The sequence below is a fragment of the Lytechinus pictus genome, unplaced genomic scaffold (assembly GCF_037042905.1).
Source record: "Lytechinus pictus isolate F3 Inbred unplaced genomic scaffold, Lp3.0 scaffold_20, whole genome shotgun sequence".
Taxonomy (NCBI): domain Eukaryota; kingdom Metazoa; phylum Echinodermata; class Echinoidea; order Temnopleuroida; family Toxopneustidae; genus Lytechinus; species Lytechinus pictus.
The window spans coordinates 3,321,606-3,393,694 of record NW_026974141.1 but is presented as its reverse complement, the minus strand read 5'-3'; the positions used below and the strand labels follow the sequence as shown (position 1 = coordinate 3,393,694).

Sequence of the window (72,089 nt, the reverse complement as noted above, 5' to 3'; positions counted from 1 at the left end):
ACTGACCACTCACTTCGTGACATTTGACATACCTTTCTTCACATTAACTCTTCACCCCTTCCCTTCTGGTAGTGCACCCATTTCTACTGGTCATGTAACCCTCCCTTACCTCTTTTGAATGACTCCTTTACCCTTCGCAGCTGACCATGCATTCCTCCCTGCTGCCCGTACCCCCTCCCCACTTTGTCATGTACCCCTACCTGCTGGTCTTCCTGTACCCATCCCATAACCCTTTCAAAGATCATTTGCCCCCCTCGCAACTGGTCTTGCACCCCTCCCTATTGGTATTTTACCCCCTTCCAACCCCTGGATCCTTACCCCCCTATCAACATACCACGATTATAGGGTTGGTCTTATCAGTTAGGAACCAGACAGAAGAACAGAGAAAGTTCCACGCCTGGCAAATCGGTTTGGCAGGTTGCAACGATCCCACTGGGAGGAGGGGCAAGCGCACACCGATCATCAAACACTTCCTCTCCGCGAGCACGTGGTAGGATTAAAGGTAGAGTCGTTACCAGTAATTATCTCTTCTTGAAATTCCATAGAAAAAAAAAAAAAAAAAGAAGATAAGGATTGTGTCTCGACTGTGTTACCAATGACAAGCAACAATCATCAACGCACAATGACCACCATCACCATCGTCACAACGTGTTACAACATCTACCACCCATTGTTATAACCACTTCATCCACCACCACCACCATTGTCACAACAACTACCATCACTTCTACTACTTCCACCACTTCCACCGCCACCACCATTACGATTTCAATTACCTTCCCACCCCCACTGACGCAAAGCAACCACCGACATCAAAACTACTTTGATTTGCCCTCATGTTTTGTTACATGAGACCTAAATGATGCACTATTTCATTTATCAATTCACGTGGGGACTACTCATTCGATAAGTCATTTAAAAATAATTATGAACCTTCGAGTTATCATAATCTTCTTTTTTTTTTTTTTTTACAGAATAAAATTGTAGAATGTAGCCCGAAAGCACTTTCAATTTTGATTTTCACGAAATTTTAACATCAATAATCATTATTCACCAAGCAACGATTCATCCTTTAAACGTTCCCAAATTAGACGAGACCTTGTTGGAAAGAGGACCTCCTATTATCTCGGAGGCTAATAGCCTCAAGTGACATGGTACGATTCCTTGGTTCGTTGACTTTCTACACTGGAATGTCACAGCCCATCGTTGGTGCGACGTCCTTTTCGCGTTACTTTGACGACGGTGTGGCGTCGTTTTTCTTCAATTTCAACCTAGCGTAACGTTGGACGTAGTCGAAATGGAATTTCCTTGGACAAACCAAGGCGAAACAAGTCTGCAGGCGCAGACCCCGATTGGAAGTTTTATCAACAAGTGGGTCTTCCAACAAAGACCAACACATACAAAACTTGCTACACAAGATAATTATTGTAAGCTTTGCATTCAGACCCTCAAGGGTTTGCTCTGGAGAAAATTTGAAAGGTGATTTTGACATGGAGATATCTCCATGATCTCGATGAGGATGTGCGCTGCTCTCCATATCGACACATCATCGCACGTATAATAATAGGCCCTATTTTGTGTAGGAAAATTGGGGGTGAGCGAAAAATAAAGCATGGATTGGGAATGGTGCCAGCTTTGTTCTACCATGGACCTACTGGGTGCATACTTTTAGCAATAGTAAGGTGACCAGACAATGGTGGGAATCCCCAGAAGGAGAGATGGATGAAGAGAGAACGGAAGAGAGGGGTGAGGGGGGATGAGAGATAAATGAGAGGGATGGAGGGGAAAAGGGGGAGGGGGCTATAAGGGAAGGGGTGCGTCGGTACATGGTGTAGAGAGTGGATAGATGTTGTGTATGGGTATTAGAATTGGAGAGAGAGAGAGAACGCGAGATAGATTGGTAAATTGCCAAATCGTCCACTGCCAACTCGTCCACACACCACACGGTCTAATGCCATTTCGTCCATCAACATTTCGTCTAACAACCATTTGGTCCAATCATCACTTCGTCTAATCACCAGTTCGTCTATTACCATTTCGTATAATAACCAGTTCGCCTAATACCCCTTTTCTTTTCCTTCATTTTGCACAATTAGCACCTAAGTTTTATCATGGAGCTATTTTAGACCAAATGGTATATGGACTAAATGGCTAATGGACCAACTGGTTATTAGATGAAATGGCATAAGACTAAATGAAAGTAGACCATGTGGTGAGTGGACGAACTGATGGTAGACCAAATGATAGTAGACTAGTTGGCAATTGGACGAATTGGCATTAGACGAATTGAAAATAAACTGATAGATATATAAATGGAGAGAGTGGCGAAAGGGGAGAAATGCAAGATTCGGAAAAAAGGCAGAATATTTTATATGTTTTTATTATGTTGTCCCCACCCCATTTCAAGGGGCGATTGCAGAAATGACCCTCGTGACTTGATATGACTTTTTTAAAACTTTTGATAATTCCTTTACTTTTTTTAGAAAGTGCCCCAGCCCCCTCTCCGATAAATCATGGATGGATACGCCCTGGATATTATAAGGACTGAAAAGATAGACTGGTGATGTAGAGAAATGGGAAGGTGGATATCTCAAAAGTGTCTGGTTACAATCGTAATCAAAAGACCAGATATGAGGTCCAATCAAACCTATTAGCGTTGTCTAAACTTTCCCAAGGATCCGATCAGACATCGGCCCAGATAGGCTTGGTTTGTCAAGGAAGATCTCACATGATTTGTCAGTAATACGTTTGATTGTACATGCATTTTTATTGTCAGATTCAGTGATTCAGATCCAAGGGGGGGGGGGCAGTTCCGATCCGTGCACGCCCCCTTGAGAGTCAGAGTCAATATTTTGTATGCAAATGTGTCGTTCATAATTAGTGCTCTCCCCGTTTTTTAGAGTAATTGTCAATATTTCTTATGTAAATATGTCGTTCATACACAAGTGTGCCCCTCCCCTTTGAGAGTCATATAGTCAATATTTTTATTAGAATATGTCGTTCATACACAAGTGAGAACCTTTTTTTTGGGGGGGGGGGGGCTTGTCATACTTTCCTTAGAAAAATGCGCCCCCTTCTGGATCCACCCCTGGCTAGATTGTAGACACAAACCCCTTGGGATTTAAAAATGGCGGGAACTTCATGCACTCGCGCCAAAAAAAAGACCTGCAAAAACTCGCTATGTCGCTACAGACCCCAAATACAAACCATGTATACTGTAGAATGAACGAATCCTATATTTTTTATCAACAACGATCATTATTTTGTCAACAAGTCAGGCCAATTACACACTTCATAATGATCAAGAGTTGGTCGCCGAAATACTTTCATTTTCACCGCCTCCTTCCTGGGATTTCTTCTCCTTTTATCCGTTTATTGAATCGAGCTCTCTGATTGGTCAGAAGTCTGCAGACAAGCCCTCGCCCGAGCGTGTCGAGTATGAAACCCGTCACGGTCAGTCGTTCTTACAAAATATGCTATCGCCCCGAAACAAAGTCGATAGCATTCTTGCGTACCTGCCAAGAAATGAATTCTAAGTGTAAATAGAAGGTATTTTTTTGGACGCTACCCTCAAAATGAAAGAGACAGACTTTCGTCGAGTGTTATCTATTGCAATAAAGTACTCCATTAGAGCCAGAGTCTTCATTAATCCGTAAATACATACGGCCACCATGCAGGTGCATTGTGCTTGATTATTATAATGGAAGGCGATAATGTCTCACGTCACACGTAATTCCATTATTGTGTTTCATTTCAAGACGTGTAGAATTGACTTGTCTCCAAAACCTGTCCCTGCCGTAATTTTCTCCTTAACACCACTGCGACTGCAACAATATCAAGTCAAATATATATTTTTTTTTCTGATGAAATAATGGCATGGAAAAGAACAGACATGCACGTTTTCATTGCACGCAGTGATGCACGGGGCGGGGGGGGGCACCCTTTGATTTTTTTTTCAAGAAGTGCACAAAAATGAAAGTGGATGAGGAGAGAAGGAAATAAGAGCATAAAAATTACAAAAAAGCCCCCCAAATACCCTGACGCCGGAAGAGACGTAAAACTATATCAATCAAGACTGTAACGAGGAAGAGACGAACAAAAGGCATGCGTTTTGTTATAAAATCGAATTTGTTGAATAACTTCGTCATTGAGCGAGAAAGAGGTGGGAAGGTCTGGGCATGGACCTATTCGTGGTTCGGGGAAAGGGACAGAGGTAAAGATGTCAAAGCGAAATTTTTAGTTCATTTTTTTTTTTTTTTGGGGGGGGGCATTTTATTTTTTTTGTATCAAGCCTTTTCAATTCCCAATAATCGGGCATTGATGTTGTTGCTCCCGTTGCGGTAACTTCTGTTGTGTTACTGTTGCTCCTTTTTTTGTCTTCGGTAACATTGTTACTGTTTCTGCTGTTGTGTTCGATGTAGTTACTGCCGCGGTTTTGTTGCTGCATCATTCATTCATTGACTTGTTGCTGTAGTGTAGTTTCTGCTTTAATGTGGGGTAGTTGTTGTTTTTTGTTGCAACAACCGTTGCTGCTTAAATCGATGCTCTTGGTGCTATCTGTGCTTGTCTGCAACTACAGCTCCTTGAAGAGACGGGGGCTGAGATTATTATATTCCCATGAATAGGAAGCGTCCGATCTATGTGGACTCTCGGTCCAGAAAATTTCTTATAAAATATACTTCTCGTACATACCAGCCTCTGCCTATACATCCGTACATTGTACCCCAATTTTTAGCCCTCCTCTGAGTTTTCTTTTTCTTTTTTCGCCCCTTTTTCAAAGGCGCAGACCCGTTTCACAGACCAACCCAAAGAGGAAAGAAAAGATTAATTGTTGATAGGTGACAATGGAGGAGACTGGGAGGTATTTGGGAATGATTCCCGTTCAAAGACCGCCACAAAAGGAAGATTCCAAAGGATAAACAGTCCTATTATTCCCTAGTGGTAGTTTGAACTTTGATTTGAGCGCAAGGGTTCGTGTGTTTCTGTGTCTCTCGCCTCCCTCCGACACGGTAATTACAACACCCGACAATACGCTATCACTTGTGTCTGCTGTGGCGCTTCTTCTTCTTCGACTCAAAGGCCATCGACGTCGAACCCCTCCCTTGTCTATCACTGGTTACGGGGGTTTTGTAAACTACTAATAACTAAATATGCCTACAGTTTCGTTCAGTAGGCGCAGGGGTGGTGCCACAATGGGGGGGGGGGGGCGAACCCCTTGCGATTTTTGGAGTAATAAAAAAAAATAACAAACTAGAGTGATAGAAACGGGTAAAAAAAATACAGAAAGGGGAAGGAAAGTATAGAGATAAGAGGTCCATAAATTAAATACCTCTATGGTAAAACATAACGTCGCCTTTTGGGCCCCGCCCCCTCCCCTATCAAATTACCAGGCGCCGCCCCTCACTGGGCGTATCTGGCGGAGCACAAGAAAAGTCACATGGAGAAAGAAAAAAAAAGTTTTTTAGAAGCCAGGTCTATTCCAAGTTGACTTTGATAAATACATTTTTTTAAAAGCAAAACAAGAATAACGCTGCCATGTCATCAAAATTCGATGCAAAATAGAACAGTTTTAACCAAAGTTGTGATATCCAAAGCTACGGGTGCAAATCACTGGCGTTCGGATAGGGAGGGGGAGCCTAGGGGGCCATGGACTCGGCCTAAATTTTCACGAAAAAGGGAGAAAAGGGAAAGAAAAGGAAATGGAGAAGGGTGAAATATATTATTTTAATATTATGTCAAATTTTGTCCCAAAATTGGAGTTTTGTAATAAAAAATGTTGATTTTTTTTGCTCGCTCGCAACTCTTTATAAATTTTGCCCGATAAGCCATATTTGGCCCCTCAAAAGTTTTGGCTTATTACGCCACTGATGTACATGATGTAACCGATGACGTCACGCATTTTCTCTTATAGGCCTATAACAAAGAATGGATGAACACGGTGAAATAAAAGTAAAAAGAAAGCAAAGGAGATAGAAAGCAAGTATAAGTGAGCAAGAAATAATTACCACTAATGAACTCATAATTCATCATGACATTAATGATCCAGTGGAAACGAAAAAAATACATGTAATTACAAACCACATTGATTTACATGAAACCGTCATTAAACATGATAAATGCAGTTTCATTTCAAATCAAATTTAGCTGAAACGACATCATCGTATATGCAACAGCCACCTGCAACCCGACTCTATATATACCGATCAAAGCTAATACATTATTTCAATTACCATCGGTCGGTTTGGAGTCGGTTTCGGTTACAGTCACACCAACGAAACCGACTCCAGACCGATCAGATATATTACGTTATTTCCAATGACACACCGTCGGTCGGTTTGGGGTCGGTTTCATTGGTGTGAATGTAGCATTTATTGTCACAGTCAAACCGGTGCACCCGGTTCCAAACCGATCAGATATATTACGTTATTTCCAATGACATACCATCGGTCGGTTAGGTGTCGGTTTCATTGGTGTGACATTAGCATTTATGGTCACAGTCAAACCGGTGAACCCGTTTCCAAACCGATCAAATATATTACGTTATTTCCAATTACACAATCGGTCGGTTTGCACTGTCGGTTTCGTGAGTATGACTGGGTCACAAATGTACAAGTATGTACGATGGGAATGAAACCATCATAAAATCTGTTCGTGCGTGTCTGACATTATTTAACATTCTCACCCTTTTTAAACAGAAATCCAACGATTCGATTAAAGGTCAAGTCCACCCCAGAAAACTTTTGATTTGAATAAAAAGAGAAATATCAGACTAGCATGATAACGCTGAAAATAAGAAAGTTATGACATTTTAAAATTTCGCTTATTTTTCACAAAACAGTGATATGCACAACTCACTGACATGCAAATCAGACAGTCGATGATGTCCCTCACTCACTATTTCTTTTGTTTTTTATTGTTTGAATTATACCATATTTCATTTTTTTAAAACATATTTGGCAATAAGGACCAACTTGACTGAACCATTATAGTATTTAACAATGCTAATTTCATGTTCAGGGAGGAATTAATCGTTGTTTCACTTGATAATGAAGAGAAAATTAAAATATTTCATATTTCATATAATAAAATACAAAAGAAATAGTGAGTGGATTACGTCATCAGTCTCCTCATTTGCATACAGACCAGCATCCGATTTAGATGACTTTTTTAGTGTTATGCTTGTTAAATTTTTCTCTTTTTTATTCTAATCAATTTTTGTTGGGGTGGACTTGTCCTTTAATAAATGCCAAATTCTGAAATTATTTTAAAACAAATTTGCTTGCATTCATTGCACAGCAGGTTCTGGGCTGTTTCGCACTCTGACATAATATAATCTTGATAATTGAAAGGCATTTCGTTGGGAATAATGGAAAAGTATTTCGATGATATTCTCGATAATTCCATGCTATTTTGGGTTCAGTTTCCACGTCACATTATCTCAGTTTCTTGAAGTCATTGAAAATGTATTTTGGGGTGACGATTTTTAGGGTTTGTTTTGTAAGCTTCCTTTATACATAAAGCAATAAGTGAATTTATAGTCTTGTGGTCTATCTATCTATTTATCGATCTATCCATCCATCCATCTATCTATCTATATATCTATCTATCTATCTTTCTATCTATCCATCCATCCATCCATCTTTCCTTCTTTCTTTCTTTCATCTTTCTGTCTTTCTTTCTTTCTATCCATCTATCTATCATTGTATTGTCTTTTTATCTTTTTATACCTACCTTTACCTATCTTATTATACGTTCCTCCTACCCCCCCCCCAAAAAAAATCCTTCAGCTCAAATGTTACAAAACTCGCTTATCCAGCTTGGTCGCTTCGCTTACTCGCTCATACATGTAGGGCTTGAATTAATCCAAGACCTCCAATGGTCATGGTCCTATAAATGCACTTTTGATTGGTCTCAGTGTCCCTATCACTGGCCTTAGATATAGGGCTATTAATTTCTATGCCCTTTTTATATTTTCAATTTTTCTTTTCAATTGTCCTGTAATAAAATAATAGAAAATGGCTTTGCTCTAAAATTTAGGCGTGCTCATAGAATTGTTATGCAATATTCCACCCATCAAATAAAAAAAAATAAAGAGTTAATGACTGAGGAGAGTGGGTAGTGGCATGGACCTATTGGTCTATGGTATAGGGACAAGCCCTTAGCTATTCCTATTCCCCTGTCATTTTCAGCTGTGATTTTATTTATATCAATTTGTGGAGATTTTATACATGCCAAGTTTATAAGCAGAAATATGAGGTTGTGGATGGAAATACCCCGCTGTGTTTCGGGGTAGGATAAGACACCGTTTGGCGACAGCCCTGAATTCTTGCGGTCATCTCGAACAAAAAAATGAATTCTCCTTTTCTTAAAAGAAAGGAGAGGGAAGAAATAGAAGATGTTCTGAGATCTAATTATGCATTCTTTGTACAGGGATACTTAACATATATTTTGTTATTAATTTTGTATGTCAAAATGTACAAAACAAACTGTAATTGTTGAAAATGGAAATAAACGAAATGAAATTAAATCTACATGATTCAGAAGGACGTATGTGATCAGTAAATTATCATATTGACCTTGGCCAATTTTTTTTTAATGCCCAGTCGCCATTAAAAATTCGCCAAACCAAGTAAATATTGGGTCAAGTTTCTTGTTTATTTGCCCCAAAATGTACTATTGCATTGTCTGATTTTTATAATGAAATTCACTCTATATATTATCAATTTAAAAGTGAAAAAATATTAATATTAGCCATCAAGCGCTGGATTTATAAAAATATAGAAAGTTATGAAGATGAATAGAGAGGGAGTGTAATGAAAATTAATTGCTCTGCCAAAGTATAAAATGAATAAAGGAAGGGACAAAATGAGATAGAGAAAGAAACAGAGAGATGGGGAGTGGAGGAGAGAAAAGAGGGGGGGTAAGAAATAGAGGGAGAAATGAGAAAATAATTGAAAAGAGAAGAATATTGGGCTTGGGAGTAATTTCTAGAATGTGATGGCATAGATCTTGTTCCTCGGGTTCCATCGAGCATGGGCACAGACCTCCATGGGAACTTTGCCCGGGTGTGACAACCCCCGTGACCGCAGAGTCCCTCCGGGTTCTTGTCGAAACAATCAAGATAATAACCCCAAGTTCAAACTTTTCATGGAAAACCAATCATTTTAACAGGAGCTTGTTAGAGGAATTTGTGATAATAGAACCGGCAAAATTAGGGGAGATATTCACACGTGGTCGCAAGTTACAATGCATAGGCCACCTTGAGCACTGAAAAATGAAATGAACGGCGTTGTATATATATCGCATGATTGTAATAATTTGCAGTGTCGCAATGCGCGACAGCGCGACGCTACGCGCTTATATCGAAACGGGGTTGCTCTCAAACGCTACTGAATATAAAGTCGCCATACCACACAAAGATAACATTATTTCAAGAGGTCGTTCCCATTAACACACACACACTCATGGAAAGTGGACATCACCAAGGAGCTTCAACAATTCTCTTCAAGTTCAATCTTCTAGATTGTTTTTTAACAAATACCTTTGGTTAGACGGAAGATAAACTAACAATTCTGATTTAAAATAATAGGAATTTAACAAACATTATATAGCTCATAAGGCTAAAGTTTCAAATGCAACAAAGTAATTTCCAAATATTGTAGACTTTGCACATAACGTTGCCATGTCAGTCAATCACTGCTCGAAAAACACGACATACACACTACTCGTCATTATTGCTGATATATCTGGCAAACCTCAAACAATATTTCAGGTTGTTGGTTAATTAGAGTCAAAACATTCGTTTAAACAGAACATTTTATTTTACAAGTAAATGGCCTAGTGGTATTGAGGCCCTGGCAAGTATTGGATCACAGGTTCAAATCCCAACGGTCCTCCAGTCTTTTTTTTTCAGGTATCATTTTCAATAATAGTGTCAAGCAAATAATGATAATAAAAACTCAGAAACGGCAGTCACCAACGCAGAAAAGCTTTGGGGCTAGACTAATTTAATTAACATGGTACGAAACCTTTCGCTTTTACACAAAAATTCAGAACGATCAAAAATTGTTATCTTGAGCAATGATTAATTATCTTCATAGGATAGAAAACTATCAAGGAATGCGTAAACACGATAGATGTAAAGGCTTGAAATTTCATAAACTTCAAATATATTGTGTTTGACCTTTCCCGACAAAAATAAGGCAACTCATTTCTAAAAATATGGATCGAAATCGAAAGGTATCTGCCATTTGAGGTCGAGGAATAAACAAAATCTAAAAAACAAACAAACAAACAAAAAACAAAAACAAGGAAGTGTCCAATTAAACATCTATAATACTGTTTCACTTTGATACAACCGATGCTTTTCTTCTAAAGTGTGGTCACATTTAAATTGTTAGTCATTCTGAGTGCTATACAATTTACGAGAATTACATGTATATAAATGGAAATATTCTAAGCTTAATATTTTTTGGTTAAGGAAAGTCTTTGTTTCTTTGTTTTATGCAATTGAATAAAATAAAACGACATAGATGTAGTCCCTAGATATAAACACACAATGTTGCGACCTTATATTAGGCCCAATAGGCCTTCATGAGCATAAAGATGTAAAACAGATGCTATTCACACTCGCTCGTATTGTTTTTAGAATACAATAAATACCACATCGTATCTGAGTTTCAATGAACCCCTTTTATATTCATTCCCTAAATTATGACACAAAATGACAAACATTATAAATTTCGAATGCTCTCATTGAATATTGCACTGTTTGTCTGATTTTCCTTCCCCTTTCCTTTTGAGGCCTTTATCAATTTCAAGTTTTAAGCTTAAGATGAAGGTCTCCCACATTTCAAAAGGTATTATGTCGATATATGTATATATATATAATTTTTTTTCTGCTATTTGTTTTAATAATAAAAAAAAGAAATTTATCAGGTATAAATATATTTCAATTACATTGTTAGATTGTATATATGCATATGTTATTAATTATATCATTTGCTTATTGTTATGTTATATGCTAAGAAAAAATGATTACACTTGTATATACTTTTGTTATCGGAATGTGGAAATAAATTAATCAAATATTCTAAATTTCTTATATAGGCCTACAGTTCTTGTACTTTACTTTGTGTGATGTTGAGAGACGTCTCAAAAATGGCGAGGCATGCTGGTCGTATGGACGCAGAGGTCAGTGACTGACCAATTATTGTGAAGAAATGAAATGAACTTGGCAGGGTGAAGGTCGATGGGATGTATCCGCGGCGTAAGATCAAATGATAATACATCGGAGAAATTGAGAGGATAATTATAGACACCCGATCAGTGTATCGCTTTCCTGAGAAGGAGGGGGAGCGTGGGGGGTAAGAAGGAAATATAGGCGAGGTGATTATGGGGAGTGAGAGGGGGAAAAAGAGACACACACATCATGGAAGAATGTGAGAGAAAGCGGGATGGAGATTGAACGGAAAATAGAGGGGAACGAGGGGGCAGTAGAAAGAAAGAAAGAAAGAAAGAAAGAAAGAAAGAAAGAAAGAAAGAAAGAAAGAAAGAAAGAAAGAAAGAAAGAAAGAAAGAAAGAAAGAAAGAAAGAAAGAAAGAAAGAAAGAAAGAAAGAAAGAAAGAAAGAAAGAAAGAAAGAAAGAAAGAAAGAAAGAAAGAAAGAAAGAAAGAAAGAAAGAAAGAAAGAAAGAAAGAAAGAAAAAAAGAAAGGAAGAAAGAAAAAATATAAAAAACAAAGAAGGAAAGACAACCCCTGTTTCCTTTTGGGAATAAACAGGCGGGGGGGGGGGGGTAATTAAAAAAATCTCGTTTACAAATTAGATTTGTTCTTCGGTGAGTTTTTCAGATCATCGAATTCAATATGAGTATAGATATTTATTTGCGACAATTTAAGAATAAAACATTGTAAAATTACTAGAAATTCTGATTTGTATACACATGAACAGAAAATATCAGGTCTCTCTAGTCACCGGATATTTATTTAGACAAAGACTATCTCGGTATCACCCAATTAGAGTTTAATTCTTCCGAACTACGGCCATTCTATATTTGAAGTGTTGTCCATTTTAACCGCACACAACGTACAGGAGGTATTTGCGGTTTCCGCGGTTTATCAACGCCGAACAGCCCGCGATAGTACGTCACCAAACTTTCGACCAATCAGAGCGCAGTGCGATCACGTCGCGGTGGCTGGCGTGCGCATTGTGCGTGCGAGAATACATGGTAGTCTTGGATACCAGACGTTGTTCGTCAATTATGATCGGAAACAAATTTGAACGTTGTTTCCAATGAAAATTGATATCTGCCTACTATAGAATTTATGTTGACTGTCAGTGGCGGCTGCGGGCTTTTAATAGTGTAAGGAGGGATGCTGTGAAAAAAATCCACACTGCCCGAAGAGCAGTAGAAAAGATTTACTATTTTTATTATTATTTATTTATTTATTTTATTTTTATTTTTATTATTATCATATATATATAATTTTTTTTTTTTTGGGGGGGGGGGGGGGTGAAATTATTGATATTTCACATTTGATCCGTTACATTGATTTATCAGCTTATTAATCTTGTAATAAATACAGACCTATAATTATTTATAAACTTAGGCCTACTTGTTTATTTTATTTTTTTTTATATTGCATTATTTTTACACTCATACTAACCTAAGAATGTTTTTAACAGAAATATGGCGCAATATACACTATGTGGATCATCATCATTGTCATTTGCCCCCCCCCCCCCCCCTCTATGAAAAAATAAAGAATTCACCCGCCCGCTACTGGCTACGACGGCGGACGCCCCTTTATGACTTCAATATCAACACGTACGTCATTGCTTTGCTATATTGCTGGTAGATCAATATGGTAGCCGAATCATAAAATAAAATTGTTAAGTAGAAAGAAATCGTGTGACATTATATTTACTCGGAAGCAGTGATAAAGAAATATGATTTGACGGGTACATGACAACAGCGATCGAAACTTTCACCCCCCCCCTATTAAATACATCATATTCGATTAGGATATGTAAATAAACGGGTGAGGGAACGCGTGTGCGAGTGAGAGAGAGAGAGGGGGGGGGGGGGGCATACACGTACTTACTATCTGGAAGTATAGGCTTTTTATAAAACAAATAATAATTGAGGGGTAAAGTGTATGGGGCACCAAAACAATAACGGGAAAATGCTCATCATAAAGCAAAATAAAGCCGTTCTTTGCAATAACTTCTTACAACTTATATTTTTATGAAGCGCCAAGTTGAGTAGGACTCAACAGGTACCCATCATAACAACCCAACCGGTGGCGATTTTTTTATCTTTATTTTATAATTTTCAACATAAAGAAATATGTCGCTCTAGCCCTCAACCGATCTCTGCTCCTTCGAACAAGGAGGGACCTCTATGCGTTGAAGATGGTTGCACGCTAAAGACAGGTGGTCGTTATATCGACTGATAATAATTATCTCCGAAACTCGAGAGATGCGACGTCATAATGACTGACAATGACGTATTAGGAATGAATGTGACGTCACAATACTAGTGAATGTGACGGTAATCAATGGGTTAAAAATATCGGTATATGAGGATTATTATTATAGGAATGATGAACGACGTAGAAACAAAATACCAATGAAATAAGATCAGTTTCGACGACGAAGGAATTCCATCCAACAAGTTAACTCGGCCATGAACCAAAGATAACCAAAAAAAAGAAAGAAAGTCAGGTGGTACAACAGTTTGTCATACACTCTTAAAACTTTATGGCAACGTCACATAAAACGTAAACTCGATAGCAAGACAAGAACGGCCCGCCATGACCAAATAAGGTCAGAGTGTTCCAAGACTCAAGACGTCTTGTCTGTCTGTTCAAATATTCATCTTTCTTTCGAGTTTGGTTATACACCTTCTCCGAGGGTTCGTCTCTATGATCTTTTTGATCTCCAGAAGGAGTTTTTTTTTACAAGTCGCGTGCGACAACCCACCCAGGTCGAAGTTTTTGATACATTTTTTTAGATCTGATTTTATTTTTCAATTTAACGTTTTTTAATAGTTCTTTGTCTCTGATTTTAAGATTTTGCTTAATTGTACGTTATCAAAGAATTTCATTTTAACAAATTTATTCAATCGTGTTTTTTTTAAAGAAGGAAATATATAAGGCTTGGAAACAAGACTAATGGGTGCATATGGTATATCATTGGTTAATAGCTCCAACAAGTAGTTAGTCTCTCTTGCAGCCATAAACGAATATAATGTAACGGGGGGGGGGGTGGAATAAATCTTCCCTATAGAATCGCAATATTGCAACCTATCATTCTCCAGGGGAGGAGGGGGGAGGGGGTCTATGCTCCTGAAATGTTTTTTTTTACACCATCCCCATAACTATAAAAATTTGAAGTGGGTCTCCTGTTGGGGGGGGGTTACAAAAGTTGACAAAAGTTGAAGTATCAATAAAATAATCTATAACTATACGCTTTTTTTAATTTTTTAAGCTACTCCACGAAAATAATGACACATGTTTAGGCCTTTTTGCATCTCTTCAGGATTCATTCTAAGCAATACTGAGGATGTTGAATAAAAACCCCGGGAAAAACCGTCCAGGCCTCCCACTTTCTTCGGGAAGAGAAAGAAATGAGGGAATGAATTTCCCCCTCGAACTGAGGCCCCAGTCGCGTGGCGTTGAGCGTGTAGACCCCGTCTCGGAATAGAAGTGAAATAATAAACTATCGGCGGTGAAAACGATTGCTCAGGTTCAAAAGGGCTAACCAAGTTCACTCCACTGCAAGTTCAAGGCAGGGAAGGGAAGAAGGTGAAAAATTAACCATGGCCTTCTTTTCTTTCTCCATCTCTGTCACTCCTTTCCGTTCTCTCTTTTATTTCCCAAGCAGCAAGCAAAGAGGCAGAGAGGTGTCCTTTGTTCTGAAACAACCGTGAGGTGGAATTTTGGGGGTGAAAAATGACGGGAAAGGGAACTGGAAATAGCGATAGTTGCGTTTGGTCGTCTGCCTCTGTTCACTGCCTGGACGTATAGCGCGGGAAGCCTTTGTGTTGGTGGGAAAGGTGTAGGGATCGGAGCAGGTTTGGCGGGAAAAAAAGGGGGTGGATGGGAAGGGACAACAAAAAAATATCAAAGGACATGGCATAAATGAATAGGAGATGACTTTTTAGCGGGAAATTCGAGCATTTTGTTTAAGGTCCATCACTAAGCGCTACAAGAGGCCAACATGAACGCTTTTGTCATTTTCAGGCCTATTAAAAAAAAAAATATGGACATCATACTCGACTTCCATCTATCCAGTGATGAGTACAATTTTATGCCTGTTCTTTATTGAATCAGCTTGCTTATAGCACCCATATGGAACAATGATATATGTTTTCTTATTGTCGATGTATTGTCCAGAAGAAAAAAGATACTTTAATTTATGACATATGGAATGACACCTAAAGTCAGGTATTCGTAACTCGGTGCCAACAGCGGAACCCGCTGGGGTATAGATTGGGAGCTTGGGGCCTCGCGGGCACTATGCCCCAAGAATTCTATGACCAGGAACAATAATGATAATATTAATAATAATGATAATAATAATAATGATAATAAATAATAATAATATTATAATGATAATAATAATATTAATAATAACAATAATAATAATAGTAATAATAATAATAATGATGATGATGATAATAAAGGGAAAGAAAAGAAAAGGAAAAGGGTAGAATGCAATTTTACTTTCTGAATATTATATCACAATCTATATCATGAAATGATAATATTATGTTCATTTTTAAAAGGTCATAATTTTCGCCCACTCGCGACTTTTTAGAGACTTTGCCCAATACGCCAGGTGTAGGCACCTCGAAATGTTCGGCTTTTATTTGGTAAAATGGCGAACCCAATTGCTGTATGCAATATCTCTACTAGTGTATGGACAGTGACCATTAATTCAAGACTCAAATCTGGGGCCCATCTTACAAAGAGTTGCGATTGATCCGATCAATCGCAACTATGGAAAGCCAGCAAAGTCAACATATAAAATGCATGTTTGTTAAAAAAAAATCTAGATATGAATGTATATCCATAAAATCATTGATTTCTTGACAACTTGGAGTGTTCTCCTTTGTTTGCAACGGACATTTTGCAAATTTCCCGATAAAATATTATGACACTGATGGATTTCCATAGAGCTACGACTGATTGGATCAAACGTAACTCTTTGTAAGACGCGGCCCTGGTCATCTAGTGCCTGGACCCACCTCCCTTGGCCTAAATGAAAGTGCCCCTTCCCTCGAGGCAAACGACCAAGAGAACACAATCATAATGTGGCGTACAGATGGGGGGGGGGGGGAGATTGGGAGCGCTTCCCTCCCCCCCCCCCACCTAAAAATATATATATGTGACCGAGAAAAAAAAGAAACGGAAAGAGAGAAGTGTGAAATATGATATTATTTTTTATGATTATGTCAAAATGTATTACAAAAAGATTTTTCATCAAAAAGTTGAACATTTTTGCTCGCTCGCAGCTTTTTTAAATTTTGACCCATGCGCCATGACTGGCCCAATCAAATTTTGTGGCTCATTTACGCTACTAATCATAATCATCTATAATTGCAAACTTGAGCTTGTACAAGGAAAACTTCAATGGTATTGACGTTGTCTATCAAACAATGGAGATTTTCTAAAGGAGAAATGTTTCGATTTTATAGATTTTTCTGGATACTTGTTGAATTCACCGATCCGGAAAGAAAAAAGGATTTCCAGACTTGTTTTCTATAGAACCGACACCCTAAATAATGCTGAATACACAGAGCGAACGTGTATGTACGATGACTCAATCTATAATACTTGAAATTGGTCATTGTCAAATGACATCGCATCTTTCAAAAATGGGAAGTTCATATTTGCATCTGTGATTGGTCCATTCTGATGTTTAACAACAGTTTAGAATCTTTCAGGTGGGCAGCGTCACTGGCGTAAAGATGGGGGGGGGGGGGCGTGGAACACCTAAAAATATTTACAAGGGGAAAATAGAGAAGAAAAGAAAGGGAAAATAAAGGGTAAAATAATGATATTTTCTGAATATCATGTCAAAATGATATCATTTTTGTATTAAAAAGGTCATTATTTTCTCGCTCGTAGCACTTTAGAAATTGTGCCTTCTGACTCATTACGGCAATGGGAAGAAAAATCGAAAATGTTGAAAGTTATAGTTTTTATTTTATGCAACCATTGTAGGATGTAAAGTATAATACATCTCGCTTTTTGGGGGGAGGGGCCGTTTCATGTCCATTTTCCCCTATTTTGATTTGTCTCATAAAGACATTTTTCGTATCATATGAATTCAATATATTTATACCTTCCTCATTTAGTTCCAATGCTTTTTTTTTTTACAGAGCACGTAGTCATAACTACCAAATCAACAAGAATGATTGATAGGAACCCTGGGCGGAGAGCGGCAATCTTGATTAATGTGCTGATCGATAATAGACTGCGTGAACTTTCAGAAGTGCCTCACACCCCCCCCCCCCCCGTTCTGTGGAATCTTATAATGTATGCTAAGGGTCGGATACTGCCTTTGACCCGGTCTGGAGACAGGAGAAACATTCAGACGTGGTTCAAAGGCATGATGACACAGACCAACCCACGAAGCCTTTATCTCAAGTTTGGCAATAGAACTTGACTGGACTGTTGGCAGGTCTGCATGTCGACGGAATCTTCCAGAAGTGGCTCGAGAAGTCATAAAGACATAGCCGACATCCTTCAAGACATCTTTTCACCGCTTACATCACAGTCACACCAAGGAAACCGATTCTAAACCGACCGATGGAACGTCATTGAAAATAACATATGATTTTGATCGGGTCTGGTGTTGGTTTCGCCCGGTGTGGCTCCGCCGACACCACAAACATGACAAAGACAGGACTAGTCAATTAACACGTCTCAGCTGACTGAACATTGAGCTTTCAAACCGGCCAAGTATTGATCCACAGTTCTGCTCATGTTTTAGTGTCATCACTCGGATTGTGTCAGAACCATACGTGAGGGACATGCAGCCGAAGCTCTTCAGGAGAACCCAACAATGTGGTCATCGATCGGCAGATAATGTCTTCGGTGAAAGACATTCTTCGACCATTTTGACATAAGGTCTTGCGAGATGACCAAAGCCCAGACTAGCACTCTCTGCGATAAAGATCTGGTGGGTGTTTCATGAAAGTAGTCAGCACTGACTAAATTGTCAGTGCTGACAATTTAGTCAGTGCTGACAATTTCAGTGAAATCCATGGTTTTGATTGGCTGAAAGGCACTGGCCTCTCACTGTTACTATGGTAACTATCGGAGAAAGACAACTTGTCAGTGCTGACAACTTTCATGAAACAGTCCCCAGAAGATGACCATGATGTTGAAAGGGAAGATGACGACGAAGTTGCCGAAATGAGTGTGTAGGAGGAATAAGTTCGAACGACTCAAAAATTACGCCATGACCTGCATGTGGGCGACATGTTGTCATTACTGAACTGATTAACCCACAAGAATCATGAGGATCAAACATCTAAAGGTTTTACAAGCTTGCCATGAATTTCATGGGCAGAGATGTGTTATGAACAGGACCTCTCGGACGAACAGCCTGTGGCTGAAGAGGGCCATCCAACCCACGAATGGAAAATAAATAAATAAATAAATAAATGAATAAATAAATAAATAAATGAATAAATAAATAGGGAAAGAAATTAATTATATTCATGAAATTTCAAAAAAAAAATCTTATTTTTCATAAATTTCACGGTCCGAGAAGGGGAGAAATGTGAAGAAATTACATTCACCAAAAAATGTCACGAAATTTTAAAGTTTGTGATAAATTTCATGGGCAGGAAAAGGTGCTGGAAATATGAGGAAATTACATTCATCAAATATCACGAAAATTTGAGAGACTGTCATTAAATTCATAGGCAGTGAAAGGGAGAATATTGAAGAAAAAAAAATCATCAAATATCACGAAATTTTCAAAATTTGACATAAATAAATGTATAATCGGGAAAAAAGGAGAAGGCGTAATTATTACGTAATAACACCATCATCTTCTCATACATCCGTGCCCCAACAATCTTACCAATCGAAGCCACTTTCAAATTAGAAATGGCAATTGAAATCAACTCATCGCCCCCTCCCCAAACCTATTATCCGAAATGGGTGTCAAAGATAGCGACATGACATGTCCGGCATTCAATATTTCATTCCAAAGACTTGTTTAGGTGATTATGGTATTAAGTCTTAAAGAAAGACGCCCAGTTAATCGAATCTCACATTGTAATAATGATTGTAGGTGCTATCAGCGAGAATTCAAATAATATAGGTCTTTGAAAAAGTTAGGTCTTACATCATATAGCAATTATAATCTTGCATGGGGGAAGAGACCCGAGTGTAATATTCACCAAATTTGAAGTAAAATCATTCTTGGGAAGGGGTTATGGATGTTCTTAGAAAATGCTTTTCACTTCAGTTTGACAATAAACAGTAACTTGCATCTCGATTTTTAAAAAAATGTTTGGTGTATGTGTAATTAAAAACATACACAAACACAAAATAATTAAATAACAGCGTTTACAATCGAAAAGACAATGAACAACAACAGAGAATAAGTGAGTAAAAGTATATAATAATCCAAATACCCAGAATGAAATGAAGCGAAAGCCACCCATGTTTTCCAAAAGTAATTCGTAACTTATATGACTTGTGTCCATGACAAGGATTTTTTTTTTGTACCTTGAAAAGGAAATTCATACCTCGTACATGTGGATTAATTTGCACACGTCGCGCATGGGGCCTACATGTTCTGTTTATCGGTTCTTGACCATTAAATTATGGGAAAAGGGTCCAAACAACTTTTCTTCATAAACTTGGGTTCCCATTCCCACAATACTTTAACACAGACATCTCACTGAGAACCTCAGAATACGGACCCGGGCACCAAAGATCAATTGTGGAAAGCCAAGAATGCAAGATTATTGACGATACCTATCGATTAGCTAGCTGACATCGCTCGGCATCTTTCCTAATTCAGGCAAAACGAGGAAGATTTTCTTCTCAAGTATTTAAAAGGGTGTGTTGAACTATATAAACATAGTTTTATTACCCCCCCCCCAAAAAAAAAGCAACAGCGCATAATTAAAGTAACCAACTACTAGAGTTCAAGTTATAGCTAAAAGCGATACACACAATTTTGAGAAAGATGAGCTATATAACGTGGAACTTTATCATAGGGTAACATCGCTTTATAGAGAGCATTATTGATAATTATAACCATGATAACATTATTCTGCAAGGAGTTTGATTTAAATGGCACAATATTACTTCGACCCTGGACCCTAGAAGGGTAGTAGGGTCCATGCTTCGACTATACAGGATTCCCAGTCCGTTCCAGATAGCATTCAAGGAATATCATTCGCATCCCACTCCTGGGTATAGAACGACTAAATTGAAAAGAGAAATCTTGAACCCTGAGCACCACAACGAATAGAGACACCTCTCAACACACTCATCTAGACAATACTGCATTTGTATTTATCATTTTGATCGTTAATTGAGCAACAATGATACGATATGCCTTAAGAGCATAAGCACACATACCGGACCTTTCAAACACTCTATAATCGAACACATTTAGTCCAAACCAAAACTTTTTGCTCATCCAAGCTTCAACTTCGATGCAAATTTCTAACCACCGGTATTGAATGCATCGCTCAATCACAAACTTTTTGCTTACCCAACCAGAATGAGAATGGATCTAGGGTCTTGACGGTGGTCGAAAACACCATGATTCCCAGGCATGCTATCGATTTTTTAGGGGGCCCCATGCGGCAAAAGGTGCCCCTTGTGGTCTATACATGGAAACTGTAACAAGGGCCTCGGGGGTGCAGGGGGATGGAGAGGGGGGGGGGGGTGTCTTCTACATTCCATGCATTCGGTCGCCGATCAGCTGCTTGAAGAGCTATCATCCCAGTTTATGGAGGGGTGAATACATGTATAAAATGTAAGCGCGAAGCGCAGTGACCGAGGAATGAATATGAAGAGGGGGTGCTGGTTGTGAAAAAAATTGACAAGCAAAAAAAAAGGAAAGAAAAAAAAGTTTCCGCTCAAAAATGAAGTTGATTTTGGTCATGTTTCTACAATTTAGCATTGCACTCTTATTTCCAGGGGGTACTGACTATGGTATATTACATACACAGCACTCCCAAAGAAATTTCTTTTTTAGGGGGGGGGGTTCAGCACCCCTGCTTTCTAAGGCTATGGCGAAGTGTGAGCTGAAATGTGTTAATATCACTACTTACATGAAGATCGATACCCAACCTTTCGATTTGGTATTTCTTGCGACTAGCGAGACCATTTTGTCTATGAACTTAGCATGGTGCGTTTCATGTATTGGAACTGGAAGCGTTAAACAATAAACCTTGGAGCTGTCCATGGTCGTTTTTTTTTGGGGGGGGGGGGGCGGGGGCGTACTAGGCCCTTGCAGAAAAGGTTAGAAAGTAGAAACTTTGCTGTCCAATAGTAATCACCATGGGAACAATATTCACCATGATAACAATATTCACCATAACAATATTCAACAGCCAACCAAAATGAAGGACATAGAATGGCAAGTATAATACTAAGTTTTATGTAGACTAGGTGGGGGGGGGGGGTGGTAAGGGTCGGGCAGGAGAAAGAGAGATGGGGGGGGGGCTTTCCTATTTCTTGAAAATAAGGTAATTGTCTTTTGAGGAATATATAATCCAGTGGCTCCTTATTGGGAATACATCCATTACGTCACTATTAAAATATGCGATCGTGACAATGACTTATTACGTAATCTACAAAATTATACAAAGGTTTATCAAGAAACCGTCGTAGAAACGCTTTTCGATAATGGTTCTTCTTCTTCTTCTTCAACCTACACTGACTGCCTCCTTCAATCCTGAAGATTCCTGCAGTATTGTAGTATTGTAGGCCGGCAGGTGCAATACACCCTACTCTTTGACGAAGAGTGTATTGGTTTTAACGTGCATAGGTTGTGACTCTCCTATACACGGGACCAACATTTGCGTCCTTTCCGATGGACGGAGTGTTTTCCAACTGCATTCACACCTGCACTGAATACAGTGGTGAGGCACGCTAACACACAACGCTATAGCATCAGACTTTTTTGTTAGACGCGTTTCGGCATGAGCGGGACTCGAACCCCTCACGTTGAGATCTACGATCTTATCCGAAACATGCGCTCTAACCGACTGAGGGTCTCACGCGCGTAAAACATTCCCCATAGACTTGTGTGTTAAAATGGCACTTAAGGAAAAATTCATAAAAAATAAATGTGAAATTAGAGGGTCGAATGTTTACTACCTTTGGATAGGATATATATCTGACATTCCATATCTGACTAGAGAAGGGTATAGTAGCCAGCTCATTTTAAAAATAAATCGCCATTTATGAAGATAACTATGATGGGATAAAATTCATCAACTGAAACAGTAAAATAGCCCCAATTCTTCCGCCAGTCAAAAAATAGTTCCAAATCATTGATATATCTTCCCAATTTGGGCAAAGGAAGTTCAGTAGTTACCATTTCTAGAATCAGTGTTAGATTTTGAATCATATTCATACACTTTTGTCAATCAGCAATATCAAATTAAAAAAATTCGAACGAATATCTTTAGCCCTCCTGATGTAATTAGGCTCATGGCACCTGAGCTCCGGGCCTGAGCTACGCTGCCTCCATTATTGGTTACAATAATTGTACAACCATTGAGGTAAAGAGAGACCCTACCATGGTATTCACTAAGGTAATCATTGAAAACGAAAGTAAAAGCAGAACTTAAAATAGAACACACACAAAACTATGAAATTGTTGGTATTGAACCATTTTCCCTCTCAACGATTTGCTGGAATTCTGAAATTCCAATGTATGAAAAAAAGGAGTAGATAATGATATTGTAAATATTCACCGGTGGGTTTGTAAAATATGTCATTTTAGTAATTTTTTCTCATGTGGAGTTAGGCTTAAAGGAGAATGAAACTCTTGGAGCAAGTTAGCTTTTGTGAAAGCAGAAAAATCAAAGAATAAGATCAACAAAAGTTTGAGTAAAATACGAATAGCAGTAGAAGAGTTATGAGAATTTGAATGTCGAGATCACTAATGCTATGGAGATCCTCCCATTGTCAATGCGACCAAGATCTATGATATCACAGATGAACAACTCTCCCCTTTTGGACACTGAAAATATACCCCAAAACATCTCTTTTTGCTCATTCTAATCATATGACAAACGATTCATCAATGATATAATGTTGTGAAACCTCTGTACTTGTCCTCTCATAAAGAGAACACCTCACCTTGTGATAGATTCTATAAAAGTGATAATATAAGTGAAATAAGTACTAAAGCAATAAGGGAGTTGTACGTGTGTGACATCACAGATCTTGGTCGCATTGCCAATGGGAAGATCTACATGGCATTAGTGATCTCAATATTCAAATGCTCATAACTTTCTTATTATTCATTCAATCTTCCTCAAACTTTCAACAGTATGTTTCTTTGATTTTTCTCTTTGATATGGATTCAGCTGGTTTCAAGGGTTTCATTCTCCTTTAATATAAACATGGTGTGTAGCCTACTTCTGGGATGGTCTTTGTGCGTAGAGGGGTGGATGAGTTTGCGAAATTGCCAACAACAAGAAAAATACATTATTTTGTTATTTTCAGAAGATTCTTTATGTTTCTTTGCATTTATAGGTTTTGTCATATTACACGGAGAAACTGGCACTCAAACTATTGAACAAGGATATACTTGCTTATCTAGGATGTTTTAAAAAAAATCATTCTCAAATGTAAATAAACAACTTTCTAGGGGACACTATGTCTATTCTTTCTTTTTTATTTCTATTTTTTCTAGAAATGAGAATATTCTTGTCAACATGAGCGAGAACAAGATGTCGTACTTTTCTTTTAAACGATAAACTTCTCTTTTTAAAATAGTAATTAATATAATCAAGTGTTCTTTTTTTTTTTTTTTGGGGGGGGGGACTGCTGGGTCGGAAATCGTATGACCCCGGCAAGAACATTGATATAACACGATTACAGGTATTAGACTTTCTTGCCTCTTTTTTTTTTTTTTGGGGGGGGGGGGGGGGGCTATAGCATCGAGTAACTTCTTCGAGTGCCATTTGTCACCCGGTAATCTTGATAAATCGTAAAATTTTGCTCATTTCTTTCATTCTATTTTGACTAGAATATATTCGTCGATCAATCGAGATTGTTATTATTATCTGTATATATATTTTGGTTCACTACGGATGGGTACGTGTGAATTTTTGACATCGAAAACGAAAGTTGTGTGCTGGTATGTGAGCTTAAAAGATTTAAAGGTTTATTTGGGGGTTCCCAGGCGGGCCTCTTTTTCCATTTCAATGTCCCTTCAGAATAGCCTGATTTCTGTTGATTGTTACGTAATAATAGGACGTTGACGTCAGAGGACTTTGTTTGTAAGCACTAGAAAATGGGTCACTTCGGTAAAAACCCAAGGTTTGGTATATAAAGCGATGAAACGAGGCGCCAGCGAAGGGGCGGCCCCTCGGATAGGTGGGGTCATTTTCTGATTGTTTCAGTGGCGTAGCGTGGAGCCACTAATGGGGAGGGGTATAAGGGAGGGGCGTCGCAATATTGATAGTGGATCATATTGGTGTTTTAAAAGTGTGAATATAATATTTGGAAGAGGGATCCACCCGCTTTATCATCATGATGCTGATGTGAAATTGGTAAATGCCAAGTTTTCATTTTCTTCTGTTTTCCGCTCTACCCTCTCCACCCCGCCCCCTTTTTTTTGCTGGGAAAAGGAAGAAAATACGCTCACAACTTATCCCGACTGTCCCGCCAGCTATATATCTACAAGAAGGACGCAAATCAGGCGTAGGAGTGGCAGGAATGTGACTTTTGTTAAACCCGATCTAGAGGTCAAGACATTAATATATTTCTTTAAAAAGAAAAGAAAAGAAAGGGAAAAAAAAGATAATGGTTCTAGGGCGAATCGCCTGTATTTTCTTCACAGTGGTTGTCCAGTAAAAATGGATTGCATAAGAAAAAGCACTGGATCATAACAGTACACTGCCGAGCTTCTTTTTTTTTTTTGGGGGGGGGGGGGGCTTGATCCTACAAAATTCGTGATTGCAAACTATACATTTGCAAATCTTGTCACTCAGGAATCAATGATAAATTAAGTCCTGAAGAAAATAAGATGCAAAGTGAATTTGCTTGATTTTTAAGAACTCGCTATTGAAAATTCATAATAAAAAATATATCTTAGAATTTATATAGTTATTATTACCGCTAGAAATTGCTTATTCGTGTTCCCAATATAGACACTGGGGCCGGTATTCTGAAGTCGGGTTTAAAGTTGTGGTTTAAGTATGGATAGCCAATTGTTACATAAATAACTAAAAATAGAGATATCATATTTCAGCTCGATTGGGTCTTAAATCATTCATAATTGTCTAGGAAGTATGAATAGATGACTGTCTTCACCACTGAAGAATCAGGAAAGAGTACAGTAAATATAAGAAAAATACAACTTAATAAAAATTTTGACACTTTGGCTTCCCATAATTTTAGCACAGAGTTAGACCATGGACTAAGTTAAACCTGACTTCAGAATACGGGCCTGGGAATCATCGATCGTATTCGTCACAGCCAGGGAGGACGAGACCAGTAGTTGCGGGGGAGGAGACAAAATCATCCGTTCCATGGGGTCCCCACCTAAGACTATTTTATATTACAGATAGGGACGTTTGGCAAGAATATGCTATTGTTTGTCCTTCTTGGTTGAGGCCTCTTCGCCTTATACCCGTTCCCACTGTCGAGCTGTTTACGAAAGCCGCGATTGGTCTTTCGTAGCTGCTCGCGAAAATGTTTGAACTATTCAATTTTGTCTATACGATAAATACGATTATACCACGATTGTTCTTGTACGATCCGATACGATCTGATACCGTCACTACGATTACTCCACGGTTTTCATAGCCTGTTGTCGAGGCCCTGGCGGCTGCTTCCCGAGCGAAGCGAGGGATGGGGACAGTAGCGTACCGTGAGCCGGAGGAGACAAAGCATTGGGGGGGGGGGGCACTGCATTGTCTGTGAACAATGCAGTGCCCCCCCCCCAATGCTTTGTCTCCTCCGGCTCACGGTACGCTACTGGATGGGGATCTCCTGTCTCGCGGTGCTCTGCTTCGCTATATCCCTTGCTTCGCCATGTTCGCTCGGTCAGCAGCCGACAGGACCTCTACAAGACAAGAGGCTACGGTTTTCATTATTGTGACGTGAATCGTCGCAATGTGAAATAGGTAATTACGTAGCTCATTCGCCTTGCTGTCCTGGTCGATACAAAGTAAAGACCGACGAAGACCTCACGACTGGTCTACGATAATTTTTTTTCAGAGTTTAGAACATACATGTAATGGGCAAACTGATGTCAAAATGTTGGGGTGATCGCGAGCATTTGGATAGGAGTAAATGCCAAATCGGCTCCAAATCGTATGAAATGGAGTAGCAAAGGGTGGCGGGAAGGATTGGAGGCGATCTGAAATCAGTAGGGGAAGGGGGTCGAATGGGCCTCCTCTCATTGCCAGGGACGTCATCACCGCCGGACACTCAAGTTCGCCACATCAATGACCATCATCTCCTCTATCTTGGTTAGATTTTCTTCGTTAGAGGCATGACCATCATGTGTGATTCATGCGATGGAGATAACATCGTGATTAAACAGTTCTTATGTCGTCTTTAGTCGTAACACGACATAACTATGATGATCGCAACTTATTGATGTGGTCCCAGGGTTAATAATTAGGCTACTTGGAAAAGATGACAAGCTTTGATTCAAGAGAATTCCTGAAGATATCGAAAAGACATCAGACATGTCCAATATAATTTGTAAATATTCGCACGCTCGTATATGTATCTTATCCTGATCGATTTTTTGTACATGGGTGCGGTTATACTTAACATGGAAATGTGGAGTTCTGAAAGAGGATCGGAAGAAGTAAAGAGAAAAAAAGAAAGAGAAAAAAAAGACATGATCGTTTTTTTTATGTCGTCATATAAACAAGCCCCCCCCCCCAAAAAAAAAAAAAAAAAAAAAAAAAAACCCTCCAAAATGGTTTTGCTTATATTGGACATTTTCGCCTATTTTGTCACTAAAAATTGTCTTTTGAGTTCGATGGCTTTAGCCCAACTGGTTTGTATAAAAAGATATGAATTTCCTTCTCTTTTTCCATTCTTTACTTCTTTCCTCACTTCTTTCATTACTTTATTCTTTCCTTCCTTATTTCTTTCTCTCATTCATGCTTTCCTTCCTCATTTCTTCCTTTCTCTTTATTTTCATTCTTTCCTTCCTTCTTAATTTCTTTCTTTCTTTTTTCCCTCCTTTTTTCCCTATATATATTTTATTCAAAACCGTCTTTCTTTCGTCCTTCCTTCCCTTCTATCGTTCATTCAAAACCATCTTTCTTTTTCATTCTTTCTTTCCTTCCTTCTTAATTTCTTTCTTTCTTTCTTCCCTATATATCTTATTCAAAACCGTCTTTCTTTCTTCCTTCCTTCCCTTCTATCTTTCATTCAAAACCATCTTTCAACCTCTTTCTTTTTCATTCTTTCCTCCCTTCTTTCCTTCCATACTTTTTTTTCCTCCATTTCCCCTTCTCTTTCCTTCACCCTTGCCCTCTATCTTTCATTCGAACTCATCTTCCAAGCTCTTATATAACCCGCTGTGTAGTTCTCCCCTAATCCCATCGAAAGACATGCACCATCGCACTGTCCCAACAGACACAGGAGAGAGACCACTTCAGTCATTGTTTAGGTACACGTGTAAACCTAGCGACGGACCACTCCCCTTCAACAAAGGTGTCTTCAAAAGAAAGAAAAGGAGAAGAAAATGACTGTATCAAAGAGAAGATTTAAAAGTGAAACGAGAAAGGAAAATAGAGGTTCGATTAAAAGAGAATGGATGGAGGGAGAAAGAACGAGAGCCCTTCAAGATGTAGATCGGCAAAGTTTGAAAGTATTTTCATCTAAACCCGCACAAGTGTTCGTCTGTTTTGTTGGGAAGGAAAGGGATGGGGATAGCGAATAAGTCTTACTTATTTTCAATATTACGTTATCTTGGGTAAATATAGGGTAAATATCTGCAAGTCATGTTTAAGAGATGAGTAAAATTTTATGTGTTTGGTTAACTCAAGTTTCAAGCGTGGTTTGCTATTTCAAAAAGTAAAAATGAATTATTCCCAATTTGTGAAATATATAAATACACCTGCATATGCGTTAATTCTATTGACAAATTCAATGAAAATATGCGATTTAATAATAATGTCCAAACGAAACTACCAAGCTTTTGCAATTTCTCCACAAATTAAACAATCTTAAAGTTTCAGAGTTTTTTTTTGCAGGATTTTCTGCATTTATTGGAATATATACAAAACAAATTTACAATGCTTGAGACATAATCATAATATAGCATAAAGTACATAACCAAGTGACAATCTTATATGTAGTGACTGGAGAAAGACATAAATACAATAAATAAAAAATATATATAATAAGTAAAATGCAGAGGCAAACTATATAAGCAAATATATGCTTGAAGCATAGCAGCTTGAAGCATAGCAGTTAAAAATATACTAAACAAATATTTAATAATAAACAAATTTTTAATACCGATATCAAACGATATAATGTGAATAATTTCCTTTCATCAAGGATGCATCCCTCATTTAATCTGATTTCTTGGCCTTGTCCAACCATTCTTAAATTACATGTTTCCAGGACAACAGGTAAAATAATAATTTAGATATAATTTTCATTCCTTGAAATTTATGTATAAACCCATTCCTTTTCCCAATCAATACACAAACCTGTATGGCATTGGCAATAGACTCATCGTACTAGAGGGGTATACAAACTTTCATAGACTACCACAAAATGACAATGATAATGAATTTCTTGGAACAATAGGCGAAAGCCCCCACCACCTCCCCCTTCCCACGGCCTCTTTGGACTGAAGAGCAAAATCCAATTTGAGAAAAATGTTGATCTTCTCCAAGTGAGTGTTTGGCTACAGGTTTAGGCCCTCATTAGGACTAAGGATTTTTGTTGGTCCAACTTTAGCTGGGATGGGGTGATTCATGGTTCTAGAATTAAAGGCCAAGACCGTCCTTCAAAAAGTAAAATCATATCACTCATTTTGGGGCACTTTTATGAATAATCATCCTCATTAAATTTTTGAATATCTGACCTCCATGCTCACTTCATGAACGGCTCAAACCAAAATTGAAGAACATGACCATTACATCATCTTACATAATAATACAGGATTTGTATAGTGCACGTTTCCACCTTGCTAGGTGCTCAAGGCGCTCCTATTACCCCGGCTAAGCAAGTCTACCGATTCCGGTGCTCAGAGCTTTTTGAGGAATTACTTCCTCCGGGTACCCATTTACCCCACCCGGGTTGAGTGCAGCACAATGTGGGTAAATTTCTTGCTGACAGAAAACATGGCTGGGAATCGAACCCACGCCTCTCACATTGAACGACGAGAGTCTTAACCACTAGACCACGATGCACCCACATCATAACTATAAAGAAATGAGAAATCATTTCAGAATGGTCCAAAATGTAGGAAAGTCAGATGTACATAATGTACATGTATACACTATATGGCATTGCCCTACTCACTATCACACTAACCATGGACCTACTGCACTAACAAAAGAAATTCTTGTACGGAGGCTACAGTAATTACGAATCAAACGAAATAAATCATTCATTCTCCCTTTTATTTCATGAATTTATTCATGTAATACGTGAGCAATTTCAAATGAATCAAATCATTGTACATTTTTAATTACATGAGTTGATGTATCGTTCAAAAATGTTCTTAATTTCTTATTTTTCTGGTAACATAAGCTATATTGTGACACATACGGGGGAAGGGAAAGGGGAGGGGCAAATCTAGAATTGCTAAAACTTTAAGCGTTCACCCATGCCATTTATCATAATTATTAATTTTTTTTTTGGGGGGGGCTAGACTTTCCCTTTAAATGAAAACCATAGAGTAGGCTCTAAAGAACACACACATAAAACTCTCCAACTCCTGAAAGTCTTCTCTCCTTTTCAGAGAATGTGCTTAGGCCAATAAGCAAAGAGAAAAGAAACCCTTCACATTTTGGGGGATTTTCTTTGGGAGCAAGATTTACAAGATCTGAAGTGTAAAGTCTCCAGATTTAATTTATTGTCTAACAGGACACTTCAATTCTGGAGTGAAAGAAAATAAAGAGGGAGACATAGCTCGGGATGGGAGGGGAGAGGGAAAGTGAGAAAACAGATGAGCTTACTAAATAAGGGTGCGTTTATCCGCCACTTTTTTACCCTAGAATCATGATTTGAATCATGATTCAAATCATGATTCTGCAGAATCACGATTGCGTTTAGTCGAAATTGAATATAATCATGATTAGAATCACAAACATGAAACACGAAAAAAGGGGCGTTTGGAAAGACGTTTCTGCAGAATCACGTACGAAAATGTTCGAATAAACGATATCGTGATTACAATCATGATTATATGACCTCACTGTTGTGTCGGGCTACTTTCGGTTTGACTCTTGCCATGGACCTATTACGTAATAGGTCCATGCTCTTGCCAAGCTCAAGGCGCTCTATATGCTCATTGTATGTACATGACTATGAATTCATTTCTTGTCATGTTCAAGTTCTGTGTTGGTCATCGCATCGTCCACTACTTTTCATTTTTTGGTCATGTCTTCAACTTCAAGTTCTAGTAAATGAATTAACTGGACAGACAATGATCTCAGTTGTTGTTGAGTATACAGTATCAATATCAAATTGGATCTACGCTGAAATTCACTTCCGAACACCATTTTGGATAAACTAACAAGATGAATAGAAGCATATGGACCCTTTATGATAGAAGTAAACAAAATGAGGTATAGACTGAATTCTGATGGAAGCAAAAGAATTTTCGAGAGCCGAAACACGTGCGAAAAACGTCCTCTGTCAAACTGCGCACTAGTGATGCACACTGGATTGGCCCGAATCTGAGGAGAAACAGCATTGGAATGAAGGTCGTCTAAACGCTGATTCTGTGATATTGTGATTCATGTTTGTGTTTTGAATCATGATTCAAATCATGATTCAAATCATGATTCTGGCTTGAGGTCGCATAAACGCAGCCATGGTTGAATAGAGTAAATATAAAAAGGTGAGAGAGATGGAGAGAGGAGAAGATAGGAGAGAGAGAGAGAGATAGATAGATGAATTAGATAGATTATGAGGAGGAAAGAATGGGCAGTGGCCACAGCAATTTTTAAAGGAGAGGGGGCAAACGCTTCCCATGTCCTTAAATTGGTACTGAGAAAGGGAGAGAGATAGAGAGGAGCAGGAGTAGGGGGACAATATTTTGTTTTGCAGGAGTTTCTGCATTTATTGCAAAGTCAAAATAAATTTACAATACATAAACATAATCGTAATATGACGATAACTTACATTGCAATGTGACAAATGTGTAACGGAGGAGAAATAAATTTTTTTTTTGACATAAATACAACTGTAAGCATAAGATAATGAAAAAATCCAGTGGCAAACTATATAGGCAAAAGAAATGCTTGAGTAATAGCAGCTAAAAAGGGAAAGGGAATTTAATACCCTATCCATGGGATTTAGTGTTTTCAACTGGACATGACCCATGTAAGGTTATTGATACAAGCTTTAATATTGCATCTGCCGGGGTTGGATTTGAATCCCAGATTTCTGACTCGTCTGGCAGACCCATCCACCAACAGTCCTGAGGCCTCACAGAAAAGTATTCTCTATTTTGGACCTCAATTTAACAACCTGGAGTGTGTTTCATAAAGCTGTCTGTAAGTTAAGAGCGACTTTAAGAACGACTGGTGATCCTTTCTTGTGCGAAATGGTATACACCAAAATGTTCATTGCGATGGGTTAGCACGTAAGAAAGGTTCACCAGTCGTTCTTTAAGTTGCTCTAAACTTACGAACAGCTTTATGAAACCCCCCCCCCCCCCCGATCTGGTTACTGGAAAGTGAAGTGCCTAGGGGTGTGTCTGTCTGGATCAGACTTGAACCCTAGTTTTCTGACCTGAATGGCAGACCCACTGACCAACTGGCCTCGTAGGAAAGTCTTTGCTACATGGGACTATAAGGAAACCCACCGCCCAATTGGTGGCTTTCCTTCTGTCACAATTTGATTAAGGATATACAGGCACCATTAAAGCTTCGTTCATTTATCTATCTTGCGGTTTGAATCCGACACCTTATGTTTTCATCTGGCAGTCACTGACCGAAAGGCCACAATGTTAGAGGAGGCTTTTCGATTTTGGACCTTCATTTAACATCTTTGGGTTGTCATTTTTTCTTTTGCCAAAGGAGAAGGAATTAGGGATAAGCATGGACCTATAGGTCCATGGGATAAGTTAACGCCACACAAGCTTCATTCACCTGCCTTGGGTTTGAACCCCTAGACCTTTAACTCGTTTGGTAGACGCACTGACCAACAGGCCTTACAGACGTTATCTGGGCAATTACAAGATGCAATGCAATGCAGTGATTTTCAACTCGTCTCCTGTCTGCTCGCTCATTAAGTGGTCAAGTGTACACATTCAAGACGAGGCATGGGGTGATAATAGGGTCGCAAACAAAGCCCCTTGGGCGGGTGCTCCCGAAAAACCAGACCCCCTTCTTAAGACATCCTTCCAGGGAAAATCCCCTCTTAAATATTAGCTCATTGTCAAGGTCTTTTGATGCTGTCTTCTGTAGTTTGTTTGTGGAAGAGCTCTGATTTCTTTATTATGTGCATGACTAGCTGTGTTGGTATGTATAGGCCTATTCTTTTCTTATCACTGGAAGAGGTTGATTGCTGGATAGTAGGAATAGTATGAATAGTGGGGTTTTTTTTCAGAAGGGGGGGGTGGAGGGGAACTCTTAGAATGGGACAGGGGTGGAGTGTGTAGGGGGGTATGTATGTCCATTCTTCTCTTATCACATCGAGGGTTCATTGCTGCATGGAGCTAACACAGTAGCTCTATGATTGCTGGATAGTAGGAATAGTGTGTGTGTGTGTGTATTTTTTTTCAGAGGGGGATTGGGGGGGGGGGTGGAGGGGAACTATTAGAATGGGGTAGGGATGGAGTGTGTGGGGGGTCATGGAGGCCCATTCTTCCTTCAAGGGGTTATTGCAGGAAGTAGGCATGAATAGTGTGTGTGTGGGTGTGTGGAAGGGGGTGGTCCTAGTTTGTCCTCTTATAAAAGGAGGTGGAGGGGGTGTGTCCTGTGTCTCCGAAATAGGAGGCGTGTCATAACTTTGAAACTGGGCAGGTAATGAATTATTAAAGCAGGTAATAACTCAAAAGTGCCTGGGTAAAGGTGCATTTTTACTTGTAGGGTGGGGGCATGAATGGGTCAAACCATCGCTTCACATTACATCAATAATACTGATGTGGTTTGTTCATTCAATCAGCACAATATATCGGGGGGGGGGGGGGAGTGGCCAAGCCAACAGCTACTTACATGATCTCTTGGTAATTAATTCATAATGTGTTTAATTCAGTGGATCACAACAATGTGTCATAATTCAAATAGGCTTGACCTTAAAAATAATCACCCAAATGATACAGGCTCCATGCTGTAGATGGAATGGCATTGGTAATAATATACTAGTAACAGAATTGGTCAATCTGGCACCCGCAACACAAAGCTTAGCAATGATCATACAGCATTTTTCTACGATTGATTCCATTGATTACAGTGTACCGTCAATCGTGAAAAATCAAGCGTACGATTAATCGCTAACCTTTGTGTTACAGACTACTTTGCCTGTGTGACTGCGGCAAACGTCCAAAAAGATTTCGCTTGCTACTGCTGCTGGTGCCGTTGAAGACGTCTAAACTTGGTTTTCAATCGACCGTTCAGCATTGCAATCCAACTCCGGTCTTGGGGTGGGCACTGTAACAAGTGATCAAAGACAAATATGAACATTGGGCGTGTTTATGCTTCCAATTTTTAGGCCAGAATCGGCGTTTCCATACGTGATTAGTCCAAAACACGGTTGCGTCCATGCTTACTTTCATTTAAACGACGTTTCAGAACGCCGATCGTACACTCACAAAAAAGTCGTTTGACCAGAATCAGTGTTTCTGGGGTAGTATAAACAGAACCACGATCGTAAACGCGTCTAAATGACGTCATTTGGTACATGCTTCCGGTGAGATGAAAATCCACGGGCAAATACAGTCTCACTATTATCCTCACCATGGTGGAAATTCTATGGCTATGTCAAGTAGCACTATGCTATTACTAAAATATCAGAAATTGTTCGATGTTTAAATAATCAACCACAAAAACACTCGGAATAAATTAAACTTTCGAAAAAGGGCGCACCCAATTTGATCTCGCTTTCCTGCTCAACGAAAATTACGATGCGAAGCCAGCTGGAGATCGTGATTTCTCCTCAGAAAAGTTAAACATAAACAGCACTCCCAGAACCACGTTTACGATCGGCGTTCTGAAACGACGTTTGAAAACGCTGATTCTGTCTATGCAATGGAAGCATAAACACACCCGTTGATGGGAATGTGACAGCTTCATAAATTCAATGTACAATCTGATTTTAATTTCATTTGATTTGATGGGGGCAGTCATAATGATTTCTAATTGCTGATAGTCGTTTGTTTTGTATATTCATCAGAAATTGGTCATTCTCCAGACTTATAGTCAGGAATTGTATTTTTCAATTCATTGAAATTTTTGTATAATTTGGCAATAGGAACAGGTAAAATTGCAAATCGTCTATGAGAAAGACATAATCTGTAAACATTTTCATTATCATTATTGAAGTAGTTTGCACAACTTTAATGATAAGAGACCATTACTCACAAATAGTTGGGCTTGGCAAGCTGGCATCACATGAAAGAAGGGATAACTCAAGTCTCCATCACAGAGTTTTTCTTGGTCATAGGGACTGCAATCGTGCTTGACTTTAGAATGCGGCTCCCAGAAGAGTTCCTCTAGGCCTGATCTAGTCTGCTCTCGAGAGAAGAGAATAGAAAATAATAGTGATCTATGTGGAGATTTTTGATCCACAATCATTTTTAAATGTTCATATTTAAAAAACATAAATGTGAAGATTTGACACTATGGCAACCAATTTCACACATTGGATACCTTCCCGAGAGTTCATCATCATCATCTTCGACACCATCATCAACATCATCATCATCATCACCACCACCATCATCGACTTTATCACAATCATCATCACACTATCAACACCATCATTACTATCATCATCACCATAATTATCATCATCATCATCATCATCATCACCACCACCATCATCATCGACTTTATCACAATCATCACCATCCCCATCATCACCACTATCATCACCATCATCATCAACACTATCATCACCATCATTACTATCATCATCATCTTCATCATCACCATCATCATTATCATCACCACCACCATCATCATCATCTTTATCACCATCATCACCATCATTATCATCTTCAACTTTTTATTATCATCATTATCACCACCATCATCATCGACTTCAGAATCATAAAAATTATCATCAGTATCGTTGTCGTCATCATCGATGTTGTCGTCATCACAATCACCAAACGTGGGGGTAGGGCCGAACATGCATAAAATCACAAGTGGTCAAAAGGCAATCTCCCCCGTTCCACAGCCCTTGGCCATCCTTCCCCCTTCTCCAAACCATCATCATCATTATCATTATCCTTTGAAACAATGCACTTTAGAATCATTTGTAATCTGCACTACAAATAATGAATAAGAGTGACCTCCTATAAACTATGTCCTAACTGTACCATTATCATTTATAAAAACTATATTTAATTTATCTTGATGACCGTTGGGGAAATACAATGCAGATTTAAAGGATTAGCAAAATTGAAAAGGCAAAGAGGTAGAAAAAAAATTGAAAATGATGACATTTTATTAGGTATATTGCTAATTGGTCTAAAGGCCTTAGGCCCGATTCCTTCATTGTATAACCATACACTAGTATATTAACCCATTTGGTCTAATATCTTTGGGTTTAATAGCCATTTGGTCTAATGAGTACTCGGGGCCAATACCCACTTGGTCCAAAATATGATCAAATTACTTTGTCTTCTTTGAAACAATGCACTTTAGAACCATTTGTAAGCTGCAATACAAATAATGAATAAAAGTGACCTCTTATAGTCCTTACTGTCCCATTATCATAATAAAAAATAAATTTGTCTTGATGACCGTTGAAGAAAAACAATGCAGATTTAAAGGATTAGCAAAATTGAAAAGGCAAAGAGGTAGAAAAAAAAATTGAAAATGATGACATTTTATTAGGTATATTGCTAATTGGTCTAAAAGCCTTAGGGCTGATTCCTTCATTGTATAACCATACACTGGCATATTAAACCCATTTGATCTAATATCTTTGGGTTTAATAGCCACTTGGTCTAATGAGTACTCGGGGGCCAATACCCACTTGGTCCAAAATATGATCAAATAACTTTGTCTCCTTACTTTTGACTACTTTGCTTCCCCCATTAAATGAAATAATCATGACCCCGTACAAACTGTGTCTTGTTTCATAAGAAATTTTTATAACAATAAATGCACAGCTTATATATAATGTCCGCTACCAGCCAATCAAATTGAACGACTTCAGTAGCTTTAAACTGTTTTTTTTTTTCTCAAATTTGTTATTACAAAAATTTTTATGAAATGGGGCCCCTGGTTATTGCAAATGATCTGGGATAAGAAGTCAGTGGACGAGATTGTTTTTGTTGTTGTTTTCCGCAGGAGTTACTGACTCAGAGAAGAAACAACATAGTTCACCTGGCATAAATCTCTTGAGATTCAGGGCAAAGTACTTAAGTGCTCCGATCAAAAGTCACGTTTCCGATCAATCTTAAAGACTCCTAATCGCACAAGTGTTGCTCGGTTGCTACAAAACATATGTACACGCATTATCACCTGAAACATTCCTAACATCATAAAGTCTGATAACTATTATTGTTTCAGAGAGAAAATAGATCGCGGTACCCTTTAACTTAAGCAAAATATTCAATTTAATTGACAAATGACAAAGGAGACATAAAAAATTCAAGCACTTTTCTCAATAAATTATGAAAAACAAAATGGGTTAAGCTGTGCTTGTCAACACAGGAAAAGAAAAACTATTACTGTTTCAATGGATGTAAAGACAGGGAAATGGATTAGAGCCCCCTTTACCCTTTCCCAAAGATTCAATTTAATTCACAAATGTAATATTAAAAATTCAAGCACCTTTTTATTGATAATGATGGAAAACAAGCTGTGCTTGTCAACACAGAAAAAATAGACAAATGTTTATTTACAGATATAGCAATATCATAACATCACAAGTGATTTCAAAAGACAGAACATTGGTAAGTTTGAAATACACTTGTTTGAGGTTTTTCTTATCTAGCAACAGCCAACAGCAACCAAGAAAACAATCTGGTAGGATACAATTAGTGTATAGTTATCTACTCGATTTCACAAACTTGTTGCTATAACAGGAAAGCTTGGTGTCCATTACATGGACTCTATGCACTGTGTTCTATCTACCCAGGGGGGCCCTCAAATTTTGATGCTGAACAGGGGGGGGGGGGTGTTCACCTATTATGAATCTACAATGTCTAATGTATGAGATATATGCTTCCTGCTCATCAGCTCCCCCACACCCATTAGAAACATGAATAGGATAAATGATCCTATTTACCCAGGAGGGGCTCAAATTTTGATGCTGAATGTGGGGGGGGGGAGGGTGGGGTGTTCATGCATTATGAATCTATAGTGTCTAATGTATGAGATCTATTCTTCCAGCTAATCAGCCCCCATACCCATTAGAAATGTGAACAGGATAAATGATCCTATATACCCAGGGGGGGAGGGGGGGGGGCTCAAACTTTGATACTGAACATGAGGGGGGCAGTGTTCTGGTAATCAACAGACTTTAATGTGAATCTAGTGTCGAATGTACAAGATCTATGCTTCTAGCTCACCCCACACCCATTAGAAATGTGAATAGGGTAAATGACCCTATCTACCCAGGAGGGGCTCAAACTTTGATGCTGAGCATGAGGGGGGGGGGCAGTGTTCTGGTAGTTAACAGACTTTACTATGAATCTAGTGTCGAATGTACAAGATCTATGCTTCTAGCTCACCCCACCCCATACCCATTAGAAATGTGAATAGGATAAATGACCCTATATCTACCCAGGAGGGGCACAAACTTTGATGATGAACATCATGGGGGGGGGGGCAGTGTTCTGGTAATTAACAGACTTTAATCTGCATCTAGTGTCTAATTTACAAGATTCATGCTTCTAGCTCACCCCACCCCATACCCATTAGAAATGTGAATAGGGTAAATGATCTGATCTACCCAGGAGGGGCTCAAATTTTGATGCCGAACATGGGGGGGGGGGCAGTGTTCTGGTAATTAACAGACTTTACTATGAATCTAGTGTCTAATGTACAAGATCTATGCTTCTAGCTCACCCCACCCCATACCCATTAGAAATGTGAATAGAATAAATGACCCTATCTACCCAGAAGGGGCACAAACTTTGATGCTGAACATAGGGGGGGGGGGGCAGTGTTCTGGTAATTAACAGACTTTAATCTGCATCTAGTGTCTAATTTATAAGATTCATGCTTCTAGCTCACCCCACCCCATTAGAAATGTGAATAGGGTAAATGATCTGATCTACCCAGGAGGGGCTCAAATTTTGATGCCGAACATGGGGGGGGGGGGCAGTGTTCTGGTAATTAACAGACTTTACTATGAATCTAGTGTCTAATGTACAAGATCTATGCTTCTAGCTCACCCCACCCCATACCCATTAGAAATGTGAATAGAATAAATGACCCTATCTACCCAGAAGGGGCACAAACTTTGATGCTGAACATAGGGGGGGGGGGCAGTGTTCTGGTAATTAACAGACTTTAATATAAATCTAGTGTCGAATGTATAAGATTCATGCTTCTAGCTCACCCCACCCCATACCCATTAGAAATGTGAATAGGGTAAATGATCTGATCTACCCAGGAGGGGCTCAAATTTTGATGCCGAACATGGGGGGGGGGGGGCAGTGTTCTGGTAATTAACAGACTTTAATATGAAACTAGTGTCGAATTTACAAGATCTATGCTTCTAGCTCAACCCACCCCACACCCATTAGAAATGTGAATAGGGTAAATGTTCCTCTCACATGGATAAAACAAATCAGGTGATTTTCACAGTTACGCACTGGGATTTACACAGTTTACACAAACAGGACACTTCCCATGAAGCCAAAATGAATTGGTGATCAAATCATAATTGCATGGTCGAGTATTCTCCTTTGTCATTTTATACATTTAGATCTACATCTTATTTAGAGGTGTGTAGGGCCCCACTCACAAGCTGTGCTTCTTCGGGGTCCTAGAAAACCGTTCATATTGTATCATGTATTCTTTTGTACCATCTGATCATTGATTTGTACTCATAATATGTCTGGATTTTTGAATAAATTGAACTTGAACTTGAACTTGAAAACCAAAATAATCAAATTACAAAATCGTGTATGGAAAATATCAACAGACAATACTTCTGGGAGCACAACACAGAGACAAAAAATGAAATATGAATTCACATTCATGAATTATGACAAGAATAGAATCACAATCAATAAATGGTCTGATTAAACTTGAAATTCAGTCGTTCCACAGGTTTAACTTCTATTGTCATTCCGAATGGGAATGACGCCAGCCTCGTTAGCTTGGTGTCTGAGTTTCTAATCAAGAATCCCTTCAAATTAAAAGCCAAAGACCCACATTATTCTGATATCTGATGGTGGCCGGGGACGAGGAGGAAGTTGGGAATTACTCTGAAGAATGCGGTGATTTTGGCACCACAATCAAAGTCCGATCATACGTAATTGAAATATAAGTATAGGTGGTTTCAGACCGCCTCGAGCACAAGAATCCCCGTTAAATTACGAGAACATTTTTAGGCTAAAAATTACCCATTAATTATTCCTGCATTCACACCGCCCCGAAACGTATCCTTCGGGATAAATTCCTGAAGTTAGGAGCATGCGCAGTATGGTCTAATAAGCAGGCGAGGCGCGAGATTCAAAACCACTAGCCCAGCAGCCACCCACGGCGCCCGCGCCCAACGACACGCTGGGCTAAAAGTTCCCGTAAATTGCTTTCACATTGCCAAAATACCTGCGACCTTGGAAAAATCCCCGCGAAAGTTATCGTAATTTCGCCAAGTACCTACTATTTAGCGGGTATTTTCTTTCGGGGAAATTACGCGTAGTTTGCTTTCACATTACCAAAATACCTGGTATTTTCTGATCGGGGTAAATTTCCCGATCAGAGAATACCTGGAACTGACGAACTTCGAGGCGGTCTGAAACCACCTACTGACGATTGAGAGGAGTTGCATATATATACCTTTATCTGTGTATGTCACTGGGGTTGATGCTTTGATGTGCAGTGTGCTGAAAAAAGTTGACTGTAATGCAAAATGTGTTTAACAAAACATAAATAAATGTGGTTTCGACCCGAAAGGGGCAAAGAAAAGTGCATCGTACCTCAATACCAAAAGTAATATTTTCATGTGAAACATGACAACATGGATAATAGGTATTGTAAAGAGCGATGAGAGCTTTGGAAGTTAATAAATATTTTTCCAGTCTTTCATAAAGTGACAAGGCCGTTTAATTTCATAAATATATTAATGATATAATGTAATTATCATGGGAAAGAGATAGGGGTATTGATAGAGGTGGAGGGGTTGGGGGGTTGGGAGGTAGGGGAGGAGAGAGAGCAAGAGAGAGAGAGAGAGAATAAAAAAGAAGAGACAAGGAAGAGGCAGAGATGGAAGAGAGAGGAGAGGGGGAAGGGGGAAGTAGTCTGCAGGCACAGACCCTGATTGAAACTTTGATCAACAAGTGGGTCTCCACGCAAAGACTAGCACATACAGAACTTGCCGTTTCAATTCTAGGGCCTTCAGTACACAAGGCATGAGTAGGCTGCAATTCAGACCCTTTACTCTAGCGAAGGGTTTGCACAGCAGACTAGGGGGAAAGTGAGAAAGACAGGAATGAGGTAGTCTGCACGCACAGACTCATATTTGACACTTTAACCAATAACAGGTCTAGAGTAAAGACTAGACGCATATTGCTCTGTGTGTGACAAGTAGAGCCAGCCATGCACAGTACATAGTGAATGTAGTCTCACTTCTTCAGACTCTGCATTATGCACTATGCAAATTGCGAAAACCAGGGGGTCTGTGCCTGCAGACTAGGAATGGGGAGGGAGAGTTGTAGAAATAATGAATAAATAGAGAGATAACGGCGCGAGTGTGGGGTGGGGGGGGGTAGAGAAAGAGAGGAGAGAAGGAGAGAGAAGGGTGGGGCGATGAGCGATGATAAAAGGAAGGGGGCAGAATAGGAGAAGCATAGGGAGTGGGATAGGGTGCAAGCGCAGGATGGAGAGTACTATATGGAAAGATAGAGAGCAGGGGTGGAGGCCCCCAATGGCTCCCCCTCCCAACCAAAGTCCCAGCTCCATTAAAGGTCAACTCCATCCCCGGAAAAATGTTGATTAGAATAAAAAGAGGAAAGTCAAACAAGCATTATGCTGAAAATGTCATCAAAATTGGATGTAAAATAAGAAAGTTATGGCATTTTGAAGTTTCGCTTATTTTCCACAAAACAGTGATATGCACAACTCGATGACATGCAAATGACACAGTCGATGATGTCTCTCACTCACTAATTCTTTTATTTTTTATTGTTTGAATTATACAATATTTCATTTTTTACAGAGTTGACAATAAGGACCAACTTGACTGAACCATATTAGTATTAAACTATGCTAACTCCACATGTTCAGGGAGGAATTAATTGTTGTTTCACAGGACAACAGGTGGTAAACTGGAATATTTCACATTTCATATAATAAAATACAAAAGAAATAGTGAGTGAGTGATGTCATCAGTCTCCTCATTTGCATACCAACAAGGATGTGAATATAATTGTTTTGTAAAATTAAGCGAAAATTTAAAATCTCATAACTTTCTTATTTTACATCCGATTTTAATGAAATTTTCAGTGTTAAGCTTGTTGGAATATTCTCTCTTTATTTGAATCAACTTTTTGTTGGGGTGGACCTGTCCTTTAAGTCATGGACAAAAATGTTCAAGTACCACAAGGCATTAGCCTAAAATTCCTCAATTTCTTGTTTTCAAAGTCAGAGTCTCTGAACCACCTACATAGTAATAAAATCAACCAAGATCCACAATTTATCATCATTTTATCAACCTGGGTGCGTTCTACCATTTTTCTTTCTTTTTCTCCTTTTTATGTTATGCTTTGCATTTTATGTTGGCCTTGTTGCCGCACTGTTGAATCACTTCTGTGATAAAGGATCAAAATGTTGACTGTGCAAACAACATGTAACATGGGAAAAAGATAACAGATAGCAAAGAATGTTTAAGGGATGAAATAACCAAGTGTTCAAAAACCTTTCTGCTCCTGTAACTCTGAAACGAAACCATCCGGTTTGTACAGAGCTCAATTATTGTTTCTCTAATACACAGGTTTAGATGCTTGGGCAGTGATCAATCGGGGGGGGGGGGGGAGGTGGGCCTCAAATTATAACATGATACCTATGTGTCACGCCAAAGTCGGGGGTCGGGGGCTCTGGAACTAAATCTTGGTTTAAAAAAGGGGGTCTCCAGAACGGCTCCTGGATCAACGATTGCTACAAATGCAATGTTTTGGAACTGACCACATCAAAAAGGGGGTCTCCGGAACTCACAAGACCATTGGCGTAATTGGTAGCGGCTTTGTAAAAAATAGATAGATAGACAGACAGACAGACAGATAGATAGATAGATAGATAGATAGATAAATAGACAGACAGACAGATAGATAGATAAATAGATCTAGATCTAGGGGTATAGGTATGGCAGATACACAGCTATGGAGGGAAAGAAAGATAGTTCATCCAAAGAAGAGAAGATACTAAAAGATCAAGGCAAAAATAGGAATAATATTAAAACCAGAAAGAAAAGTAAACAAAGAGAAGGAATAGGCAGAGGAAAGGGACAAACACAAAGAAAACATTGACATACTTTTGAGGTATTTTTATCATCCACCTGCCTCCAGAACAAATGTTAGACGAGGGGCGCGTGGGCGACTCCACAAAGTGACCTCTGATCGGTGGAACAAATTTGCAGATGTAGATGGGACATAACTCACCCAAAGGCCTCCATTTGGGGCACATTTTTGATGGGGGGGGGGGGGGTGGTGGCTTTTTTGGTTTCCAATGATATTTGAAGATATTGCCAAGTGGGGAAGGGATGCATGGAAAAGGATTGCAAAGAAAGGAAGGTTTATAGCTGTTGCAACATTCATAAACAGCAAATATGTACACCAAAATAAAAGCACCAGTAGTCATTTTATCACAAGCCTGTTACATGCATAGCAAACCATGCAAAGTTTACAACAATGGGGGAGAGGGGGGGGGGGGGGGTGGAAGGGGGTGTCATCAACTCAATGACGGAAAAATGTATTGGAATTCTCCAATAAAATGAAACATTTCCCTATACCTTGAAAGAATATTACAACTTTTTAAAGTCATATTTTTTTCTAGTCAGGGCCTATATATACCTGCATGTTTCATATTCATTTTTTTTTTCTATTTATGTGATTTGATTCTTATTAAGGGTAGTTGTTTCTTTGGTTGTATGCAGTGGGGGGGGGGGGCATTTGCCCCTTCCCAAGAAATTCTGAAAACTTAAATTCTTTTACTAAATAGGTTCAAAATAGGTTAAATTCTTTTACTGAAAATGTTCACAAAATTCACTAAAAGTATGCACAAAATCCTTCAATTTCACTTTACAAAATGCAAAAGTGCCTCAATAACGAGCTCAATTGCTTTGCTCCCTCGCTTTCAAGGTCTTTTTTTATAAAAAGTTTACATATGCATCTTGGCCCCCTCCCCCAACAAAAAAATCTGCATACAGCCATGGATGTTTCAAGCCATTCTAAAGCATTGACCCCCTGCATATATATAACTTATGCTAATAAATGCAATAATTTAATTGTTAAACAAAAATGGGTTACAATTTCGACACCTACACCTGCTTCGATCTCCTTCCAAAGGTCTCAGATTGAGTTGTTGTGTTGATTCCTCTTGCGTTCAGTTAAAATCAGGACAAAATTCAAAGGGATTACATGCCCTATCTGATAATTAGGATCCTGCCAAACTTTTTAAACTAATAGATTAAAAGCATGTTCAGACCTGCATTTATGTCAGAACTCATGGTTATTGCATTGATGAATATTATTCTCGCAAAAAAGTTCAATATACAGCTCATATCAAAAGATGTTATTCAGGACATGTAATAAAATTCATATTTACCAACCAGGTTCTATGCGCTCTTAAGGCATTATATCCTCATTTTTAGGTCTCTCGGAGAGGACACACAGCCATCAGTCTTGTGGTTGCTTCCTCACTGGCTTACATGATTTATATAATTCTCAGCAGTCTCCTGGCAAAAACAGCAAAAGATGCAAATTCTGAATTTAACTCTATGAAATCATGAAATGCTTTTTGGGAACAAGACATTCATGATTCTCAAAAGGGTGGAAGCAGTACGGCAGTCCAGTGAGTAGTTGCGTTGGCGTTAAGGGGGGGGGGGGGTGTTGTCCCCAGGGTAGTTGTGAGTCAAAGTGCATATGCATATATGGTGGGTCTGTGTGTGGGTGTGTGTGTGCGTGGGGGGGGGTCTACAGTCCATAGCGACAGATCTTAAGGCGTAGTCAAATGGTTGCTAAATTGCTGCAGATTTTTCACAGGTGGAATAAACACGACCTACACTCTCGATCAACGAAAGAACCTTCCCCACCTCCATCCTGATAGCGTTTCCAAAACGTTTTGATCTTTGATAGCATGAACAATGTTCAGCAGACAATGAGAATGCATTAAAATTCTGATCTTCCTATCTTTCTCTCACTCAGACAATCTGGTCTTTGAGGAGCTCTTAGCGATTTATCTCCTGCTTTACGATCAGATGATATTTGCCGAATTGCCGATGATCGGGCGATTGCAAAGGCAAGAATAATAGAGGACTTTGAATGTTTGCGGAAGACGATTAAAACATATCAGGCAATCCATGGATACCAAAAACTTGCTGAAAATGTTCACTTAACAAAGCCTAGATAAAAGAAAAGCTCAATTTTGATAAGGTTATGAGAAAGAAAAAAGCAGCTAAAATTGAGAGGGAAAAAAAAAAATCAAAATTTTGCAATCTGGTGAAGGAGGATGGATACAAAACAAAGTGATATAAAAATTCAAATGTACATGCTCAATAATTGAAGGTTGCCACACTCGACCCAGGTGAGGAAAATGGGTACCATGAATGCTTGTGCATTGCAAAAGGCTTCCAGGGCCCGTCTTACAAAGAGTTATGATTGATCCAATCAATCGTAACTCTATGGAAATCCATCAGTGTCATATTTTTTTCTACAGGAAATTTGCAAAATGTCAATTGTAAACAAAGGCGGACGCACCAAATCGTCAAGAAAACAATTAATTTATGAAATATACATTCATATCTAGAAATTTTTTAAAACTAACATTTATTTTAGATGTTGATGTTGCTGGCCGTACATAGTTGTGGTTGATTGGATCAATCGCAACTCTTTGTACGACGGGGCCCTGGTTTAAGTGAGGGCCCTTTGGAAGTGCACAGAGATGTTTCTGTTTTGTGCAAAAACATATTTTCATTTCGTTTTCTGTTTGTGAGAACAAAAAGGGAAATAATGAGGGTAAAGAAAGATTACTTCGAAAAGATACCAGCTGTGGCTTGTTATTGAAAACTTGGCATAGATGGTGACTCTTAGCAATGATGGTAACTCTTGGCATTAATGGTAACCATGGAAATACTGATTTGATAGGTCTATACATGATTTTTCTATTTAAAAAGGGGGGGGGGATGGTATTTCAACTTTAAATTGAAGACATTAATTAAGTAATTACCCCCCAAAAATCAAGTGGCCTAATAGAACATCCTGACAAGTGAAACTGCACCCGATATGGTGCAAAATGATAAAAGTCCGATCTAATACCCAATACATTGCTACACATGGCTGCCAGATTAACCTTTTATTCTACATCCTATCCAAAGGACTAGGTTTTTTTTTTTATAGAATTCAAATTTCAAGGCTAACTTCTCTTTTTTTTTAGGGGGTGGGGGTTTTCCACCTGCTGGAAATTCCTACATCAATATTTAGTCGGGCAATTGCGTGAGCAGTGATTAAAATACCGAACTTCCAAACATTGGTCAGGGACAACGATCAAGCTGTAAATTAATTCCTCGCCTCCGATGTTTACATCCCTTTGCACTTTGCACCATTGCTATCGAAGATTCTACAAATAAAACGTCAAAAGTCCTGATGAGACGTTTCCGGTTTCGCTTGAGAGAATAAGATGGGACTTTGTAATCGTGTTAATCATATTGACATAAAAGACTATTAAAAGCTGGGAAATGTGGTAAAATGGGGGGGAATTAAAGGTAAATGCTAGTTTTGGTAACGATATCAAAATGAGTACGTACAGAATCCAATGAAATGACCACCAAAGTGTCTGTTTGTATAAATAAAACGCATGTGCCAAAGGATTCTGGAAGAAATTGTGTAATTGCTGAGAAATCAGCAAATAAGCACAGGATTCGGGTAGAGCGTCGGGCCCGACGCTCAAAGCAATAATTATACACTGTCCCACGTGCGCTTATCTGTGTTGGGGAAGTTCAGTCTGAACATTATTCAGCGTAGATTTCAAGATTTCACAAAGTTCAGTTTATGTAACTGTACCAGATCTAGATCCTCGATGATATACTCACAATTAAGCCTGGTTTTACAGACTTTCTCATGAAATCAGTGTTTACTGCAATTTCTCTTTAAAGGTTGCACTCATTAAAATCACAAACTTTTTCAAGTTTTATAGAGTGTTCTGAGATATTTCTAAAACGTGATAGATGTGAATATTTAGAGACGTGTTGGGTATTGCTAAGATTTACGTAATTCTTCTAATTTGAAAAAAAAATGATCTTATTTTTGTTCACTTTGTTTCCGTTCTTTAGAAAGGACAAAACTTAATATGGTCAGGAATTCGGATGACCAAAGTCTACATGTATATCCTGGTAGTAGTCCAAAATAAGTTAGCCATAGTGATCTAGGAATCATAAATCATAAACTCTTCACATCTAAAAATCATAATAAACTCTTTATTATTTTAATGAATACTTTGAATATAATATCAACATAAATAAATTTAACACAAGAAATGCCAATAAAAGGTATGTACCTTTTTATCATTATAATTTTCAAGAACTGTCAGTTTAAAAGGCCCACAGTCTTGGAATCTCTTGCCAGATGACCTCAAAGAAAGCCAAACTACTTGTTCTTTTAGAAAATATGAATTTTTACTTAAGTCTGAATAACTTAATTTTTGATTGATTGCCTTTTATGTGTTTAGATTTGTTATGTTATCGTATATTGTTAGCTTTATGTTTGTAATGTGTTATTTTGTATTAGTTTTTGAAGTGGGGTAAATTCAGGGATTTATCTTGACAGGCCAATGGCCTTTTGTTTATCCCCCAAATCCTCCTCACTTCATCTTTACCATTTCTTTTATAATGTTATGTATAATGTATGTTGTATTGATTTGTAAACTTGATCTTTTGATTTTTTTAAAGAGATGTGAATAAAATTGAATTGAATAATAACAATAATAATAATAATAATAATAATAATAATCCAGTTATCTAACACAAACTTATTAACAAAAGTACTCAGAGAATATTTCAAAGTAGACATCCAATTCAATCTGTTATGTTTACACACAATGTGCACTTTCTCCACTCCCTGGGGAGTATCCTAACCATCCTCCGTATGAGGTGCTCAAAATGCTGGGCAAATATACCCCAAAACTTTCACTTATTTCAAATCAAATAGGCTCTGTATTATGACATCCTTTGTTTCATCAAGTCAGTGGCGAAGCATTAGAACAATGGGGAAGTCCACTTGAACTGGAAACACTTATCAATTTCTCTGATCGCAACCAGGTGAGGTTCCGTATCCAAGCCCGCTTCCTTTTGGTTTCAAATTCTGTACACATGGCGAAAACATGTTTCCCTATTATGTTACCCTCACATAGTACGGACTTCTTCTGAGAAATTGTCAAGACAAAAGAAAGACGAGTCCATGGAAATCCTGACTTGATTGGGGAAAGATTAATGAACTTTGTATGGTTGTGATAAAGATTTGATACGATTTCTGCATTCACATTAGAAATGAGTAAAAAAACATAGGATATACAAAGATAACATATAACAAAACAATAATACAATAAGCAATAAAAATAAATATCAACAAAATTTATTATTCATTTTACAAAACATTACTTTAAAGGAACGCAGAAAACCGCCATCATGAGCGACTAAGCTGGTTAATGATGGCGGCCTAATTTGTAAAAAGAGGCAGTGTTGAAAAAACCACTATGATTCCCCTTCACTTTAAGACACAGCAGCCAGGAGAAATCAGTAAAAGGGGTCGCAACGGGTCCACTCTTTCTTCCCAAATTCTGTGACAATCTTTACCTATCTACATTGTCAGCTGTCTTTATTACACATCCATGCATATATAGCCTTGCCTCTTTTAAGGGCCGTCTGCACCAGCCCAAGTTTTCAAATTAGCGTGCTATTTCTGATCCGGCAAATAATCCTGATCTGAACAACCGAGATTATTTGTAATGGAGACGCATTTATCGAGCTAGTTCGAAGGATTAATCTCGAGATTGCAATCCCAAGTCAACTTGGGATTATTTGCAAAATAGCGCGCTATTTTATGAATTATCCCGCTAATTCGCAGGTGCAGACGCACTCGGGATTATTTCATTCATGGCGTAAGACCATAATGCATTGATGCCTCGCTCGAGCAGGAATCGCTCTTCTTGCGATGGTGGAGACGGGGTTTCTTGAATCTCGAGATTAATCGCGGAGAGGGCCGATCGGGCTAAAATCTCGAGATTGAGCAAACTTGGGCTGGTGCAGCAACGGGTCCACTTTTTCATCCCAAATTCTGTGACAATCTTTATCCATCTACATTGTCAGCTGTCTTTATTATACATCCATACATAGCCTTGCCTCGTTTAGACATTGCCTTCTGGAGCTATAGGAAGTCCCTGTTCAAAGCTTATAGGGATGACAAGCATTCAATCAAGGCGGTGCTGCACCATCCCGAGTTTGCTCAATCTCGAGATTTTAGCCCGATCGGCCCTCTTCGCGATTAATCTCGAGATTCAAGAAACCCCGTCTCCACCATCGCAAGAAGAGCGATTCCTACTTGAGCGAGGCATCGATGCATTATGGTCTGACGCCGTGAATAAATAATCCCGAGTGCATCTGCACCTACGAATTACCGCGATAATTCATAAAATAGCGCGCTATTTTGCAAATAATCCCAAGTTGACTTGGGATTGCAATCTCGAGATTAATCCTACGAACTAGCGCGATAATTGCATCTCCATTGCAAATAATCTCGAGATTGTTCAGATCGGGATAATTTGTCGGATCAGAAATAGCGCGCTAATTTGAAAACTCGGGATGGTGCAGACGGCCCTTCAGTTAAAAGTGTCAGGAGAAATATATAAAGGAAAAAATAGAACATTGTTGGAACTCTGCCCCCCCCCCAAAAAAAAGGACAACCTGGGTCCCATACCACAAAGGTTAGATATTAAAGGAGAATGAAACCCTTGAAACCAGCTGAATCCATATCAAAGAGAAAAATCAAAGGAACACATTGTTGAAAGTTTGAGGAAGATTGAATGAATAATAAGAAAGTTATGAGCATTTGAATATTGAGATCACTAGTGCCATGTAGATCCTCCCATCGGCAATGCGACCAAGATCTGTGATATCACACACGTACAACTCCCTCATTACTTTAGTACTTATTTCACTTATATTCTCACTTTTATAGAGTCTATCACAAGGTGAGGTGTTCTCTTTATGAGATGACAAGTACAGAGGTTTCACAACATTATATCATTGATGAATCGTTTGTCATATGATTAGAATGAGCAAAAAGAAATGTTTTGGGGTATATTTTCAGTGTCCAAATGGGAGAGTTGTACGTGTGTGACATCACAGATCTTGGTCGCATTGCCAATGGGAGGATCTACATGGCACTAGTGATCTCAATATTCAAATGCTCATAACTTTCTTATTATTCATTCAATCTTCCTCAAACTTTCAACAATGTGTTCCTTTGATTTTTCTCTTTGATATGGATTCAGCTGGTTTCAAGGGTTTCATTCTCCTTTAATCATACTCTTGGTCTCGACGATTGATTGTACATTGTAGTCAATGCAATCAATCGCAATAAAGTTTCCTACGATGATTGCTAAGGGTTTGAGTAAATGGCCCCATATCTGCAAAATATGATCACATTGCTTCAAGATGCTTAGTTGAGAATAAAAAAAAAGCATTTCCTCCACCGCTCGGATTTAAAAGAGGATATCCTGTTCATCTTTTGCCACTTCACACCAAATTTTGATAATTTTTGAGGGATGGCCGACTGTTTAAAGGGTGATTTTATTCATTTCGTAATTAAAATTAGCCTGTAATGGAAGGATTCTCCCTTTTTTTAATGGTGGAAAATAATATCTTGGATGATTTTCAGCGTTGGAAGTGGGATCTTCCCTTTAAGGACAAGTCCATCACAACACAAAGTTGATTTGGATAAAAAGAGAACTAAGAAAGTTATGACATTTTCAAGTTTCGCTTAATTTTCCTATAAAAATTATATTCGCATTCTGGTTGGTATGCCAATGAGGGGACTGATGATATCACCCACTCACTATTTCTTTGTATTTTATAATATGAAATGTTCAAATTTTCTCTCTGTTTTCCTGTGAAACAAAGTTTTATTCTTCCCTGAACATGTAGTATCAGCATTGTTTTAACATTTTATGGTTCAGTCAAGTTGGTTGTTATTGTCAAATCTGTGAAACTGAAATATTGTATAATTCAAACAATAAAAAACAAAAGAAATAGTGAGTGAGGGACATCATCAATTGTCTCATTTGCATGTCACTGAGTGGCGCATATAACTATTTTGTGAAAAATAAGCGAAATTTTAGAATGTCGTAACTCTCTTATTTTACATCCGATTTGGATGAAATTTTCAGCATTATGCCTGGTTGATTTTTCTCTATTGATTAAAATCAACATTTTCTGGAGTGGACTTGACCTTTAAAATATTGGATGCATGATATCATAAACCGATATTCACACTTCCTATTCATAGCTGATCCAAGTAAAACAAATAGACAAATCATAGGTATGATATTGCTCATGAACGCAATTCCCATAGGTTAGCTTAGTCTGGAAAACAGACCCTATACTACCCAAATCAATCGTTTATTATATGGAGGATATTGCTTAACACAAATTTTTTGTATGAAACCTTTTTTGGTCAAAAAGGAGGTATTGCATGCTGATTCCCATGACTTAATCTTACAATGCTTGTAACTGCTATAAACGGTTGTTACCATGGCAGTTGCCATCGATGGAAAAGTTCAATAATAAATTTATGAAATAGTAGGCTACTCTTCTCAGAGCCCTTTATTTAAAGGTCAAGTACATCCCAGAAAAATGTTCATTTGAATAAATAGAGAAAAATCAAACGAGCATAACACCAAAAATTTCATCAAAATCGGATGTAAAATAATAAAGTTATAGCATTTTAAAATTTTGTTTTATTTTTCACAAAACAGTGATATGCACAACTCAGTGTCATGCAAATGAGTCAGTCGATGTCCATCACTCACTATTTCTTTTGTTTTTTATTGTTTGAATTATACAATATTTCATTTTTTACAGATTTGACAATAAGGACCAAGTTGACCGAACCATATAGTATTAAACAATGCTAATTCCACATGTTCAGTGAGGAATTAATCGTTGTTTCACTTGACAATGTCTTCCTTGTCTTTACATTACTTTCCTTTAATTATCGATATTTGTTGCTTTTAAACGTTTTCGACATATGTGTTAGCATATAATATTGTACATGTATCTTGTTATATGTTACTTTTTCAAGGAGGATCAATAAAGTTCATTCATTCATTCATTCATTCAATATTAGGATATTTCATATTTCATATAATGAAACAAAAGAAATAGTGAGTGGATGACGTCATCAGTGTCCTCGTTTGCATACCGACCAGGATGTGCATATAACTGTTTTGTGAAATTAAGCGAAACTTTAAAATGTCATAACTTTCTTATTTTACATCCGATTTTGATGAAATTTTCAGTGCTATGCTTGTTGGATTTTTCTCTTTTTATTCAAATCAACTTTTTGTTGGGTTGGACTTGTCCTTTAAAGAACTCCCGGGCCCTGTTGCATAAAAGTTAGTATCATGGTAACTTTGCCATCCAGTGGTATCTACCATGGTAACATATGCTAAGCAGCCAATCAGAATCGAGGATTTCAGGGAAGTTATCATTGGAGGGCAAAGTTACTATAATAGTTACTTTTATGTAAAGGGGTCCTGATGTAATAAACTAGCTAGAGGGGTACGAGGACCGAGGAGGGGGAGGACGGGAAAAGGGGAAGCAAAAGGGGGAAGGGGAGGGTAAAAAAATAAATAAATAATAAGAAGCCAATATCACCTTTTCAAACCCATGTCCCAATATCTGATTTAAAAATGTACTTCAATAAAATGCACAAATATGATTTAATTGATCTATCATCTTGCATGACCAATGGAGCCAAAATGGTTCCTTTTCACCCATTTTTATTTATTTTTTTTTTATTCAGCTCCATTCTTTGTATAATGTTCTTTATACAGAGAGGTACATGCAATTATGTCAAAGTATTCTTCACGAGACATTATATAAATAATCATTGTCCCCTTGTGAGCACTCCCATTGGTACTTTGATCGGACCAGATCTGGATCCCACACCTACACACAGTGGTGGCGGCGCCGGGGTATTTTGATGGTTTTTTTTTTTTGGGGGGGGGGGGAGGTGGAGGGGGTGGGGAGTGAGGGAGGGGGGGGGCTGGAGTGCGAAAGCAGGCAACCAGACAACCAAATGACAGTACATTTTGTAATTGAATAATAATAATAATAACAGTAATATTAATAATAATAATAATAATATTTATATTGATAATAAGAATAATTAATAATAATATTAATAATAACAATAATGAATAATAATTGATATCAACAGTAATAATAAATTATAACAATAATACTAATAATAATAATGATAATAATAATAATTACATTAATAATATTGATAATAATAAGAAGAGGAATGAAAAATAATTAATATCAATAATAATAACAGTAATAATAATAATAATGATGATATTAATAATAATAAAAATAATAACAATAATAATAATAATAATAATTATAATAATAATAATCATAATAATAATAATCATAATAATAATAATAAATTGGACTTCTTTCGTGCCATATATTCACTCTGTAGAGTGCTCAAGATGCTTTTCAAAAATTGGAACAAATTAAAAATGAAATTTCAAGAAATAGGAACATAAAGGTTAAAATATGACAATGTTTTTTTTTCTCCAAAATAGGAATATTCCTATTCAAAAAGAAATTTTGAGGGTATGGTATTGTAGTATTACTTGTCCCCATATTTCTCTTATTTAGTCTTCTTTATTTCTCTTTTTTGTTGTTGTTGTTTCTTCTCCTTTACTCTCCTCACCGTATCAAAGGGAATACTTGCCCCCTGCCCCCCCCCCTCCCCCAACAAAGCACTGCCGCTGCCTACACGCATCAGACTTTGAACTTGCAAACTATTTAGGGGGTACTGAGACGACATCATTTATCACCCTTTGGAGCGGAAATGGCCTCTCCAAACTTTGGAATCTGTGCAAAGAAGTTCGTGGACCGGGGCCCATATTCATCAAACCTCAACAAGTCTAGTTGTCACCTAATTGCATAGGTAACAGCACACAATACCGTGATTACAAGATTTAGGAAGGTTTTGTGAAAATGGACCCGTCCCCTCATCTTTGGACCGAGATGATCTCACGTCAGTTGATTTGATTTCAAATATTTATTGATAGGAAGGTGTGAACATGAACTCATTTTAATCAGTGAAGTGCTTGATCAAAGGGACAGTCATGTTTCAGGAAGAGTTCAAACAACTGAGTGAAATAAATTCTTAGACCAACTGATGCAAAATATGTTTTATATACATTATATATATATATATATAAAATAGAAATAGTCTGCTTCAGCATATGGGAAAAAAATAATCACAAATGGTTTAATAATTGCCGTAGAAATAAAATCGTAGATTTTAAAAGGTCCCCATATTTCTTTTTAGTTTTCTTTATTCCTCTTTTGTGTTGTTTCTTTTTCTTTATTCTCCTCACTATGTGAAAAAAATCAAAGGGAATACTTGCCCCCTGCCCCCCTATATATACATATAAAATATGTATATATATATATGTGTGTGTGTGAAGTTATACATGTACAACAGCTTTGGCAACTCTTTTATTTAAATATTTTGTGAAAGAAATAGATGAAGAGAACAATGGTAGGCGCCTACCATTGTTCTCTTCATCCATTTCTTTCACAATATATATATATATATATATATATATATATATATATATATAGATATTTTTGCACATTGTAAATATCTCCATTTCATCAACGATCTACAGGTATGCGTTGCCATCCCTTGCGACCGTGAGACGGATCGCAAACTCAAAGAAGAGAAGCTGATCTACAGTCTCGGGACCCTCGCACCCCACGGAATGAATGTGTCTTTCCGCGCCTTCCCAATGCCTGAGACCAAGTGAACTTTTCTTTCTTTACCGATGGATCGATAGACTCTTTTGCCGTTTTTACTCTACGTCATAATAGTTGCCTGGACTTTACTCATTACGTCACAATATCATCTAACAATGCACCTGTCGCGTTAGTTATGTTGTTGCGCATTATATTTATTGCGCGTTGGTATCATCACCAAATGATGCAACCTGTTTTGGATTTAATAAATTCATCCCTGAAGAAGGTCTATGACCGAAAATTTGGAAGATTATGTCTCCTCACGGCGTTTCTATTAAGTCTTTTTTTGTTTCTACATTATGACGCCGACGCAGAACTCTTTGATTTATATATATATATATATGTATATGTATATATATATATATATACGTATATATATATATCATTTTTGAGAGCTATGCTCCTTTTAAAATCTATGATTTTATTTCTACGCCATTTATTAAACCATTTGTGATACATATGTATATTTTTGCACATTGTAAATATCTCCATTACTGTTATTGTTATTATTGTGGAATGGCATATCACATGGGTTCCTTGACATTTGCTCTGGCGACAATTACACTGCTGTGAATTCCACTCACTAATGGAATAGCCAACTTCAACCCTGGATTTAACACTATACCCTATCCTAAACCTAACAGTAATGTAACAGTATAACTAACTGTATAATAACAGTATCATGTTAAGCAGGGCCCGCTGGGAGAACAGTTTTCATAACTGAAGTGGCTACCCTGGGTAAAATATGTTATTATTATTATCATTATCATTATAACCCTAAACCTTACTTAAAACCCTATTGCAACCCAAACTCTAACCCTATATCTTAGACGAAAGATAGCCCGGAGCAGTTGTCGCAGGAGTAAATGTCGTGTCACGATCACATGATACCCACATGTATCTTTCCACAGAAGACAGACAATGTATTAAGACTGTATTAATTTGATCTCATATCTTCTTCTTTTGTATTGTCTCCAACATTTGCCATCAGCTTAATAATACTGCTACCCTGGATACAGCATCAACAGAAAAAAAAATAGAAAACTGTACTACATACAATCTCTGATTGTCACTTTAGACAAATTCCTAAGGAGCATTTCATGAAACAAATAATGAGTGATTTTCCGACTGACAAAATTGCTCTGAGCAAATCAGATGCAAGGATTTCAGTAGCTTGTAACAACTAGTCTGTGAAAAATCACTGAGAATTTATTTCATGAAACGCTCCCAGTGTTATGATCCCAGATGGCCTACTTCACGTGAAGTGTTCTGTGTTTTGATTCTGAGAAAAATTCATGAAAAATAATGAGAAATGGCCTTGTTTTATCACTCCTCATAACTGGCGATAATGGGTATTCGAGAGCCTACTTTATCTACGATATTCCATTCATTAGTTTCACTACCATTGTAATTAATTTAATATCAACATTTTTACAATATTTAGAAAACAATCACTAAAGTAGACACTGCAGCATTGACTGTGATGTCTTTTGAAAACATGTTATTCATATGCTTAAGGAGCTTGCTAATAATAATAATAAGGAAAATAGCAGATAATCCTTCAGTCTTTCAGAATGTCACATTGTGTAATGTAATTCAGGGAATTCTTTCTTTTTCTAGAATATATTTTCAACAAATGAGATAATCCCAAAGATGCTTTAAAGAGTCGCTTCCATGATTATTCCCAGAGTTCATTTCACTTTTGAGATTGTTTTGTTACCCATTCCAGCAAAACACGATTATGTATACAGGTTTCGCAATGAAACAACGCCCGGGCATAGTGTCTCCAGGAGCCAATGCACATACCAGGCAGTATGCAGATCGCACACAAAAGCCACTACCACGTCAAACATAAAACACCCGACGTAGCAACAGCCAAAGCACACGATCCACACACCACCATAGAAATATGCAGCCGCTCCCGACGGGTGAACAGATTCACCTGCGCTTAGCGCCAGACAAAGGTCCGAGTATCGAATCCTGCTCAGCAAAACCGGTATCGTGCTCTCTGCAATGTATATAATTAATGACATTTAAACTGAGAAAAGAAAGGGATATTAACAATTAAACATATTTACAATTAGGCATCATAAAAAGAGAAGAGATGTCTTTTATAGAGCCTCTTAAAGGCATTATTAGAACGTACAGACTGTAAAGAAGAAGGTAAAGTATTCCAATTTTTTGGACCAACATAACGGAGAGAACAATGTAACAAATGTGACGAAACTTTCCACTGATGGAACATATTAGAGCTTCGTGTATTATAACTGTAGATAGAGCTGTTAAGACTGAATAGAAGTTGGAGGTTAGGAGGCAGTGAATCTGAATTTGCTACTATTTTTTTTGTTCGACAATAATGTAATTTGTAATTAGCTTGATATTATTATTTTTGGGTTTGTTCAACATACATGTACATGTAATTTTCTTGTTTTGATTTGCAATTTTTTTTTCATTTTATTATTATTTTTTTTTTATACTTCTTTATTTTTGCTTTTAATTGCTGTTCTTTCGATTGTTTTCAATCTCAAAAGTTGATTGGAAGATACTGTTTTGTTTTATTACCAGGAACGAATGTAAAAAAGGGAGTAGCCTAAATGGGCCAATGGCTTTTTGTTACTCCCTCACATCCCATTCATATACTTTGTTTTCTCTTCAGTTGTTAATTTTGTCTAAATTGTACAACTGTCATTGTTGTTTTTACTCTATTAGATTAACTCACTATGTATTGTACCCTGTTTTAAGAGATGTGAAATAAATGAATTTGAATTTCTTTTTGTTGTTGTTTTGTTGAACATGAATGTAATTTGCCCGATTGTTGTTTATTGGCTTTTACGGATGCACCCTTTCCAATATTTTTTTGATTATATTTCGTACTCTATTATTTGTATGTCATGTATATTATATTTCCTATTTGTATGGTTTTAATCAATTTGATATTTCCATTTTTACTTGTACATGTGTATTTTTCATGGAAATAAATGAGTGAATAATAATAATAGTGATATTTTATTTAGCGCGCACACCGTCCAGAGACGCTCATGGCACTAGGCCAGCAACAGTTCCTTTAGATAACAACTATTATATACACGTACATTACAAACAGCTACTTAGATATAAATAAATCTTGAGTCACTACAAGTATCATCCTGGAAATTCCCAGCTACATCCTGGTGGGGCCTGGTGCCCTTGTGCTTGCTGCCCCGTTCACCGACAATTTAAGGGGCAAGCCCAGGCAAATTACATCGATGTTGAAAAACAACATCATAACAAATTATACGATCCAGGGAAAATTCAAAGATGACAAAATGAGAAGATTTTGAGCAACATTAATAATAATGCCAGTCAAGAGGAAGAGGAAGAAATTACTATTCTACTGTCCTTGTTCTCAGCATGATCTAAAACATCGTGAGGAAATCCAATCATTGCCTCACACGAAAATGAAGCTTTTCAATTTTTATTTCATTTTTTTTTGTTGGGGGGGGGTCATGAATACGTGCATGTACACATTTCTTCATGGCATGCCAAATGTAATGCTCAATCATCTTCAATTGTCTATTAAACATGACTCTATGAAGGACTTGAAGAACCACATACTTTTTTTCCCCTTTATTTATCTATTTTATCATTATCATTTTTTTTTGGGGGGGTGGGGGTGTCACGAAAATGTGCATATTCACATTCTGTTAGAAATGACTTGTCCTATGGCAAGCCAAATGGAATGCTCAATCACCACCAATTGTCTGTCAAACATGACTCGTTGAAGGAATTGATTATGAAGTGCCATGTGAAGCTGAAGCTTGCAGATGTGAAGTACGATTACTGAAGCACGCCCCACTAAACCAATGTAAAGATATACTTAAGGAGAATAATCAATTTATTTAGTGGAAAATACAGTTACAAGGAATTGCCGGAAGAAGAAAAGGGTGATTGCACTTTTCGTGATGAATTAGATATTCTAGTTAAGTTAAGCCTAATAAATCGGGATATTAAACATTTCCCCTTGAGCATTGATGTTGATATCAAACTGAATACAGAAATATAAATAAAAGTGACTTCATCAAACTATTCGCTCTTTGCTGCAGGAAAAAATATGTCCTTCCTAACACAGCATGAAACAATGCCACAGGAACATAATCGTTTAAAATTAAATTATGTCTACGTTGAAGTCTTGACCTAAATTACTTTAATAGGCCTTGAGTTTTTGCATGCTGCGTTTTAAATGAGGAAGACTTTATTGTCGCCAATTTATGTGAGATGTTTGTTTGAGCTAAATGATTACTTTGTGAAATGGAGCACATGTAGTTTTAATAATAATAATAATAATTTTCTTTTATCTAGTGCTTGATACAATGGACAGCCATCTTTAAGTGCTTTCAGGATATATTATTACGCAACGATTGGGCTTTCTCCACTCCCTGGGGAGCATTCCAAAAAAGCGTTTCCAAACTGAATTGGATTTCAAACATCACAACGATTTAATTCATGCATACCAGATTAAATGAGGACCCAAAGAACAGATCATTAACATAAATAATATTAATATGTTAGCATTTGGGAAGTGTCTTTACTTAAACAAAATGAAAATTTGAATCAATGTACTGTGAAAGAAATACATAAATATTGTTATTGGCGGCATTCAATGAATAACAATATGAGAAATCTGTTTTAGATATGAAAAGACTATTTTTCATTAACTGAATTGAAATCATTAACTGAATAAATTCTACATATAGGACATTATTTTTATTTAAATCATGATATATTATAAACTCACCTAGATCTAAGAAACTATTAGTCTGCAAGCACAGACCCTTGGTTTTTACAATTTGCATAGTGCATAATGCAGAGTCTGAAGTACTGAGACTAGATTCACTATGTACTGTGGCTGTCAAATATAATAATAATAATAATGAAATGTTTTTGTATAGCGCAAAGTACATAAGCAAAGTTGCATGTCTCTAAGCGCTTTTTACAAAAGGAGTGGAGATGGAGGGGAGAGCACTGGGTTCTTACATTAATTGTTTACAAAATGGTGAATTAATGTGTTTTCAAGCTATTTCTAAACTTTTCGTATGGTTGTATATTTCTAGGATATTCTGGCAGATTATTCCATAAAATAGAAGCTGCATGTGAAAATGATCTTTCCCCATATGACTTTGTCACAGTATGTGGGACCTGTACTAATGACTTTTTACTTGAACGTAGCATTCTGTCGGGTTTATATGGTGTTAACAATTCAATGAGATACAATGGAGCAAACTGATGGAAACATTGGTAGGCGAATAGAAGTACTTTGTCGTGTATGCGGGATTGGATAGGTAGCCAATGTAAGTTTTTTAAGACTGGGGAAATTGGTTCATGTTTCATGTTTCAGACTCAAATATGAGTCTGTGATTTCAGACTAAGAAACTGCTGCGCCTCATAGTTTTCAAGAATTGTCACAATCCAAAGAAAAGTTTCAATTCGTTCCTTTCCACTTGTTAGAAACGTACAAATACCTTTGTCTGCACTCTCAAAGTTTACCAACGGACGTCGACTTGGCCACCTACGTTAAATTAACATCGTAGTTGAAATCGTAGAGTTTTATTTCACGCTGCTAATTCAGTTAACCTTTTAGATCTTGCACTCGTCTTCTTCTCCTTTTCTCATCTTTCCCCATCTTCCATCAGTAGTTGTAGTCTAACATTACAGACCCTTATTCTTGTCAGTTAGCAAATTACACATGGGGTCTGGAAATCAGGTCCTCATACATCATTGTGTTGATAATTTGGTATAACAAGAAAAAAGATACAAACAGGTAGTTTGTGTTGCATACTATATTAACCGTGAAAGTGGACAGAATTGTTTCCCTAGGGGGCAAAAATATGTAAAATGATATATACAAGCGAGGGAGCAAGGCAATAGAGCTTATTATGAAGATATCTTTCCAGAGCCACTGGTGCCTTGATCACTGAAAATGTATAATTTCTTGGCAGTTCAGCGCATGAAAACAAGCGAGTTCCATCAGAAAGGACCCACAGCAGTCAGTCCTCTTGTTTACTGTTATGGGAGAAATGCTTTAAAGATCAACGCAAAAGGAGGTGCTGCAAAAGTTGCAATCAACTTTAATTCATTATTAGGTCCCAAATCAATCACAATACTTGCAACTGATTGTTGGTCTACTTCATTCAAGCAGAAAATATAAATTGATTTGATAATCTGCAAATAAATTTCATACAATTTGTAATGTATTATAATCATGTTTCTTTCAACAATGTTCCGAGTCGAACAATGGGGTAGCTAGCTGGGACATCTTCTACACGAGCGAGCCGGGAGGGGGGGGGGAGGCACGCTGCAACTTGACATTCCTCTGGCGATTGGAACAAAAGAGAGACGACAAAAGAAGAAGGAAAGACAAAGAGAATGAAAGTTGCGGAGGAAAAGGGAAGCTAGAAACCTCAGGAACAAGGAAGAAAAGTATAGAAACCAACGACACTTTTGATCTTGGGTGTTGAGCATTCCAGATGTGTAGAATTAAACCCTGACCTGGGCGCCCCTGTATTAGTGTATGCACCTGATGGCTTTACCAGCCGACGTCTTTACAAACAGGTGGGACTACACGTGGGTCTGGGCATTCCATCATAGCAGGAAACAATCTATTGACCCCCGGCCTTGCGGGGACGGCGGAGAGGAACGCGGTACAATGACTTTGATTCTTCCAACGGGGTGAACTTGGCAAAAGCGGTTACGGCAGTGGTGGAAATAAGTTCAGCTCTGGTGAGAAAAAACTTCATGGTGAAAATGAATTGGTATCAAGTTCAGGGAAAGGTCTGAAACATTTTAACCGGTAACATACAACAACTTCTACATTAACGACATAAAAAAACAACATCAGCAACAATATTTAGTCCAAATCTTTTAGGCATGATTGCAAACTGATCAGCAGTCAAGGAAATTATCATAGGACAACGTCCCGCACCCGTGAGGAGAGTGGCAATTGCAGATAAATGACATTCTGTAGGAATATTGCAAAGTGACATGGATTAAAACCTTGTAATATGAGTTATTTAATGACCTATTCTTTTGTTGATGTAATGGCCAGATTGCTAACCTTTAATCACACACATCCTGAGCCAAAGTACATTATTCTTGACTGTATTGGGAATATTCACATTAGTAGTGAAATCTATTTTGTTTCCAAAATGATTGCTCTAATACGAAGTGCCAGCAAATATGGTTTCATAATGTTGTGTAAGATGTGAAAGTTTAGGCTACCTTCTCCATGCATGAAATGAGAGGGAAAAAGGTTTTTGACTTCTTCAGACATCCATGCAATGATACAAATTCATATAACATAATAAACACTAGGTTATCCAATACATCGATTGTTACAGAAACAGGTTTTTGACTTCTTCAGACATCCATGCAATGATACAAATTCATATAACATAATAAACACTAGGTTATCCAATATATTGATTGTTAAAGAAGCAGCCCCGCCCCAATAAACAACATCACTATTTCCGTCAAAAGTCCATAAGAGAAGCCCCATACCCCCACCTCCCCGGCTCCTTCCCCTCTCCTTTACCATCTAGTATCCAACAATAAAACACCTGATTTTCAAGACTGCACTATATAGAGCACCCCACCCCCTTGATAGGAATAGCCAAGCCCCCCCCCCCCATTCGCCACACCCCTCCCCAAACTATAAACCTACCAGTAATACCCCCATGGGACTCTCCCGTATGTTTAATCCCCCCTCCCATATCTTGGAGAGCTGTACCTCTTGGACGGCCCCAAATAGAGGGACCAAGTTTCTATCAGAAAATCAATGGACCAATAGCTGCTCTTCACTTGTATGGTTTAAACCAAAAGTGAACAACCTTCGAAGATCAGAAGAGATAAGGGATTGATAGGCGAAAGGAGATGGATATATTTATAGATACAATTATTGATCTTGGTGAAATGTACGCAAACAAACAGGGAATTTCATTGATTCAAAGAAATAGAGATTTGTTGGGAGATATGAAAGGGTTGATATTACCTCGGCAGGATCTACAGAAAAAGCAGAAATTTGAGAATGAAATAGATGCATATGGAATGTTGTCTGCAAATTTTAACCAAAATCTAGTGATATTTGCTTAATTCAAAGAATTCAAGATTTACTCACAGATACGTGAGGTTTCAAATGAATTTAACGGAATCCAAATAAATAACAGAAAATTGAGAATGAAATACATACAGAATGTTGCAAAAGTTATCTCAGATTTCTAGTAAGAAAAACTGAATTGAATATTCAAGAAAAAAATTGTGGTGGAAGTGGCGTTGCCACAACCCATTTCTGCTTCTAATACAAGAATAACGAGGTACCACGTTTTCCCTCATACCTAATCACATCAATATCATTTCTCAGATAGCTAGACAAGCCAACAAAAAATGTATTAGATATTTTCATGTAATAAACATGAATACGACAATGTTTTAGTTCCACTGCGAAGGAGACAAAACACGGTCCAAAATCCATCGACAGAGGTTTTGAAACAGTTTGGGGGCGTGGTAAACACCCATTATTCTTCTGCTAAATTAGAGGGGTACAAAAGAGCCCCCCTGCATTCCGCGATAATCAATGCGGTATCGCCCCTAAAGATGGAGGGAGTGTATGAAATCCATTAAAACTCAGAAGCCAAGGGGGTGTAATGAAATAGATTTTTTGATGAGAGGGGGATCATGAAAACCATTGTTCCCGAAATCCAGTAATTTGCAAAGTTTGGCATCTACCCTCTGGTCTTCGCTCTTGTAAGGTTAAGGAATTGTTCGGGGGAGCTACTAGTTAGGGTCCTTGATTAGAGTGTATATCCGCGACAATTGATCGTTGCTATGTTAATTAATGTAAAAGGCAATCTAAATTGTCACGATAACTTTACCGGTATGAAGTGGAAACAGGATGAAAGATTGAAAAGTGGCTAAATAATCCAGATGATTACCAAATTATGCAACCTCGGTAACAAATAGTCTGTGGGAGCTACACTCTGAATTACGGGGATTTCAAATAAATCCAGATGGACTGTAGTTAGGGACCAATCAAATTCTGGATTTAGTTTGAATCTTAATCATTCACTTTTAAATCTTGAGGGATTTGAATTGAAATCCTTTGAGATTCAAATATGAATTTATGGGATTCAGACTAAGTTCAGAATTCAATTGGTCTGTATAATAACCAGTCCATCTGGATTTATTTGAAATCCATGCAATTAAGCGTGTATGTTATAGTGTATACATAATCTGTTACAATTGTTTATTGCTATATTAATTATTGGTTGATTTATGAATTTTCTACAATCTCCTCAAAATTTATACAAGGATTCTCTTGTGCCATCAGGCAACATAATTATTAACATAAAGGCAGTCCAAATAATTTTTAATAACATCATGAGTATTAGAAAACCCCAGAATGATGGAAAATTGGGTGAAAAGCTAAATTAACCAGTTGTTTACCAAATTTTGTAATTCCCTTAAAGGGGAAGTTCACCCTGACAAAAAGTTTATTGTAAAAATAGCAGAAAAAATAATAAAAAATATTGCCGAAGGCTTGAGAAAAATTCATCAAATAGTTAAAAAGTTATTAGAATTTCAATTATTTGATTTGTGACGTCATGTGCGAGCAGCATTCCTACATAGCGAATGGTAAAAAATCAATGAAATGTCATTTTCTCAGAAAATTGAAAATGGTTTTCACTGTACCTTTTGTATATCAATAGACAAATCATTTCACACCCGATCATGAATAGAAAAAAAATTAAGTCATCAGGAACCATACAAAATTTGAAATTCATGCATTTTATATTACATAACACATGGGGCAGCTGCTCGTTTATGACGTCGCAAATACAAAACTTTGAACTCTATTAACTTTCTTACTCTTTAACGGATTTTCATCAAACCTTCACCAATATTTTTTACTATTTTTTCTGCTATTTTTACAACAAAGTTTTCTTCAGGGTGAACTTCCCCTTTAAGCTTTGTACAAATGTCCATCCGAGGAGATATAATTGCTTGAAATGTGAGACTACCGAAGTGCAATTCTTAAATTATTAAATTGGTCAACAGATAGCACATTCCTCCTAGCTGGCACACTGCAAAAATGCTGGTGTTAAAATTTAACACCAGCCTTGTATCTATATTGGTCCACACCAGAGAGGTGTTGAAACAACACCGGTTTGGTGATAGGCTAACACCGGATAGGCATTTAAGCAACACCAATTAGTGTCATTCTAAACCAAAATCGGTTTGATTCTTAACTGGTGTTGTTTCAACACCTCGCTGGTGTGGACAGATACCAGGCCGGTGTTAAATTAACACCGGCGTTTTTGGAGTGCATGCACTGTCATGGTACAAACATATCAATTTATTTCAGTCTCCCTTTCTTCCGACTGCTTTATCCGGAGGTACCATCAAATATCTAGTTCATATGGCATGGGTGATATTGAGTCCATAAGCTTCTCAAAATCTTGAATAACACATTTTGGGGAAACCCCCACTTTCAAATCTTGTCAAGTATATGTTTCTAATTTCTCAAACAATTTTCTCTAGTACAGAGCAGGAGAGAGTTGGAGAGAGTTTCATGGAGCATCTTGTCAATTATTTGCTCTGAACCAATCAGAGGCAAGGATTTCAGTAGCTTATAACGGGGAAAACCACTGATAAGAGGCTTCGTCGAGGAGAAATCAAGGTCATGATAATTTTGTAATCTTCCAGGAAAAAAAACTGGGATAGGTTTGGTAGCAATAAACATCACCTATTAAATCAAATTTGCTGGCACAATGTAATATATTACATGATCCGATCATAATGGAGCGTCCTCCTGGGAATCATACTAAAAAGCACACAAAAGGTGGTTTCAGACCGCCTCGATGTTCGCCTGTTCCAGGTATTCTCTGATCGGGAAATTTACCCCGATCAGAAAAAACCAGGTATTTTGGCGGTGTGAAAGCAAACTACGCGTAATATCCCCGAAAGAAAATACCCGATAAATAGTAGGTACTTGGCGAAATTACGAGAACTTTCGCGGGGATTTTTCCAAGGTCGTGGGTATTTTGGCGGTCTGAAAGCAAATTACGGGAACTTTTAGCCCAGCGTGTCGTTGGGCGCGGCGCCGTGCATGGGTTGCTGCTGGGCTAGTGATTTTGAATTTCGCGCCTTGCTGCTTATCAGACCATACTGCGCATGCTCGTAACTTCAGGAACTTATCCCGAAGGGTATGTTTCAGGGCGGTGTGAATGCAGGAATAATAAATGGGTATTTTTCAGCCTAAAAAAGTTCTCGTAATTTAACGGGGATTCTTGTGATCGAGGCGGTTTGAAACCACCTAAAATATAACTAAAAATGTGTATTTGTAAAGGTCTGATACCCCCATTGCTTATCATGGCATTTAAAAATATATTCAAATTCCCCACCCTATTAAAGGAGTACCCCGGGCTAAAAACAATTATATCTGAATAAATAGAGTAATATCCACCAAGCAAAATACTGAAAATTTCATCACAATCTGATAACAAATAACAAAGTTATTGAATTTTAAAGTTAAGCAATATATGCACGGCATCATGAATATTCATTAGGTGGGCAGATAATGTCACATCCTTACTCTCCTTTTTCTTATATCATAATTATTTCATTTTTCTTTCATGGGTGAATGATATATCTCCCTTGTAAATAATATAAGTTGCAGCAATTAATTTCTAATGCATAATCAATTGTCACTTTAATTCTTTTTAGTTCTTGGAGACAAAAATGTAATCAAATACAAAATAACAATTAAGTGGGGATATGACATCATCAGTTTGCTAATTGGATATTCATGAAGGGCATGCATAGAACTGTTTTATCAATATAACACAAATCTTTAAAATGTCATAACTTCATTATTCCTTGTCCGATTTCGATCAAATTTTCACTATTACGCCTTTAATCCATGTATACACAACTCACATATAACAGGGAATTGTTAACAATCCCATGCATAATATGCATCACAGTTATTGATTTCTAGACAAAGTTGCATCTTCAAATAACTGATGTCAATTAATATAAGGGACTCCTATACTTCACGTTTCAAAAATTAAAAAACCTGAACCAGGGCCCTGGTATACAAAGTCTAGTAAACGATCGTCAGTGGGGCTGACTCTTACGAGTGATCATACATAATAATCAATGCAATCATTCATAGAAACAAGCTCCATGATCAATCGCCAAGCTTTATGATACCGGGGCTCTGATCTGGGTACCAATTCAGCGGCAAAGACTTCCTCCGACGACACCCATTTTGGCCATATATAACCATGGGCCCTAGGGTCCATGATATGACTACTATCGACACCCCCCTTCCACCGGGACTTACCCCTACCAAACAAGAAGGGGTGCATGGCTGACCCCCATATAAGATCCCGGGATCTTGGGTAATGAGACCTTTGGAATATTCAATGTAGCAAAACAAGTCAGAAAAACTGTTATACAGTGCATCCCAGAAAAAACCGGGATTCCCATGTATTTTTTCTTCAAAGGCAGATGAATTATGATTATTTCATTTACATCATCATATAATTCAATCGTTCTTCTTCAATTTGATACCTAATATGCAGACCTGCCAACCTTTTGGAATGAAAAACTGTATTCTGTGATAAAAAAAACTGTATTTTCCCCCAAAAAAGTGTATTTCATAATAAAATGCTTGGCACACTCGCTCATCGCGGCGCTCAAGCTGCATGCAAGCTAAAATGCGCACTGCTCTTGCAGATGAAAAAAAAAACATTAAAACATGTGTATATCTTCACCCTGGTTTGAACAAAATGATTGAAAAAAAAAAACAAGTTACCTGAAATTACATTGATCTAATAACCATATTTGTGCACGTTTTATGAAATAGAGACATATAGAGATTATTTTTCTCAATAAATTACGATTTAGTTATAAAAAAAAAACGTACTTTTCAAAGAAAAAACGTACTGCCGTATTTTGGTTGCAAAAACGTACTAAATACGGCTAAAACGTACTGGTTGGCAGGTCTGTAATATGAGACGAACACTTTATGCATGAATGAACAAGGCGAGTTGGAAATGTCAAAACCAGTTTTCGCAGAAAAATTGGACAAGATTGGTCCATGATAAGAAAAGGGAAAATGGGGATGTGACATCATCAGCCCACCTAATGAATATTCATGACAACATGCCTAGAACTGTTTCACCGGAATAATGCAAATCTTAAAAATTCAATAACTTCTTTATTTGTTATCCGATTACGATGAAATTTTCAGCATATTGCTCCGTGAATTTTACTCTATCTATTTAGATACAAATATTTTCAGCCCAGAGCATCCCTTTAAGCCCAACTTCAGAATACGGGTCTAAGAGTGTAAGCGATTAATGGAGAATCCATCATTTCTTATGATAAGATTCCTATTGTAAACACAATCAGGGGCAAAATGACTATTGCATGTAAGCTATCAAATTCTACGAAATCGAATCAAATCAATGTGTGTACTTATGTTATCTAAAGGACCTCCATATAGTACAACGTGACATCACAAGTGCTATTAGAATTGTAACATTGAACTTTGAGGCAAAACATTAAGAACACAAAACATGACTTTCAGATAGTTATCATAGTTCATTGTTAATCTAAGGAAATAAAAACAGTTTTATCGTTTAGTCAAACACATTGTGAAAAGGGGCGTCTCTTTTATTGATAGATTGTATACCCTCAAATAAATGTAAAAAAATAAAATAAAGAGGCATGTTTCTTATTAAAGCATTATATATGAATAGTAATCTCAGTTTTGTATGTAATATTCAAATGTAATGATAATGTTAATCAGGTATTTAAGGTATATAAACTTTACTTATATATCTCTGACACGTGTGCTTTACAAAATGTACTAGTTACTTTTATGTGACTGTACATATTATATCGCTATAGGTAATAATTTACAACTATATATTACTTATAATTTTTTCTTTTAATTAAAAAAAATAAAGACCATAAGTAACAATAATAACATATACCAATTATAATGCACTGATTATCTAGTTGCATCTTCAATTACAAATAAGACATTGTTGATCTACTTTTATGATAATTTGTTTAGAAAATGTAATATATTTCTTAGGATAATGTTCCTTTAATTCTCTTAATGAATAGTTTATATGCAATTATATTACAATATTATAGTATACATATCTTCATGAGATCAAATTGATAATTGTTCAAAGTTTGAAATTTCTTCGTTATCTCACATAAGTGTGAAATAAGATAAAATACAAAGCATGCAGTTATGTCAAAGACACCAGCAATATTCATGATAAGAAAATAAAGGTGATTATTTTAGCATCATCAATATATACAATATATAGTTAAGAGTGCCTGGATAGGAAATGACCTCTACTCTATTAACATGATATAAGAGACACTTGGGTAGAACGTGACTAGAAATCTGCTGAATTGATAGGTAGGGCAATGCACAATCTAATCATCTTTCTTTCTCCATTATTCCTCCTTCCCTCTTCCTCACTTCTCCTTCTTCTGCCTTTTCTTTCTTTCTTTCTTCCTCCTCCCTCTTCTTTTTCTTCTCCTCCTCCTCATTCTTCTTCTTAATCTTCTCCTTCTGCTCCTTCTCCTCCTTCTTCTTCTTCTACTTCTCCTTCTTTTTCCTCCTCCTTTTTCCTCCTCCTCCTTCTTCTTTTTGTCCTCCTTCATCTTTTCATCTCCTCTTTCTCCATCTCGTTATCTTCCATCTTTCCTTCATCTCTCATTCCTATCTCACCGCTACTACTACAATGTATAATAATGCCTTTTAAAATATTAAAACTAGCCTTTTTTTTTCTGTAGGCAATCCTCCCTCCAGAAGATCAAATGAATCAGACATTGAAATTTATTAGCTTGGAATTTCCTTCACTTAAATCGAGTTCAATATTGTAAAATAACTTTAAGGTAAATGTTGATTTTTGTCTGAATGTAATAAATGCTGTCTGACCATGTATGACATTGATAACATTCCTTGATTGCCTGGGTTTTATATGTACTTATGGTTTGATGACATTAGTCTATTAAATCTATCATTTTCAAATTTGTTTTCTTTGATAACTTTTCATCCTGCATGGATTTGGGTTATGAGAACCGCCCCTTGTCTTTTAAAGGTTTGTATTGTGCTTACTAGCCCTCCCTTTTGCAACATCCCAAATTAGAGGAACATTCGTTGATTGGGATTTTACTGACATTTTTACAAAAATATAATTATTAATGATTTCATATAGTCATAACTGATGTCTGCTAGGAGGACCATGTGGGTTAACATCGCAATATTTATGTATCTTTGTTCCAAATCACTTATTCCTGATTCCATTATGTCTAAATTTTGCCTTAATTTTTCGATACATCAACACAATACCCGCAGTCTATTTGATTATCATTTACCACGAGTACGTACCTCAGTTTCTCACAACTCAATTTATTTTCAAGGACCTATTCTTTGGAATAATTTACCGCATTCTATTAAAACATGCCGAACCCTCAATTTTTTCAAACGTTATTACAAATTACATCTTTAAAGTTTGTATTCTTAATTTGCTTGTATAACTACGCTATATATTTTGAATGTATGTGTTAGTAAATGTTTTCATTTGTTAACTTTTTTTTAAAATATTTATTGATTTTGTCTTATAGTTGTTGGGTCAACGCTCAATAAGGCTATCTGCTCTTTTTTGTTGGCCCCTCATTCTCATAAATATGTTTTTTGTATGTTGTCACAATGTTTTACTTACCTTATGTACCTTATGTATGTTTTGCATGTTTTTATTGAGAGTGTAAATAAATTGAATTGAATTGAATATGAAATGAAAATGGAGGGGGAGGGGGCAGTGGGGGGGGGGGGGGTGGGTAAATGATTTTGCCAGCATTTAAGGGTAGGTGCGATCGGATGGCCAGTGAAATAGATACAAATATAATGGATACCAAAAGATTAACAGACACTGGAAAGGATGAATGGGGAATTGATTATGCGAGGCAATTTACAAACATAAGTAATTCCTATGGGAAAGGATGAATTAGATGTTATTCTAATGACTGCAATTCCTAATAGGTCCATGAAAGAAGTAAGAGTCAAAGGAGATTACAGAGGGCCTGAGAGAAGAGAAGTGAAGATGGAGAAATAGAGCAAAGAGAGAGTGAAAAAAGTGAAGAGAGGGAGAGAAACGGTAGTTAAAGAAATAATGAGAGCGGCCTGGAAGTGAAAACAAGTAGAAAGAGTGAGAGGGAAAAGAGAAAAATTGTGATATGAATAAAAAGATGAATGGTGAATCGTGGAGAAGAGAGTATGAAGAGCAAGATTAATGGAAAATAGAAATAGATAATCAGAATTTGTTTAAATATATAAATTACCCCCAAATTAAAAAAAAATTGGTCCCTAAATAAACAGTGTCGACCCCCCCCAAAAAAAAATACACAACTAATTAAGCGAAAATTGTCAACTGTTTAATGGATTTATTTCTACTATTCAAGACTTGCAAAAATCAAACCTCCACTTTCTTGGAAGGGGCAGCAACTTCCCCTCAGTTCAAGGATATTTTTTAAATGGGTCCAAGAATCTAAGAAAATATCAAGGAGGAATCATTTTGTCAGCGATGACAACAAATCCATTAAAATTGAATATTGACGTTTTGTCCCTACTTAGCATCGGTCATTAATTCCAAGATGGAGTTACTTCACAGGACCAATGCACTTTCTCTTCTATACATCTATTGATTTTTACTTCTCCAACTGATACTCAGAGTTTTCAGATCCTGTTATACATTCTCAGTCTTCTTTTAATGAACAATATATGAATAGGGGAGGGTTTCCAAAAAAACAACTAGATAGTATATGGGGAAACAGAATGAGCACAGCAAGATTAAAAGTAGTCTGATAAAAATCCCTTTAGATTTAGCAACTTTTACTCATCATGCTCATGTTACATAGAAACAACTTAAGACTATCAAAAGGCTACTTAATAGCACTCTGATAA

At 37.5% G+C, this 72,089-nt stretch overlaps 1 long non-coding RNA gene across 2 annotated transcripts; it reads right to left on the bottom strand.

Moving 5' to 3' along the window:
• Nucleotides 1–28,449: 28,449 nt before the first annotated feature.
• On the bottom strand, nucleotides 28,450–44,679 carry LOC135157905 (uncharacterized). 2 transcript variants are annotated; one of them, XR_010296810.1, is made up of 3 exons: nucleotides 44,576–44,679; nucleotides 34,981–35,127; nucleotides 28,450–34,050 (listed from the first exon to the last, which is right to left on the bottom strand). It is a non-coding gene; the product is annotated as an uncharacterized LOC135157905 (long non-coding RNA). The 2 variants fall into 2 exon arrangements; XR_010296811.1 differs by lacking the exon at nucleotides 44,576–44,679 and adding an exon at nucleotides 40,591–40,652.
• Between the last annotated feature and the right edge of the window lie 27,410 nt (nucleotides 44,680–72,089).